The 69850-nt window shown below is 56.0% G+C and overlaps 1 protein-coding gene across 1 annotated transcript; it reads left to right on the top strand.

Annotated features, from left to right (window-relative positions):
* Positions 1 to 25062: 25062 nt before the first annotated feature.
* KLF13 (KLF transcription factor 13) lies at positions 25063 to 65565 on the top strand. Its single transcript, XM_066354739.1, has 2 exons — positions 25063 to 26267; positions 64203 to 65565. Exons 1-2 carry the CDS (start codon positions 25685 to 25687, stop codon positions 64490 to 64492), a joined length of 873 nt encoding a protein of 290 aa, XP_066210836.1. The 5' UTR covers positions 25063 to 25684; the 3' UTR covers positions 64493 to 65565.
* Positions 65566 to 69850: the final 4285 nt, after the last annotated feature.

The following is a 69850-nucleotide window of genomic DNA, read 5'->3' as shown; positions in this document are numbered from 1 at the left end:
GGACCTGTGTGCTCTGACACCAGGATCTGGGGCTGACGGGGGAGGGGGGGGGCAGGACTCCACTTCCGATTGTCACAAAGTAACTACAGGGGCTGGTGTGCTCTGCCTAAGCATCACGTTCAGCGCTGTTAAGGTGACCAATCGTCCTCCTTTAGGGAGGACAGTCCTTCTTTCGTAAATTCCGTCCTCCCTCAAAAAGTGTTCTCCTACATGTCCTCCTTTTTGATACTGAAAGACTAATCAGGAGATGTCCAAATTCGATCGATGCAGAGTTGATCCATTGCATGTGATGTGATGTACTTGTATCTAAATGAGTACTTTCTTCTTACAATGATTATTAAAAATCAATAGGCATGTAAGCATAATGACAATATAAAATATTACAAGTGTTTTTATTATGCATTTATTATATTATAGTGTATTCTTGTTGCCTGACCTGTGGTGGCACAGTGGATAAAGCATCGACCTGGAATGCTGAGGATGCCAGTTCGAAACCCGGGTTTGCCTGGTCAAGGCACATATGGGAGTTGATGCTTCCTGCTCCTCCCCCTGTTCTCTCTCTCTCTTTCATCCCCCCCCCCCCCGCCACTCTCTCTCTAAAAGTGAATAAGTAAAATCTAAAATAAAATCTTGAATACAAGGCATGCCTATCATTTTAAAAATTAGTGATTATTGTTGCAATGAATAAAATGTTTCTTTTATTTACGATACTGTTTTGTCCTCCTTTTCATTGTAAAAAGTTGGTCACCTTAAACCCTGTCCCTCTCAGCTCTGTCCCTGAGGCCCTCTGGTGTCTGTCCGTTTGATCTGCCCAGTGAACCCACATCCGCCCAGGTCTGGGACAGTGCCTGCCCCCCCCGCCCCCGCCCGGGGTGCCCATCCTAGGACACATGTGGTAACTCTCATCGTCACCCCTTCCCCTCCCCTGACCACGGGCTGGCTTCCCATAGTCACCTGTAGTGACCCCTGTCCCTGTCCTGTGGTCCCAGCATGTATGTCCCCTCTGCTGGCTCTTGACCTCTCTTTGGCATAATTTTTGTTTGTGTGTGTACTTTTCTGAAGTTGGAAACGGGGAGGCAGTCAGACAGACTCCCGCATGCGCCCGACTGGGATCCACCCGGCATGCCCACCAGGGGGTGATGCTCTGCCCATCTGGGGTGTTGCTCTGCCGCAATCAGAGCCATTCTAGTGCCTGACGCAGAGGCCATGGAGCCATCCTCAGCGCCCGGGCCAACTTTGCTCCAATGGAGCCCCGGCTGAGGGAGGGGAAGAGAGAGACAGAGAGGAAGGAGAGGGGGAGGGGTGGAGAAGCAGATGGGTGCTTCTCCTGTGTGCCCTGGCCAGGAATCGAACCCGGAACTCCTGCACGCCAGGCCGACGCTCTACTACTGAGCCAACCGGCCAGGGCCAGCAAAAGTTAATTTTATCCTATTTTTTTAGGCCAGCTCCAAAACTACTGAGCCAGTTGGTGACAAGCCTGAAGGAGAAGCCATCTGTAAGCAGAATTTAATGTATATGAATCATTCCTTTATGAAGTGACCAGACAGGCCATTGCCACTTTGGATAAATGTGGACCATTGTCCACCCCCAGCCCCCCCCCGCCTCACGACTGCACACCCATCCCTGAGCCCCTCTCTCCTCAGGGACAGAAGAGGTGACATTCCCAGGGCTGGTGCCACGCCCTGAACCATGGTAACTGCTCTATCCTGGAGACCCCGCGTGACCCCAGGGCCCAGTCCTGGACACTGCTGGGGAGGGTGGGGGTTAACCGGAGCTAACCAAGGATTTCTGTGGGTTTTTTTCCGCCCTGAGATATGACAGATTTAGGAAAAGTTTCAAGGAACACGGCCACATCTTAGCTCACCGACCTTGTTCCTGCCATTCGGACGGTGACCAGATGGGCACCGACACCCCTGGTGTGACCTAGATGTGCCGTCACCACTATGGGTGGCAGCTCGGGAGAGGTCAGAGGGGCCCCTGTACCCTGCTCACAAACGGTGGCGCTTGGAGTTGACATGCTGTGTGTTTTCCCCTTGGGGTGTGATGAAGGGGGGCACCACCCTGAACACCAGCAATCCAAAAAGGGTCGGGCTCCTTTTTTGTGGGTGTCCTGAGGGTGTCCCCCACTGTGGCCACCATTCCCACCACATGGAGCTCCCTCAAAGGCCCCCCGGGGACCCAGCTTCCCCGTTTGTTTGGGTGAGAGCTCATTATTTATAGAAGCCTCCAGACAGCTCTCTGCAGAGATGCAGGCACGGCCAAGCCGGGCATAGGCTCCAAATGACCCACGCCACGGGGTGGGGCGGTCGGGAGGCGTCGTGATGCTTAGGCAGAGAGCCCACCAGCCGTGGCTGTCCTGGAGGAGCCGCCTCTAGGACCATTCCTCCCCGGGGCTTCCCAGGGAACAGTGGGAGAACACAGGACGATTGTTGCCCATCGTGTTTTGGGGGGAGAGAGAGTCACACAGACCTGAGGCCTGGGGACGAGGGACGATGAAAACAGCCCTTTGTCTGGGGCCTGGTCCACTGCACACACTGGACTTGTGTTTCTCCTGCTTTATGACAATTGGGTGAAACATTAGAGTGGGCATCAATTATTCAGATTTTTCTGCCGGGTCAGAGCGCCGAGCAAGGGGAACTCGCAGAGGCCGTCCGTTCCGAGAGGGAGCCTGGCGGTGCGGGGGCGGGATTCAGACAGATCCCCGGGCGGGGGCCTGAGCCCCCGGCACCCCCGATCAGACCTAATCTTCTCCCACCAGCACCAAACGGCCAAACGGCTGTTCAGGCTTCTCTCTGCATTTGGGGGGCGTTGGATGCCAGGACGCGTCCACCACTGACCCCATTTCTGGACAGCAAGTGTGCTCAGAGAGCTCAGACCCCCAGGGCCCCCGCCACGCCCACGAAGCCCTGACCCCCCCTACTCTGCCTCATTGCCCCCCCACCCCATGCTGACCTCCCATCTCTCCCCAAGTGCTACCTGAACGCTGTAATCGCCCACCCACCGGCTTCCTTTCTAACAAGAGAAGCATGACACGTCATCTGTTTCCCTCTAAACACTCTTTAACTGTATCCTGCGATTTAAAAAAAAACACTTGTTTTTAATTAATTGATTTTAGTGAGAGAGGCAGAGAGAGAGAGAGAGAGAGAAAGAGAGAGAGAGAAACATCCAACTGTTACTGTAAGTGCCCTGACTGGGGATTGAACCAGCAACCTCTGTGCTTCGGGATGAAGCTCTTAACCACACTGAGCTCTCCAGCCAGGGCTGTCCTGAGATTTCTGATAGCTTGTGTTGTCACCATCCTTCCATTCCAAGGGGTCAGGGGACGTGCCTTGTCGTTCCAACCCTTTTAAACGTCTCATTGAGAAGATGTGTTTTCCGCTCCAGCCCATGGTCTGTTTTAGTGAATGGCCCCCACCCCCCTGCACCGAGTGCCCATGAAAATAAGGTGCATTCTGCCGGTTGTGGGGCTGATTGAACGTCAGCGAGGTCCAGTCGGGCGGGGGTGTCGGTCAAACCTTCTGTGCCCTCGCTGGTTTTCCGTGTAGCATGTTGTAAAGCCAGTAGCCGCGGCCACCATCACAGCCGCTTGGCCCATGCAGGTTCGCATTAGATTTGGACAGACGGTAATGAAACAACGGAGCCAAGAACTGGTGGGCCATTACCTTTAATCCTAGCTTGCACCCGGCGGGCAAGTAAAAACACACACTGGGCTCCAAAACCCACTCATTCAGCACTCACAAAGCCACTGACTTATCCGAGTTTCCTAGAATCAAAAGTTTCTAGCTCACCTGCCTTATTCACCTCTGTTCCCCATCTCCTTCTCTCTGCACCAACTCTGCACAAACTGGCTTCTCCTTCAGCACTCCACCATCTTGGCTGCTTCTCTTCTCCTCTACGTGACCTTTCTCTCCTCTCTGCTCTCTCCTCTAATGCTAATCTCAGGAACCGAGAGAGAGCAAGCTCCCGGTCTGCCCCATTTTATAGTGTAGAAATCAAAACCTTTAATCCAATATACAAACAAGGAAGTCTCTGATACAAAGTCACTTAGGTTGGGAAAGGCTTAGTCTTAAAACTAAGCCTTAGGGTATAACAACCCTGCCTGCTTACAGCCTGTCCCCCACACCCAATGCAAACTATAAGTGAGCAAACCTATATATCATATTTACAAACTTATTATTATTATTATTTTTTGTATTTTTCTGAAGCTGGAAACGGGGAGAGACAGTCAGACAGACTCCCACATGTGCCTGACCGGGATCCACCCGGCACGCCCACCAGGGACGACGCTCTGCCCACCAGGGGGCGATGCTCTGCCCCTCCGGGGCGTCACTCTGCTGCGACCAGAGCCACTCTAGCGCCTGGGGCACAGGCCAAGGAGCCATCCCCAGTGCCCGGGCCATCTTTGCTCCAATGGAGCCTTGGCTGCGGGAGGGGAAGAGAGAGACAGAGAGGAAGGAGGGGGGGTAGAGAAGCAAATGGGCGCTTCTCCTATGTGCCCTGGCTGGGAATCGAACCCGGGTCCCCCGCACGCCAGGCCGATGCTCTACCACTGAGCTAACCGGCCAGGGCTTTACAAACTTATTTGACCCACACGTGTGTAGAAATCTCACGCTGCTGTCATGGAGTTGTTTGTTTCTCTTCCCAGTTTTATGAGTTTTTGCCTTGTGTGTTTTGCAGCTCTCTTATTATACGCATGTGAATCTTTGTAAAAATTTTTGTTTATTTAATTTTAGACAGAGAGGGAGGGAAAGAGAGAGAGAGAGAGAGAGAGAGAGAGAGAAAGAGAGAAGGGGGGAGGAGCAGGAAGCATCAACTCCCATATGTGCCTTGACCAGGCAAGCCCAGGGTTTTGAACCGGCAACCTCAGCATTTCCAGGTTGATGCTTTATCCACTGCGCCACTCCAGGTCAGGTCTGGTTGTATTTTATTTTTAAAAGATTTTATTTACTGATTTTAGAGAGAGAACAGAGAAAGAGACAGCAGCAGAGGGGAGGGGCAGGAAGCATCAAAACTCATAGGATATCAACTCATAGGATTTGTTTCTTGTATGTGCCTTGACCAGGCAAGCCCAGGGTTTTGAACCAGCGACCTCAGCATTCCAGGTTGTCGCTTTATCCACTGCGCCACCACAGGTCAGGCTATTTGGGTGTATTTAAAATTCTCTGCCTTTTAATTTAGTTCATTTATTTGGTAAATTTTTGATTCAGTTGGCTTAAAATTGATTTTTCTTTTCCTTTTCTTGTCCATGTGGTCTTCTCTCTTCTCTTTTCCTGCTTTTTCATCCTCTTACTAGCTGCTTGAGATTTACCGTGTCCATCAACTTATCAGATCATGCTCACAGAAGACTTCAGTCTTAAAGTACACATTTTGATTTTCCTTTACAGCCTTCGTTATTCCACAGCTAACCTCCCTCCACCTTATTGTTATCAGATACACTGCTTCTGTATAAGTAACAAATCCTGTGATATTATTGTTGCTGTAAACAGTTTCCTTCAAAGACATTTTTGGAATGCCAAAACACTGCCCTCGCCCCGAGCACCAGGAACACCAGGAAGCCGTCCCTTTGACTGTGTCATGTTGCTTGCTAATTGTAAGAGTGTTTTTTTCTCTTTATCACCAGATTTCTCCTGATTTGAATAAAATGACCTTTTGCTGTCATTTCTTGTGTGTCCATCCTGAATGGGGTTCTTTAGATTTGTGTTTACAGATCAGTTTTGAAATGTTTTCAGCCCCTCTTTGTTTATTTTATCTGCCTCTGGCCTTTGGAAGACTCAACTTTCACCCCTTGACACAGATCAGTAAGACTGTGGCTATTTTCTCCAGACATTTCTCTGTGTTTTAAGTTAGGATGGGTTTGGTATCCTGACTTCAAATTAACTGCTTTTTCTTTGGAGGAACATTTGGAAGGAACAAAATTATATATATAAATTATATATATATATATATGTGGTGTCATATAGAGAGCAAAGATTTTGAATGTTTGTAAACTTTTTTTTTTTTTTTTAGTTCTCTGCCGAGTTTTGAGTCTTTTTTTTACAGAGACAGGGAGAGTCAGAGAGAGGGATAGATAGGGACAGACAGACAGGAGTGGAGAGAGATGGATGAGAAGCATCAATCATCATTTTTTTGCTGTGACACCTTAGTTGTTCATTGATTGCTTTCTCATATATGCCTTGACCGCAGGCCTTCAGCAGAGCTAGTAACCCCTTGCTCAAGCCAGCGACCTCGGGTCCAAGCTGGTGAGCTTTGTTCAAACCAGATGAGCCCTTGCTCAAGCTGACGACCTCGGGGTCTCGAACCTGGGTCCTCTGCATCCCAGTCCGACACTCTATCCACTGCACCACCGCCTGGTCAGGCTATTTTACATTTTTTAATGTTTATTTTACTGATTTTAGAGAGGAAGAAGGGGGGGAGAGAAAGACAGACAAGAACATCCTGTATGTACCCTGACCAGGGATTGAACCGGCAACCTCTGCGCTTTGGGATGATACTCTAACCAACCAAGCTATCGGGGCCAGGGCTCCAATTCACAAGTTTATTTTGGTTTTTGGATTTCTTTTTTTGTATTTTTCTGAGGTTGGAAACGGGGAAGCAGTCAGACAGACTCCCGCATGCGCCCGACCGGGATCCACCCGGCATGCCCATCAGGGGCGATGCTCTGCCCATCTGGGGCGTCGCTCTGTTGCGACCAGAGCCATTCTAGCGCCTGAGGCAGAGGCCATAGAGCCATCCCCAGCACCCGGGCCAACTTTGCTCCAATGGAGCCTTGGCTGCGGGAGGGGAAGAGAGAGACAGAGAGGAAGGAGAGGGGGAGGGGTGGAGAAGCAGATGGGCGCTTCTCCTGTGTGCCCTGGCCGGGAATCGAACCCGGGACTCCCTCACGCCAGGCCCATGCTCTACCACTAAGCCAACCGGCCAGGGCCCCAATTCACAAGTTTTAATGGATTAAATGCTTTTGATGTCAAGTTGCTTTGATATCGCTTAAGCTGGCGACCTCGGGGTCTCGAACCTGGGTCCTCTGTATCCCAGTCTGATGCTCTATCCATTGCACCACCGCCTGGTCAGGCATATATATATATATATATATATATATATATATATATATATATATTTTTTTTTTTTTTTTTAAAGAAATATCTCCAACAACCTAAACTTTCACCTGAAGATACTGGAAAAAGTAGGAAAACAAATTAAATACGAATCAGAGGAAGAAATAAGAAAGATTCAAGCTGAAATAAATGAAATAGGGAATATAAAAACAAAACAGGGAAACACAAGTTGGTTCTTTGAAAAGATTTTTAAAAAGCCACACAGTTTTAAACAGGCTGACCAAAAGAAAAAGAAAGAAAAGAAGGAGGAGGAGGAGGAGGAAGAGAAGGAGGAGGAGGAGGAGGAGGAGGAAGAGGAGGAGGAGGAAGAGAAGGAGGAAGAGGAGGAGGAGGAAGAGTAAACGTCACTGCCAACCTTATGGAAATAGGAAGGATAATAGGGAATATAAGGGAATATCATGAACCATTGTAGGCCAGTAAATATTATATTCTAGGTGAAATGACAGGTTTCTAGAAAAGAAACACTAAGTACTGAAACAGATACAGGAAGAAATAGAGAATCTGTGTAAACTTACCTATAACTAGTGAAGAGACTGACTTTGTAACAAAAAAAACTGCCCCCCCCCCCCAATCTCAAGACCAGATGGCTTCCCTGGTGAATTCTACCCATGTTTAAAGAAAATTAATAGCAGTCCTTCACAAACTTGTCCAAAGACTAGAAGTGAAAGCGCATCCCAACTTACTCTATGAGGTAAGGGTTACTCTGATTCCCCAAACCAAAGACATCCTAAGAAAAAGAAAACAGAGGCCCTGGCCGGTTGGCTCAGTGGTAGAGCATCGGCCTGGCGTGCAGGAGTCCTGGGTTCGATTCCCGGCCAGGGCAAACAGGAGAGGCGCCCATCTGCTTCTCCGCCCCTCCCCCTCTCCTTCCTCTCTGTCTCTCTCTTCCCTCCTGCAGCCAAGGCTCCATTGGAGCAAAGTTGGCCCGGGCACTGAGGATGGCTCTGTGGCCTCTGCCTCAGGCGCTAGAATGGCTCTGATTGCGGCAGAGCGATGCCCCCTGGTGGGCATGCCAGGTGGGTCCCGATCGGGCGCATGCGGGAGTCTGTCTCACTGCCTCCCCGTTTCCAACTTCAGAAAAATACAAAAAATTAAAAAAAAGAAAACAGAGACAAACACAGCCTTATAGATCGCAGATGCAGCCACTCAATACAATTCTAACAAACCAAATGCAGCAACAGGGGAGAAAGAATGTGGAGCGAGACTTGCCCTGTCTTTGTGTTCCCGGACTTCTTCCTCTGTTCCAGATTGGAGTGTGGAGCCCGTCCAGCGAACTTTTCATCTTACTTGTTGTAGCTTTTTGTTCTAAACTTTTCCTTCGCTTCATGTTTACATATTCTATTTTTGCTAAAATTTCCCATCTTCCCTTTCATCTCAGGGGAGTTTCCCCTTACGTATCGAAACATGGTTATAGAAGCTGCTTGGAGTCTTTGAGAATTCTAATATTGGTGTCCTTCTAGAGTTGGTGTCTTTTTTTTTTTTTTCCATTTATTGAGAGAGCGAGGGGAGGGGGAGGGAGAGAGAGAGAGAGAGAGAGAGAGAGAGAGAAACATCAATTCGTTGTTCCATTGAGTTGTGTGTTCGTTGCATTGATTGCTTTGAGGATCGATCAAACCCAATACCTTGGTGCGTTGGTGGTATATCTCTGCTTTCTCTTTGCAGGTTGAGATTTTTCTGATTCTTCAAATCCAAGGCATTTTGTGTGACGGCCTGAACACTTTGACTGTTACATCATGAGAACTCTGACTTGTTTACGTCCTAATGGGAACGCTGGTATTGTTGTTTTCAGCAAACCGCCAGTCTGGTGGTGTTCGGGCTGCCAAGGTCCTAACCTACTTTCTGTGGGCTGTGGTTCCAAAGTCAAGTTAGTGTTCAAAGGCTGTGCAATGCTACTTGGATCTGCTCTGCCTATAGAAGCCCTCCCACCCCCCTCCCTGCGCCATGAGCCTGTCTGTCCAGGATCTGGGTGGTGGTCTACCCTTGAGCTTCATCTCCCAAGGCTGTGGCGTATGAAGGACAGAACCGTGCACATGCAATTCGGGGGTGAACCCAAGGATACATACCCAAGTCTTCGTGATTACCCTCTTAAGTTCCTTCTTCTTCATCACCTCCAGCTCCCTTGAGTTTTCCTTCCTCACCCTGTGGCCAGAAAACCGGGGCATTCTTTTCCCACTGGGCTGCCTACCTCTCGTGACTATGACAATAGCCAGGGCCAGACTAGGGGAGGACAGAGGGAGAGAAATAGCAGTGAGACTCGGCTGTCCCATACTCTGGGTGCCTACCCTGGCTCTTCTGGTCAGAGAGAAGATTTCCTCTCCATCAGAGTTTTAGTTACCCTCCCAGCATCACTGCCGTGGGGTTGCTTGGATTTGGAGAGAGAGAGAGAGACGATGTTTGTCTTTAAATCCTTGAATATTACGTACAATAGTTATTTTAAAATTTTTTAATTTATTGATTGATATTTTTAGAGAGAGAGGAAGGGTAGAGAGAGAGAGAGAAAGAAAGAAAGAAAGAAAGAAAGAAAGAAAGAAAGAAAGAAAGAAAGAAAGAAACAGTGATTTGTTGTTCCGCTTATTTATGCGTTCATTAGTTGATTCTTATATGTGCCTTGACCTGGGATTGAACCCACAACCTTGGCGTATGGGAACAACACTCTAACTGTCTGAACTGGCCAGGGCTATAAGAGTTCTTTTAAAGTCACTCACTGCTAATTCCATCATTTCTTTGCCCTGGCCAGGTAGCTTGGTTGGTTAGAGTGTCGTCCAGATATGGACAGATTGTGGGTTTGATGCCCGCTCGGGGCACGTACAGGAACCGATCACTGTTTCTTTCTCTTTATCTCTCTCTCCCCCTTCTTCTCTTTCTAAAAATCAGTCAATGTTAAAAAATTAAAAATAAAAGTAAACAAATCTGTCATCTCTTTTTATGTCTTGGTCTGTGACGACCAATACATTTTCCTTTTGCTCACGGGTTATATCTCTCCACTTTCTTGCATGTCTAGTCATTTTTATTGAGGGCCAGACTTGAGAATGTGGTTGTTTTGTTTTGTGTCTGGGTTTCACTGGCTTCCTTGATCGTGTGTTGTTGCATTTTGTTCTGATGGGTGCTTAACTCCGCCAGGTACCAACTTGAACCTTTTGAGACTTGTTTTTTAGGTTGTGCGAACCTTTACCTAAGGTCCTTGCAGCCTCATTCTTTTATTTTATTTATTTATTTATTTTTACAGAGACAGAGAGTGAGTCGGAGAGAGGGATAGACAGGGACGGAGAGATGAGAAGCATCAATCATTAGTTTTTCATTGCGCGTTGCGACACCTTAGTTGTTCATTGATTGCTTTCTCATATGTGCCTTGACCGCGGGCCTTCAGCAGACCGAGTGACCCCTTGCTGGAGCCAGCGACCTTGGGCTCAAGCTGGTGGAATTTTTGCTCAAACCAGATGAGCCCACGCTCAAGCTGGTGACCTCGGGGTCTCGAACCTGGGTCCTCCGCATCCCAGTCTGACGCTCTATCCACTGCGCCACCGCCTGGTCAGGCTGCAGCCTCATTCTTAACGTGTGGCCCCTCATGTCTCTAAACTCGGGTGCTCTGTGAGGACTCCCCACTCTGGCAGGTCAGAGCTGGAGTGCCTCCCAACCCCTGGGTGAGCTCTGTTGACTTCCTACCCACAGCCACCTATACGTCTCGCCTCGTGCGGATGGATGCACCTGGGTGCTCATCCGAAGACTCAAAGGGAACTTCTGGACTGGGGGAGGGAGGGGAGCATGTGGGAACCGCCGGCTGGGGACAGGTTTGGGCCCTGGCTCTGTTGTACCGGGCGCCCTTGCAGCCAACGCTCTGAGAACCCTGGCCTGGGAGCCCCTCTCGTGGAGAAGAAAGGGACCAGTGACGGAGACAAAAGGATGAGACTTGGGTGACGTTGAAAACTAGGGGCTGGGCAGACCCCAGTTGGAGCACCTCCTCTCATCTGACGGCTCTGTGTTCTCTCCTGTCCCTATGCCCCCCCACCCCCAACTAAAAAAAAAAAAATGGTGCCCGGCCAGGCCCTACTGTGTGGGGTGCCCGGCCAGGCCCTGCTTCGTGGGGTCTGTGCGAGGGGGCAGAGCCCTGACCAGGGGAAGGTGGCAGGACACGGACCGCAGGCCCTCCACCCACCCTCGGCCCTCACGTGCCCGCCCGCCAGGCCTGGCCCCACAATGAGGCTTTGTGCCGGGCAGCTGGCTGAGAATGCTCGTGTGTCTGGGGCGGCCCTGGCCGGCCGGTCGGCGGTCCCAGCCCTGGAGGCCAGAGATGCCAGGCTGGGGCGGGCGGGCGGGCGGACGCGCCCTGCCCAGCTGGCCAGGGCCCTGGGCCAGCGCTCTCCAGGAAACACCTGGTCTGGCCTGGGGACCCCCAGGAGACGAGGGACCACCTTCATCAGCCCCCCTAATCAGCCAGGCTAGCTCAGCCTGCCGCTGGGGCTCCCAACCAAGCCTCCTGTCCTGGTTAAACAGAAAAACATAAATTAATAAGAAAAGGAGCAGCCGGTCATTTTTTATAAAGCTGAATGTATTTTTTTAAAAAAAATATGTATTCTATTTCTTTTTAAGGTGTAAAGACATCCTATTTTAATGTAACAATGATGGGAGACGGACGTTGTTTTCATGACAACGCCCTTTGTTGAGAGAATGAAAAGTTGGCAACTCTATTTTCATCCCTTTAAAATATATTTTTTTTTTTTTTTTACAGAGGCAGAGATAGACAGGGACAGACAGACAGGAATGGAGAGAGATGAGAAACATCCATCATTAGTTTTTCGTTGCGCGTTGCGACTTCTTAGTTGTTTATTGATTGCTTTCTATTATGTGCCTTGACCGTGGGCCTTCAGCAGACTGAGTGACCCCTTGCTTGAGCCAGCGACCTTGGGTCCAAGCTGGTGAGCTTTTTGCTCAAGCCAGATGAGCCCGCGCTCAAGCTGGCGACCTCGGGGTCTCGAACCTGGGTCCTTCCGCATCCCAGTCTGACGCCCTATCCACTGCGCCACCACCTGGTCAGGCTTTTTTGTGTTTTTTTTTTTTGCAAACGCTGACACCACAGTAGTAGTTGGGTGGGGGTTGGGGAGGGGGCTCTGGTGTGTGAGAAGTCCCTGGGTTTCCAGAGCTGGCTCTGCCGTAGGAGTGCGGGTCTCTCTTGGCATGGCCAGCTGGGGAAAGATGAAGCGTATGCCCGGTGGCAAAATGAACATCCCACCTTCCTTGTTCTCCGACATGCATCCTGGGAGCGGAGCCAGCGTCTGGGGACCTCAGTGTCCAGCCCGGCTCTGGGGAATGTCCCCCGTGAGCCTGGGCAAGGGGGCCTGTCTTCAAAGGCTGAGATGCTGAGCATGGTGCCTGCAGACCCTGAGCGGTTACTCATGTGTCCTCTTTAATTAGAATATTGGTAGGAAGAGACATGCTTCTCACCTGAGTGACTTCGCTTAGATCTGAAACGGGTGTCCCTTGGCCAGCAGGCACCGAGCATTCCCCGCCAGGGCACACAGGAGAAGCACCCATCTGCTTCTCCACCTCTCCCCCTCTCCTTCCTCTCTGTCTCTCTCTTCCCCTCCCGCAGCCAGGGCTCCATTGGAGCAAAGTTGGCCCGGGCGCTGAGGATGGCTCCATGGCCTCTGCCTCAGGTGCTAGAGTGGCTCTGGTTGCAACAGAGCAACGCCCCGGATGGGCAGAGCATCGCCTCCTAGTGGGCGTGCCGGGTGGATCCTGGTCGGGCGCATGCGGGAGTCTGTCTGCCTCCCTGTTTCTGGCTTCGGAAAAATACACACACACACACACACAAAAACAAAAACAAAAACAAACAAAAAAAACCCCTAATGATTGATGCTTCTCATCTCTCTCCGTTCCTGTCTGTCTGCCCCTGTCTATCCCTCGCTCTGACTCACTCTCTGTCTCTGTAAAAAAAAAAAAAAAAAAAAAGCCACCGCATAAGAAGATATCCTTGTACCTAGAACATCCTGTGGGAGTTCCAAGCTATTCCCAATACTCCTGTATTTATTTTTTTAAAATGTGCTTTAAAAAGTGGTCGCTGTTGCATCCTGAGTGTGGCTCAGCCTTCCCACCTCCCTTCTGAACCTAGTTTGAGAACTAAGCTACTAAGGACCCCAAGTCCAGCCCCTCCTAATCCAGCCTCCATGGCTTGTGTGAGTGGGAGCAGCGGGGAGCAGGGGAGGTCCCAGAAGCGGGGGACAGATGCAGAGGCCCCTGGCAGGGCTGATGGTCAGATTGTGGGGTGTTAGTGAGATAGGGGTGGGGAAGGGGGGGGACACGGAGGCCACTGCCCGTCCACCTAGAGAAGAACCTCCAGGAAGAAGGAAGCACAGACAACTGCTGCTCTGTGAGGACCATGTCCCGTCCTGCTTCTGTCCCCTTTTTGACCTACAAGGCCATTCTCAGGGGACATGGAGTGCCTCTGGCCCAGGTGGTCAGAGGAGGAGCTGCCTGCTGAGCTGGGGCCACTACACCCAGAGGGCAAAGGTCATCTTCTGCTCTTCCCAACATGGTCAGGCCTGGGAGGTGCCCGGCGCAGCTACACGGTCCCTGAGGCAGCTGGCTTCATGCCCTGGGACAAGGCCAGCAGTCCAGGTGCTGCCTTTCTGGGGAGACAGGGACGGTGGGATGACTTTGCAGCCAGTTTCAAAGTGGTAAGGGCTTGGTGGTGGGGGCAAGCGGCTTGGGACGCGGTGGACGGCACCAGGTGGGACACTCAACCTGGGTTTGTGCAGAAGGCCCCACGGACAGTGAGGCTGGACAGACCCTCCTGCCCGGAGGAAACACAGTCTTCCTTCCTCGTCTTCCCGAGACGTTATTTATCGGGAAGACGCCTGGGTGACAGAAGTTCAGGGCTGCTTGGAGCCGTCTGTCCGTCTATCAGGAGGGCTGGAGGGGGCGTGGTAGCGAGGCAGCTCTGTGCCCTCTCTAAAGCCTGATCCCCGCCCTTCCCACCCGCCCACGCCCTCCAGGCAGCGGGTACCGAGGTGGCCCGGGTCCGACACTCCTCTCACCGATGGGGAGACTGAGTCACACCACTGCGCCCACGTGCACACCTGGGGTTCCCGAGGTGCCGCCCCAAGGCCGCAGGGCTGGGTGTCTGCAGCCTCTTCCCGTGCTCTGGGCAGGCTGCCTGCCTTCGGAAAATTCCCACTGCCGGTTGTCGCCATGGTGACTGGGCGTGTTGTTCCATCTCTGCAGAGCTGTGTGTCACGGAGTCTCAGACACCCTCTACCTCCAGGTGTGTGTGTGTGTGTGTGTGTGTGTGTACACCCTCCACCTCCAGGTGTGTGTGTGTGTGTGTGTGTGTGACAGCTGCCACCCTCCACCTCCAGGTGTGTGTGTGTGTGTGTGTGTGTACACCCTCCACCTCCAGGTGTGTGTGTGTGTGTGTGTGTACACCCTCCACCTCCAGGTGTGAGTGTGTGTGTGTGTGTGTGTCAGCTGCCACCCTCCACCTCCAGGTGTGTGTGTGTGTGTGTGTGTGTGTGTGTCAGCTGCCACTCTCCACCTCCAGGTGTGTGTGTGTGTGTGTGTGTGTGACAGCTGCCACCCTCCACCTCCAGGTGTGTGTGTGTGTGTGTGTGTGTCAGCTGCCACTCTCCACCTCCAGGTGTGTGTGTGTGTGTGTGTGTGTACACCCTCCACCTCCAGGTGTGTGTGTGTGTGTACACCCTCCACCTCCAGGTGTGTGTGTGTGTGTGTGTGTACACCCTCCACCTCCAGGTGTGAGTGTGTGTGTGTGTGTGTACACCCTCCACCTCCAGGTGTGTGTGTGTGTGTGTGTGTGTACACCCTCCACCTCCAGGTGTGTGTGTGTGTGTGTGTGTGTGTACACCCTCCACCTCCAGGTGTGTGTGTGTGTGTGTGTGTGTGTACACCCTCCACCTCCAGGTGTGTGTGTATGTGTGTGTGTGTGTGTGTGTGTGTGACAGCTGCCACCCTCCACCTCCAGGTGTGTGTGTGTGTGTGTGTGACAGCTGCCACCCTCCACCTCCAGGGTGTGTGTGTGTGTGAGAGAGAGAGAGAGAGAGACAGCTGCCACCCTGGCCCTTCCCAGCACCCTGCCTGACACATCCGTACCCCTCCCTAGGCCCACTGCACCCCCGGCCCCTGGGGCACCCCTCCCAGCTTGCCCCTGGCACCCTCAGGCCCCAGCGTGGGTACAAGGGAGCACTCCCCTTCCTGTTTCTATGAACGGAAAGCCTGGGATCTTTATTGAACCAACTCCCTGCAGACCCACAGGTAAGCCAGGTCCAAACCCTGCCCCAGCCACGAATAAATCTTGGAAGAATCACCTTGAACCTATGTTGTTTTGTACATATGAGGATATGGATGGGATAAGTTCCTCGAAGTAGCGTGGCTGGGAAATGAATGTGTACGTGTCTAAGTTTTATAGACAAAGAAATCGAGGGTCTCCACCCCCGGGGCCACTGGAGAAGTCGGTCTGGGTCTCAGGCCCTGCCCTGTCCTCACACACACACAGGCTTAGGAGCCCGTGGATGATGGGTCCGTTCCACCAGCCAGAGTCTCTCCACCTGGAATTGGTCCTCCACCTCGGGGCCTGGGCACACACAGTCCTTCTGCCTCGGAGGTTGTCCACCCCGATGCTGTCCTGGCCCGGCAGGCTCAGAGGATCCTCTCCCTTGCCTCCGTCTTCCCCACCAGCTGCACAATTCAAGGTGACGTCCTCTTGCCTCTGGTTTCTTTTCTCTGGGCCTGCGGCTCCCTGGCTGAACGGAGAGCCCTCCCGCCCCCCAGCCAGGTCCCGGCCCCTCACGGTGCAGGGCACGGCGCCCCAAACCTGGCTAGGGGTGACAGTGGGGACTGCCGGCTCGCTCGGAGACTAGAAACCGCCGCCCAGCATGGGAAGCCCGACGCCATCTGCATCACAAAATGGTCAGCCCGGCGAGGGCGGCGCGCTGGGAACCACCCCCTGCGTTTGCATAACAAAAGCCATCGCCCCAAGCCGGCGGGCCACCACTCCTGGCGGCTTTGTTGAGTCACAGCAACGCTCTCGCAAGCCTTGGGAACTGTCCCCAGCACAGATCCTCCCGGCTGACAAAAGCCACATTGTGGGGGGTGGGTGGCAGCTGCCAGCGTCTGCTCCCTGCTCCGCCACCCACCCGGGGGCCTCGAGGCCCCGCGGGGCAAACACCGTCCTGGCTAGGGACACGGTCCAGGCCGCTGGTCTCACCTTGGAACAGGACAAGGGGACAGATCTGACCGCCTCTGATGAAATGAGGTCTCCAAGTGACCTGCTGAACACTGGAGACCCCGAACTTGGAGAAGGAAAGACTACCGCGGAGGGATGCGCATCCGCCCACGTGGTGCGCGCCATACCAACAAGGGCGCATGACGCGTTATTTGAGGCTGCACTCACACACAGGTGTTCCCCGCACTTTTCAGGTGGGGAAGCAGGCTCAGAGAAGTTCCCTGGCTGGCCCAGCGTCACCCAGCAGAGCTGAGGTTGGCAAGACTCAGCCCTTCAGGGTGTGTGCCCCTCTCAGCTGTCCCTGAGGCTTGGGCCCCTCTTCCCCCTTCTCTTTCTGAGCATCTCTGCCTCCTCTTCTCTCCTTTCCTCCTCCTTCCCTGTGCTAACCTGAGGGGGTGAGGGTCTTGTTAGCCACAGATGCAAATACACCCACATGCTGCCCTGGGAGGCGTTGCCTATGAGCAGGTGCAGATAGAGCTCAGGGATAAGGCCTCCCCTTGGGTAGAATGAGCCCCTGACTGGGCTAGTTACCACGCAGCGTCCCCTGGAAACAGAAAACAACTGTGTGGAAAGGGGTTCCCTCAAGCCAGGGCCTCCCCCTGAGGGGACACAGCCGGTCTGCAGAGACCCCAGCGGTTGCTTGCTGGGGCTCCCTCCCCATAGTTCGAAACCAACCGGAAGCCGAGAGAGGTCCAGGGAGGCTGTGATAGCTGGTGGGCGGCGTGGAGGTGGGAGCCGGCAAGGCCAGCGAGGCCCCTGTGCAAGCCAGACCCCAGCCCTGGCTGCCGCCATGACGAGAAGACAGGTTTATGGGACAAGGTTAACACCCTTCACCTGAGAAGTTAGAGCAGAGCTCGGGGCCTTGGGCAGAGAAACGGGTAACCCTGGCCGAGCTCACAGTGACCGTGACAATCCCACACACGCACATGGGCTGGCCCTTTGACAGACGCACCAGCAGCCTCACCAGGAAAGGCCCAGAATATCTTTAGAGTCAGGCCACAGGTGGGTCCTCAGGCACCCTTCATCCTCTGCCCACTTCCATCAGGAATGTAAAGACCCATGCGCCGGGCACGCTCATTTGCTAGGTGTCCAATTAAATAAACATCGCAGGGCAATGGGGATTGGAGCGAGCCCCAGACAAACACCTGACTTAGCAGGATCCGTGTTTGAGATGCCAGGGCTGGCCTGCATGGGGACGTGTCCAGCCCCCTGTCCCTTTGGTGGGCCTACCTCATGGTCACCCACCGGATCCTCTCTACCCCTGACCACTCAAAGGGGCCCTAGCGGTTTCCAGGGAGAACTATTTCTGGACCTTCAGAAAATGACTTCTGGCCAGAGATGACTGTGTTCTCAAGTTACCTGTAATGTGATTAACACTAATTCATTTCCAACTTCTCCCTTCCTTTTCCTTGGGGTGGGAGGAAAAACATTCCCTTTTTTTTTTTTTCCCCTTTTCCTGGACTATCAATAGCCTAGGTTGTGCTGCTTTCTGCTTTACATATGAAAGAAGTTTCATACCGAGTGCCAAAACCAAACACCAAACCAGAAGGCTCCAGTTCAAAGAGGCTGAGGTAGAAAGAACCGATTCACACTACATTTTTGAAAATACTTCACCTCAGCGGCATGTGGGAATACAAAAATCAGGTCTCACAGCCGCTGCCTCTGCTGATGCACTGTTCTACACTGGAGCCCAAAGGCCCCGAAAACCAACTGGTGAAGGATAGACGGACGGTCACTGGAGAGGTGATGATCCACAGACCTTGTGTGCCCACACTGAAGAGCTCACCTGACCGTGACCTGATGTTGCTCAAGGACTGTTATTATGTATCCAGCCATCCCTTCTGTACTAATAAGCACACTGCTCCATTGGTACCCTCTCAGCTAGCCCCCGCCACCCCTCAGTTCTTGGCAAAGTTCTACAGGCAAACAGCTGAGAGTTAGAGGGAGTGTTAACCCTACATCGTGCGAGGCAACCCTTCCAATCCCATTTAACAGGATTACTCATTAGACAGGATTCCCCTGGGAGGGAGTCCTGAACAGACCCACGTTGCTCTTATTTAATGCTTTTGATAAATCCCCATGTTAATTAGCTAGCGTCCTATAGGCTGGGGGATGGCGCATCATTGTGAGGCGAAGGGTTTTGGGGGCTGGGAGTCTGGGGTCTGCATCTGGCCCCCCCCACACACACCCCGCCGGCCTTGGGAAGGTCTCTCTTGACTGAAAAAGCTGAGGCTCAGGGGACTCAGTTGGAACCCGGGAAGGTGTGACACATTTTCTTGCAATGTTTCTCCTGGTGTCCAGGTGTCACGGGAGGTCTGAAGGATTCCCAGCCAGTTGATGGTTGTTGTTATTGACCTGGGCCGCTCAGGAATCTCAGTGTCAAGTCCAAAGGATGAAACGTAGCCTCTGAGCCCCCATCCGGGGAGAGGATTATCAAGAACGAACGGTGGACAACCAACCACCAGTGAGTGTGGGAGGGGATGCCCCAAAGAACGGGCCGTTATCATCCCGACCAGAGAGCCTCCCGGGCATCATGAAGGCGAGCTGGACCTCCCCCCCATCAGTTGTCAGTGTTTGGATTGGGAGCCAGCTGCTCCGTCCAGCCTGGAAGGGGACTATCCATCATTTTCACATGCTTCTCTTGTACGTGTTGGCAGACCCTGTAAGGGTCTCCTCGGTCTTTTGATGGCTAGTTCCCCCAGAAACAGTTCGGGTTGCAATCTTTTTCCATGTCAGGCGTGCCCCGGAATGGGGGAAGCAGGTTTTCATCAGCTAGGGCCTGGTGAGTTGTTTTGCTCTGAGTTCTGCCGGGAGACGGAGCATGGATACGGTTTTTCTACCCCACACCCATGTCCCACGACGGAACGGGCTTGTTTCCTTTCTCACAGGTCAAACCATCCATGACTGCGACCAGGGCTTGGAGCCAGCCCCCCCATGCCGAAGTGGTCAGCAATCTCTTCATTGCCCTGTCTCTGACCAAACAGATCCAGGTCTCAAAGGCTCCATGAGAGTAGGCCAGGGAAGGGGGGAAAGCGTGCATTCTGTGTGGGGAAGAAACATGAGTGACCCGTCTGGGTCCGTGCTCCCCCCCGTCTCTGCCCTGGAGACCGGCATGTTCCAGAGAGAGTCTGCTCCATCACCCTTAGTGTCTCCAGGGACCTGTGGACACAGAGCAGAGCCAGACATAAACCACGGAGATTTGCGGGATGTTTGTGTGGCAACATGACCCAGCTTCTCCTGAATTCTGTTTCACCTTCTGAAGGGGTGCCCCCTGCTGCATCTGACCTGCCCTAGACTAAGCTGGTGGCCCTCTGTGCCTCCCCACTCTCCTGTGTGGAGTACCCGCTTTCTGGACCACCTGCCTCTCTCTTTCTGGGTTAATTTTCTCTTCTTCATTTATTGATTTTGACAGAGAAACGTCATTTGCTGTTCCACTTATTTATGCACTCTGGTTGATTCTTGTACGTGCCCTGACTGGGGATCAAACCAACAACCTTGGTGCATCGGGGCAACGCTAACCAAATGAGCTACCCGGCCGGGGCGTGGGTTAATGTCTTCATTTTGGTGAATCATTCTTTCTGGTAGCTTCCTACCATGAAAAAGAATGCATATAAGGTACATTTTTTTGAGACCTCATGGATTTAAAAATAGTCCACCGTTAAACCACACAGGGGTTAGGGGCACTGACACCCCTGTGCAGTTGAAAATCCAAATATTGCTTTCGGCTCCCCAGAAACGTGAACTACTCATAGCCTGCTGTTGACTGGACTCCTTACGGATAACATGGACAGTTGATTAATGCTGCGGACCAGCGCGGCTCCTAATAACGGTGCGGAATTAAGGAAACACACTTATCAAAACAATAAACGATGGGACCCGGAAGACTCTTCAAAATGCCTGGCAGTTTCCGAGTGCCCCATAGCCCCAGTTTGCTTTATTATATAGCCATATGCAAATCAAGGACCTTGATACAAAGTTGCACATCCAAGGCTAAGACAGGAACTCTCCCAAGGCAAAAACAGGATACATTAGTGAAATCTACCAACATCTGAAACAAACAAAAAGTAGGAGAAAGGGCATGTATATTGCTTCCAGCAATCCAAGGAAGCAAGTAGAGTGGGTGCAAATACTCAGCATCATAGCCAAATATGGAGGTGGAGGGGGGAGAACTTAGCCTTTTGCTAAACCTCGAATCTACAATGGCTTCTTGCCATTTACGGTCCACAACAGATTAACACATATTTTGTATGTCATGTGTATTATATACTGTATTCTTACAGTCAAGTAAGCTAGAGAGAACACGTTGCTAAGAAAATGATAAGGAAAACACATTTATGGTATTTATTGGGAAGAAACCCCTGCACAGAAGTGGGTTCACGCAGTTCTCGTGTTGTTGAAGGATCACCAGTGCTTGGTTTATACCTCTGCTGGCAGAAGATAAAGAAATTTTACCAAATTGTTCCCCAGACTTTGTCTTTGGCCTTTTTTTTTTTTTTGTATTATTTCTGAAGTGAGAAGCAGGGAGGCAGAGACACAGACTCCTGCATGTGCCCAACCGATCCACCCGGCATGCCCACCAGGGGGCGATGCTCTGCCCATCAGGGGCGTTGCTTCGTTGCAGCTGGAGCTATTCTAGTGCCTGAGATGGAGGCCATGGAGCCATCCTCAGAGCCCGGGGCCATCTTTGCTCCAGTGAAGCCTTGACTGTGGGAGGGGAAGAGAGAGACAGAGAGGAAGGAGAGGGGGAGGGGTGGAGAAGCAGATGGGCGCTTCTCCTGTGTGCCCTGGCCGGGAATCAAACCAGGGACTTCCACACACCAGGCCGATGCTCTACCGCTGAGCCAGCCAGCCAGGGCCTGTCCTTGGCCTTTTAACTTTTACCTGTTGCTGTGGAGATGCCCAGAGTCATTCTGGTTTCTTTTCTTTTTTTAAGGTTTTATTTATTAATTTTATAGAGAGGAGAGAGAGAGAGAGAGAGAGAGAGAGAGAGAGAGAGAAGGACAGGGAGAGGAGCAGGAAACATCAACTCCCATATGTGCCTTTACCAGGCAAGCCCAAGAATTCGAACTGGCAACCTCAGGGTTCCAGGTTGACGCTTTATCTGCTGCGCCACCACAGGTCAGGCCCCATTCTCGTTTCTGACTCTCTCTTTGTGACTTATTAATGTCAGGATGCTTTTTGTGACCGTTATTCTGAACTTCAACAGCCGTGTGTGCCTTGGGGTGGAGCTATTTATTCACCCCATTGTGTGGGGCTCCGTGTGGCCCTTTAAACACCTGTTCTTCAGTTGAGGAGATTTTCTCTGGATTAATTCATTCATGATACCCCCTGCGCCCCCCACCCCCAGTGGTTTCCTGATCACTCCTTTGCACGCTCTACTATTTGATCATCGGTGGACTTTCTGATGGTTCTCTGATCTTTATTTGTTCTCTTCTATTTCCCTTTTGTTGTTACTGTTCTGAGAACCACAGAGATGGTTCTTAGCTTTATCCTCCAATCCCTCTCTTCAGGGTTTAATTTTTTTTTTTTTAATTCTTGCTATCTTACTTTAAATTTGCAAGAACACTGTTTATCTGTTTTCTGAGTTTACATCTGTCCTCTCTCCAGGAGTTGCCGTCTCTTCTTAAATTTTTACAGTAACATTATTGATAATTAGGTTGGCGTGTGTTCCTCTGTTCTTAAAAAAAAAAAAAAATCTATTGGGACTTTAGATTCCATGACACAGGCTTTCCTGAGATGCCAGGTCAGCTGTGACTGCCTGAGAAAGACAGATTAGAAGTCTGGTACACATGCCGGGGGGGTTCCTTAACTGGGACTTGCCTTCTGGGGTGGTCTGGCCGATTACTTGGGCAACTGCACTTATCAGAATGCTCGGGTGTTCTCCCTTGGCCTGGTCTGACACCCTGGGAGTCACCTGTCCAGTCTCCTGGCTGCCTGCATTCTGAAATCCCAGAAAGGGTACTGGGGGGGGGGGGGGGAGGGTGGTCTCAGCATCCCATACCTGAGTGTTCCTTTACCGTCCCAATTCCTATTGGCACCTCTACCCTTCATTGTACCTGGTGTCTCCCAGCCCAAGACTGTGCAGAATGAAGGAGGGCGTCTAGGCATCTTGAGTGCTTCTCAAGCAGACTTTTTTTTTTTTTTTTTTTTTGCCAATTATTCTCATTCTTGCCCCCTCATCTGCACCCACACCTGGAGGTTCCTCTTGCCGCCATCCCGGAACCTTCTGGAGGTAAGACAAGAGTTTGTTCTTGGCTTGCCTTCCTGGCTACCATTTTAGAATAGTCTTTGAGCTTCAAAAATCGTGCTGCTGTTAGTCCTGTCCCCCCACTCTCATCATCCCTCAGCCCGCCAATGTCCGCTTTACAACAAACTGTTGTTTCAGGAGGCTTCAGAGGTTCGGGCCAATGCGACCCATCTACCCCCTTCACCGAAAACCTCCACCACCTTTTCTGTCTAGCCTCTTTCCTCCTTAGACACCCCTATCTTTCCCTCCCTTGCTTGTTTACGCTGTTTCTCCCATCTGACACCCCACTCTCACCCACCCTCGTACATACAGACACAAGCCACCTCTGTCAAAAATCTTACTTAGCAAGGGGAATGGGGAGTCCAAAGTTCTGGGAAGGGGAGCTGTGTCTTTCTGGAAGATATGACCACCTGGGGTTGGGAACAAAGGCTTGCCAGGCCTGAGGTTACCTTTGGGGACTCCACAACAATCATCATCAAATGCTTGAGAAAGGAGTCAAGGGGTTGAGTTTTGCATCCAGAATGTCCGGGGACCCCACACAGAATGACCCAGGCCGGCCTCCCCTGACCCGGGACAGGAGTCCTGTCCAGTGCTCGGAATAGTGCATACTCATGTTCACAGGAGGCCCGCCTGTGTGCGCACTCATGTGCGCAGGCTGGGGTGTAACAGCAGGGGTCACGGAGAAAGTGGAGAGAGAGGTGTGGTACCCCCAAAGACTGCGCAGAATCCTACGGGCTGGAAGGGGATGGCTGGCCACCTCCATCCACGATGAAAAGACTGACTGTGACACGTGGTGGGGCTGGAGGAACACTGTGAATCATGATTTGGTCAGAACACACATCTCAAATGCCATCCACACAATCTGCAATGGGAGAAGAATGACTACATCCTGCCAAGAAGAGACCTCTTAGAGGGACTTGACCCCCGCTGGTCCATACAGAGCCCCCCATCCCAGCGCGGCAGGCTGGGGAGTCTTCTGGGAGGCCACCAGCTTGGTCAGCAAGAGGGAACTTGTGCGTTTTAGGCGCGCAAACGTCCACCGCCCGGTTTACAGGTCACCGGAACCACGCCACCCAGAATGCGTTGGTTACCTGGAAAGAAGTTTTTTTGTTTTGTTTTTTCAATACGCAGCCCCAAAATTATTCGAGAAATGTCTGCTCCCTATTTTTGTGCAGGAGGACTTTGTCCCACCCACCCTTCTTCCACTCTCCAGACTCCCCATCCAACCCCCCCCTCGCGCGGGCGGCTAACACGTTCCGTTTCAACGTCCTTTAAGGCAAATAAATGGTCCAGGGCTGCAGACCGCGGCCTCTGTCTCCCTGGGTCAGGGGCTGTGGGCGAGGGTCCGGAGAGGGGCTTGCTGCGCTTGGTTCCGAGACAGAAGGAAGTTAGGCACTTGGCCACTGCAGTGATGGCACAGGCCTGGAGAGAAATGGCGAGGGCGGAGGGGGTGAGAGCGCGGGCGCCGCAGAGAGTCAAGGGCAAGTCGGCGGGGGCCCGGGCGGGGAGACGAGGGAGCTGGGCGCAGCGGGGCGTTTCCTTCAGGAGGTTCGACAGTGGGTGGGTGGGGCGCGGGGGGCGGGGTTTCGCAGCTGGCAGCGTTTGAAGCCTCCCCGACCGCGGTGGGAGAGGGGTAGCCTAAAGAAGTTGGCTGCTGGCCTGGGGCGGGAAGGGGGAGGAAGGGGCCCCGCGTTCCCCGAACAGCGCGCTGGCCTCCCCAGCACGTAGTTCACTCCTGCAAGCACAAGGAGGAGGCGGTGGGCACGACACCCACGCTGCCAGGTTAACCGCCAACACTGGGCCAGTCCGGCTCCGGCTGACCCAGGCTCAAGGGCAGCGCGGCCCGCACCAGGTCCCCAACCGCCTGGTGCCTCCTGCGGGAGCGGCCCCGCCCCAGCCGTGACCCCGCTCCCGGCCGGGACGCGCCGAGGGCCCGGAGCTCAGCAAAGGAAAAGCGTGGCGGGAGCGAACGGCCTAAGTCTCCGGGCGCGGCCACACAGGAGGTTGGCTGTGGTGGGTGCGGCGGGCGTCGTTCCGCCCCCAGGCGCGGCCGACAGCCCTGCACCCGCTCGGAGCGGACACGCCTCCTCGCGGTGCAAACCTCGCTCTGGAGGGGAAAGAGAAGCGGAGGCGAGTCCCACGGAGGCGCACCTAACCCCGGCGCCCCGCGCGGGCGGGGCTGGAAGGACAAAGGGGCGCCCTCCCCAGCGCTCGCCTGCACACTGGGATTCCAGGCTGTCACAGTACAAAAGGTCTGGCAGGAAAACACCCCGCGAGGTCCCCGCGGCGGGGGAGGGCTGGCAGCGGCCCCGCCCGGGCCCGGCCCGGCCCACCGCCTTCGGGTGACGTGCGTCAGCGTCCCCGACTCCCAGCTTCAATTTCCGCCCCTCCTCCCGCCGGGCAAGGGGGCACGCCCATTGTCGTGCGTAGGCCCCGAGGCGGGGAGGCTTCTCTTGCAGCCTGGATTGGTCTGGCCGTGCACCCACAGACCAATGGGACCCGCCCCTGACCGTCACCACGCCCCCTCCCCAGGAGCGGGCGCGCGACCTCTCTATCCTGCCGGTGCGCGCTCCGGGATCCCCGCCCCCTCCGCGTGCGCGGCTCCTCGCGGCCGAGGCCGCCGCCTGTAACCTGCGCCGCCAGGATGTGGCTGGGGGCTGACGTCGGGTCCAGATGTGGCCCCGGCCCCGCCCACCCCCGGGCCCGGGCCGCCCACACCGAGCCGCGGCGCGCACGGCGGCTGTCCCGCCTGCCACAATGCGCGGCGAGGCTGCGGCCGCGACTTGGCGCGGTCGTCCCTAACGTTACCGCTCGGCATCCTTAAAAACAGGCCGCCCCTGACGCCGTACCGGGACCCCACTCGTTCGCGCTACCTCTCATGCGCTCACTCTTCGGTGCCTAGCCAGGCGGGAGCCTCGCGGACGCGGAGCCGCGCGGGTGACGGCAGAGGCGGCTGCGCGCCCAGCCCAGCCCCGCGGAGAGGACACGCCGCGCCCCCGCCCCCCGCCCGCTCTCCGGAGGCTGTGGGTGCGGATGCGCCGCTGACGACTCGCAGCAACGAACACTGCCACCGGCCCGCCGGCCGGAGCCCGCAGCATGGCAGCCGCCGCCTATGTGGACCACTTTGCCGCCGAATGCCTCGTGTCCATGTCGAGCCGCGCGATCGTGCACGGGCCGCGGGGGGGGCCGGAGCCTGGCCCCGAGGGCGCGGCCGCCGCCACGCTGCCCCGCGTCGAGGAGCGCCGCGACGGCAAGGACAGCGCCTCGCTCTTCGTGGTGGCGCGGATCCTGGCAGACCTGAACCAGCAAGCACCCGCGCCCGCCCCGGCGGAGCGCAGAGAGGGCGCCGCGGCCCGGAAGGCGAGGACCCCCTGCCGCCTGCCGCCCGCTTCACCCCCGGTCCTCGAGCCCGCCTCCCCCAGCGGCGAAGGCGCGGCGGCCGCGCCCCTCAGCCCCGCGTGGAGCGAGCCCGAGCCCGAGCCAGAGGCGGGGTTGGAGCCCGAGCGGGAGCCGGGGCCCGCGGGGAGCGGCGAGCCCGGCCTCAGACAAAGGGGCCGGCGGGGCCGAAGTCGCGCCGACCTCGAGTCCCCGCAGAGAAAGCACAAGTGCCACTACGCGGGCTGCGAGAAAGTTTACGGGAAATCCTCGCACCTCAAGGCGCACCTGAGAACTCACACAGGTTAGTGTGGCGGCCCGGGCGCCTGGAACGAGCGGACGGGGGGCGAGTGCCAGCCGCTGGGCTATGCCCCGGAGCCGCCTGCCTGGCGCGAGAGCGGTCTAACTGGGAACGGCCTGGGTCTTGTCCCATCCCCCGCCACTCGGTCCTGCGGTCGGCCCCGTGCGCCGCGCGAGGCGGGCCCCAGCGCTTGGAGCCGGCGGCACCCGCCAGGCGACCGCGCCCCCGGCCGGGCACGCCCCCTCCCCGGGCGCTATCGGGCGGGGCCGCGGGGGCGGATGTCGTCATCTGGGTTTGGGGCGGGGACCCCGCTCACACGGAGGGACGGGGCGGGCAGGTGCGGGCGAGCTCGGCGGGAGCCGACTGGGGAGATGGGCGCCTGTGGCACCCGGGACCCTCGAGGAAAAGGGGTGCCCGAGCTCCGGTCCCTCCCTCGCCCCCGGGGCGCGCTCTCGGCAGGGGCGGGGCCGACCGGGCCAGGCGCGCGGCGGGCGAAGTTCACGCGGGGACAGGGCTCCCTCTAGCCACTCGGCACATTCTTCGCTCTCCTCTTCCTGTAATTTTTCCAGCGCTCTAAGGTTTAATTTGCCGAAACCAGAGCTTGCGGCGGTGGACGCGGGGGGCGGTCCCGGTTCCTTGTCCGGGGCTCTTTGTGGGAGCCCCGCCCATCCGGCCAGCGGAGGCACGCCAGACCCCAAGGGCTCCCTGGTGGGGCCGCGCATTCTCCAAAAAGGAGCGCCCTGCCCACTCTCCCGCCAGTCTGCGCAACCCGCTTCCGGCCCTGCGTTCACCTGTCCTGATGGGATAAGGGCGAGCCGCACTTGCCCCAGGGTGGGCGGCCTGAGCCGGCAGCCTGGGGGCCGCTGACCACCGCCCGCCCTACCATCGGAGGGCGGCACCTCCCACCCCGCGGGCCCTGATGGTAGTTGATTCATCTGTCTGTGGTTGGTGGCTGTTTTTAAACACAAAAGTGGCCAAAAACACATACGTGGATGGCAACCTTTCTGTTCCAGTTTGATTTAAAGAATCGTCTATTTCCTTTGAGTTCCCTCCCGTGAACCCTTCGGCGACACTTAACTCTTCCATATTTAGGGCAGATTCAAAAACCCGTATATACGCATGTTGTTTCCTTGTGATCAAAGGTGTCTGTCGCCTGCGCATTTGTAAAATAGTTCACAAGGTGATTAAAAGACTGATTTAAACATTGCAGTCTTCTCTCGGTTTAATTAGTACCGAGTGGATCCGCGGTCTTCGGGCGTCGAAGACTGTGTGGGACTCAGAAGCGCCTTCTCATCCGAGAGCGGCCCCCGCATTTCTGGGCCCTCGCTGTGGCCGTGGGGAACCGCGTGGCAGGGGGTATAGGGTCCAGAGTGAAGGAGGGGCCATCGCTAGGCATCTGGAGTCGGAATGAAGAGTGTGTGGACCCCGATGGGTGCTGGGATTAGTGTAGGGGTGGACTTTCGGTTTGGGAACGTTACCGCCATGGTGGGTGTGGCCTTGGGGAAGGGGCCAAGCTAGGGTTCCGAGCCTAGTGGACCCTGAGAATCGTGGGGAGACCAGCGCCTGGGGTGTGGCTGGGGTTGGGGACCGCTTTGAGGGTCGAGGTCGGTACCGGGCAGGAAACTGAACGATTGAAAATCTATTTTGTGGTCAGTTTTACAGTAGCCTCCCACCCAGTCGCTCCTAGTCGTTGGGTTCGGGGGTTGTGGAAGGGCTGGCCGAGTAGTGGGGCTCGCCATCGTGGGGCGCGGACGACTCGACTGGGTGCGCTTATGTCTGGGGACAGCTTCCGAGTTGGATGACCCCTCCAATCCCTGCGGGGGTCTAGGCTTTGTGGGCCCTGAGCGGGCCCCTTGGTTAGAGGTCTGTACTTCCCGAAGTGGGCTGGGAGCCGGCCTCTCTGTGTGCCCGCAAAGCCAACGTCGGCAGGAGAGGATGGAGCCAACAGGGCCCGCAGTGTGCTTCCTCCGTCTATTAATTAATGTAGGGAGCCGGCCCCGCCTTCCAGGTGCTCAGAAACTCCACACAGACATGCAAGTCAGGAGTGCGCAGGTTTCCTGAGGGAGTGGATAGTGGGGGGGGGGGTGTCTCTTGGAAATGCAGATTTCCAACGGCCCCCCCCCCCCCCGCTGAGCACTGCAGTTTAAGTGGTGGGTGCCCCAAGCGAAACTGGTTTTGAACCAAGAGCCTGCCTTTGACCGAGGGCACCTGCAGCAATGCAAGCCCCGGTCCAGCCCTCGTTTGGGGGTGTGGGGCATCTGTAATGGTGTTTCACAGGGGGCAGAGGCAGCCCGCAGAAGGGAGAGGTCAGGCAGGCGGGCTGCAGAGGGTGACTGAGAGGCCAAGCCACTCAGCAGAGGCCTGAGCAGCAGACCTCTGAGGCAGCTGTGCTGTGGTTTGGTCTGTGGGCTCCCCGGAGCATTCTGGGGAGGGGGGTGTCTCTGTAGGCAGAGATTAGATCATGCCAGGCCCTTCTACTCCACTGGGGATCCCCGCAGTCCCGTAGCAGTTTTATGTCGGAGGGGGATGGGGTGAACATCACAACCACGTTAGCCAAGAGGCCCGACGGAAAACAACAACAAAAGACACAAAACAAAGACACATATGTCTTTGTAACTCCACCAACTTATTGTTTGGTTGATCGGAACTTCCCAGCCCAGTCCTGGGAAGTCTGCTAAGACTGGCTTCCCCCGCGAGGCCAGGAGCCGATTTTCTTGGAAGCTGAAGGGCTTGGATGTGAACATTCAAAGACTTGCAGAGAAGGGACAGCGGACCGCCCCCCCTCCCCCCTTGATTCCTGCTTTCGTTGTCCAGAGTGGTGGGACTTGGTGGGCCCCCCACAGTGGAGTGAGCACTCAGTCCTTCATGACCCAGATGCCCTAAACACGTTTCTGTGTGTTTGTATCCTCAGAGAACCGTTTTTCAGAATGCCTCTGTGCCCTGTTTCCCCTCCATCGGGGAATCAGACACTTCCTTGCACCTGGCCCATCTCAGCAGCTCTGGGGGGGGGGGGGGGTCTGGCCAGAAAGGTGGGCGTGGGCACGCCACCTCCCTCCCGCAGACCCCTGTAGACAGCCCTGGTCACCTGCCTTGTCTGGGGGTGGGGAGCAGCAAGCTGGGGAAGACTGCTTTCTCTCAGCCATTTCCTGTTACAGTTTGGGCGGGGTTTTGGGCGGGGTTCATCTGAAACTTATCTGCACCCACCCAACAGGGCGTTGCATCAGGAGGGACAGGACGGGACTGGGGGGCAGGGTATTCAGAGCCGCCTCCCCCCCCCCAACCCAAACTGGGTATTTCCAGGCAGACTGCTCACAGGACCTGTCCCAGTTGCCCGTGGTGCTGGTGACCTTGGACAGGCCGTCGGAGAGCAGGGTGAGTGGCCTAGGATTCTTTCTCTCTCCTGGGGCAAAGCTGGGCTGGCCAAGGGCCAGCACTCTGTCTGGGGCACATCCCAGGCCGTGGCTCCCGCCCCTCTCCCACACAGCAGTCCCAGCCTGACAGTGGACCCAGTTGTGAAATTCTTGAAACAATACAGAAGTGTGTGGACAGAGTGCGCGAGCCTTCCCCTCCCCCGTGGCCAGCCACTCGCACCCCCTGTCGGTGAGACTCTTTCCAGACCCTGGAGGAAGGGGTTTGCAGGCATGAGTTGTGCCTCCACGTGGGCGTGTACCAGGTCCATGGATAGGAGCCTGGCACACACATTTCTATCTTGAGCTTCTATCCTGTGTGTGTCCTTTTTTTCTGGCTGCGTAGTGCTCGGAGGTGTGGTGGGGTGGCGTTCCCATAGCTGCGTAGCCTCTCGGCTGTGCACAGGACATAGCCACGGAGCCTTCTGGGTGAGCCTGCCCAGTGGACCCTGGGATAGGTCCTCATGCCCGGCAGCTGGCATTTCTTCAGGACAGACAAGGTTGATCGGAGTGTGGGCAGCATTTAAGAAGACATTAGGGCTGATGGATGGGGGTGCAGTGGTTAGAATGTCAACCTAGGACGCCCAGATTGGAAACCTCGAGGTTGCCGGCTTGAGCACATGATCATCCACATGATCGACCATGTGATGAACCACAGGCTCATCCACGTGATTCTGAGGTTGCTGGCTTGAAGCCCGAGGTCGCTGGCTTGAGCAAGGGGTCACTGGCTCAGTTTGAGAAGCAGTTAAAGAATAATGAAAGTGATACAACTACACTAACTTTTTTTATTTATTGATTTTAGTGAAAGAGCAAGAAAGAGAGAGAGATAGGAACATCGATCTGTTCCTGTGAGGGCCCTGACTCGGGGGTTGAGCCGGCAAACCAGGGCATGCCTATGAGTTCATGCTTCTCATCTCTCTCCCTTCCTGTCTCTCTCTCTCTCTCTCTCTCTAAAGAAAATAAATAAATAGACACATTAAGCCCTGGCCAAGTAGCTCGGTTAGTTAGAGCATTGTCTCGATAGGCCAGAGTTAACACTTTTTTTTTCTTATTTTGCTTTTAATTAATTTTTGTTTATTTATTTATTTAATTTAATTTATTTATTTTTAGAGAGGAGAGAGAGACAGAGAGGGAGAGAGAGACAGAGAGAGAGAAGGGGGGAGGAGCAGGAAGCATCAACTCCCATATGTGCCTTCACCAGGCAAGCCCAGGGTTTCGAACTGGCGACCTCAGCATTGCCAGGTCGACGCTTTATCCACTGCGCCACCACAGGTCAGGCCCGATAGGCCAGAGTTGCAGGTTCGATCCCCAGTCAGGGCACATATGAGAATCAACCAGTGAATGCATGAGTAAGTAGAACAGCAGACAGATCAGGGTCCCCCCCCCCACTCTCAAAAAAAAAAATCAATCAATAAAAATAATAATAAAATAATGAAACACCAATGAAACCACTGTTCCTCTCTCAAGCCTCATGACCAGCCTTTCTTGGCTTACCCTGGGCCCCTGAAGCAATGAGGGGTGATTCCCAGCCCGCCACACAGCTGGCACTGGGCTGGCCTGATGAGATGCCATCTCTCTGCTGGTTGACAGAGCTGGAGGCAGAGGTGAGCAGCTGACTTCGCAAACAGGGAGCCTTGAAGGTCCGGCTGCTAAGGTGTGTCCCATGTGTGCTTTTGAGAAGACGGTTAACCATAGTTTTTAAAACACAAGCCGCCAGCATGGATGGACTCAGCTCTCCCAGTTGTATCTAATTCTTCAGCAGTGCTCTGGGGAGGGGGGGAAGGGGGCGGGCATCGCTCCATGCGCACGGTTTAGGCTGAGCCATTGACTCTTCCCAAGGACCCTATTACACAGGTACCCCATCCTCATTGCTTGTTTCCAGCTTAGAACCCCGAGCCTCAGATGGATTAAGAAGTGTGCCCAAGGTCACGCAGGAGGCTGAGATTTGTACCTGGGTGCAGCCACTGTCCCTTACTGCCACTCCTGTCTGGACCTGTGTTCCCAGGTGATAACAAAGTCTGTGTTAGAAGCCTGCGTGTCTCCAGCGCACTGCTACCCCCACAGTTTAAAAAAATATATTTTTATTGATTGATTGATTTTGCAGAGGGAGGTATGTGCGGAATGGGAGGTAGTTGCTTCACTTGACCTGTTCGTTGGTAGCTTGTCATCTGTGCCTTGACTGGGCAAGCCCCGTGGTTTTGAACCGGCGACCTCAGCCTTCCAGGCCAGTGTTCCATCCACTGTACCACCACAGGTCAGCCCTCCCTCCACCCGCCAGATTGTTATTCCATCTGAAACATTAGGAACATAATAGTACAGGTAACACTCAGTGGACTCCTCAGTCTCCCAGTAAAGATCTTGTACTTTTTTATCCTCTCCTCTCTTCTTCCCTTTCTCTCTAAATACTATATTCTGTCCCCCCTTCCCTGCCTCTCCTCTCTCTTTAAATATTATGGGTTATCTAATACAGTGTTTTTCAACCACCGATCCACGGGACCCGTGCCAGTCTGCGGGAGAGTCGTAAGAGGATTCTAGACCCCGTGATCTTGTTCGAATTCTCTTACACTGGGGGCGATGGCTACTTATCAGCCTGTATCCTCAGTGGAAATACCATTGAGGCAGGTCTTAGATGTCTTTGGCACGTTGTAGGCTCGTTCCAACAACCCTTTGGCACTGTACAGAGCATTTGCAAATCATGCGCGGTAGACAAGAAGCATTCAGACAAACTTAGGTCGTGTTCAACGCATCGCAGGCGTGGAGTTGGGAAATCAAGCATCGGCTTGTCCTGTGTTGCCCCGTTTTGCGCGGTAAGATAAAACTTGATATCAGTTGCGTGTTTTCGTTTCCGGCTGGCTAGGTCACCGGTCCCCGAGTATAAAAAGGTTGAAGACCGTTTATTTAATACATAGTCTGTATTTGGTTTTCTTCGTGATTCCCAGGTATTTCACACAGGATCCAGGACCCACCTGATCACCCATTGTACTTGGTCATCCGCTCTTTCCTTCCGTCTAGAGCGGTCCCTCATCTTTCCTCACATGGGCATCTTAGGGCTCTAGGCTGGTTGTCTTGTAGAGAGCACCCCACCATCTGGGTTGGTCTGATTGTCTTTTTCATGATTGAAACAGTCTCGGGTCAGAAATACGACAACAGGTAAGGTTGGGGCACTGGCATGGGACACGTGGTGGGGCTGGGTCACATGGTGGAGGTGCTGCCTGCCAGGTCCCTGTGCTCTAAAGGAATGTTCCCCTCTCGACAGTTAATGAGTAACCTGTGGGGTGACACTCTGAGATAGTGGTCAGGGTGCTTCCAGTTGTGCCCAGCCAGGTGCTGTGTGGGGCAGGTGCGACATCTGTTCTGTAGGTATTCAACCTCCGTCTGTCCGCCTGGTAGATTTGTTTTCCCTTCCACCTTTGTTGACTGGCCGAGTGCTAGGTTTTCCGGGGCCCTGCTGGTGGAAATCTTTTCAAAGTCCAAGAACGACTCGGGGCGAGTCTTAGGTGTCCCCTTCCCCGAACCAACAAGACACCCTCATTTTACTTTTAAATGGAAACATTTCTAGGTGATGTGTATGGCCAGCTCAGAAGGTAAGTTAGAGGTGTGTTCTTGGCTGGACTCCGGCTCTGTGGCCATAGGTGACCCGTCTCCCAGGCCTGGGCGGGACCTGCAGCTGGTGACACCTTTAAGGTCCTGGTGGTGGGTGTTTTCATGCTTTTCGGAAAAAAAATTATTGAGCGAATTCCACACACATGAGCCTGTGTTTTTTTTCCCCTTTATAAGCCACAAATGGAATTATTTTTTCTTAAAAAAATTTTTTTTTAATTTGTATTGGATTTATTGGGGTGGCATTGGTTAATAAAATCACATAGGTTTTAGGGGTGCAAGTCTGCGACACGTTATTCACGTCTCCCTCCATCACCAGCTGCCCCCCCTTTTCCCTTTTCTACCAGGGATTCTTTTCTTGATAAGTCAGTTTCCCATCAAGACAAGCACGGGTTCCTGAATGCTTTCTCCAGCTTGGCCGCCATGCTGGGACCTGGGTGGGTGGTGGAGACAGCCACGAGGGTCCCCCAAGCTGCAGCCCTGAGCCCAGGAGGCTTAGGCGCTCTGGGTCAACCTGATGGAGACACAGATGCGAGCGAGCTTCGTACACGGTTGGCAGCGACTTGACACTAGGCAGTTAATGTGAGACGGAGAATTGCTCACCCAGCTCGGCCGCTTGGCTACACGTGTGCACACGCACACACGCACATGCATGCCAGTATGGTGTCTCGTTCCTCGTGGCAGGCTGGACCGGGCACCCGAATCTGGAATTTATTTAATGTGATTTCGGGGTCGTTGGCTCAGTTTTAGATCTTAGGGTCCACCCTGGCACCCTCCCCCCAGCAATTACGGATCCTGTCTGCAAGTCAGGCTTCTTGGAGGAGTGGGTTTCCCTGGGCTGGTCACCTGCCTGCCACCTCCCGTCCCCCACCCCTCCTTCCAGGTCCTGCCAGTGTCCAGTGTCCAGCTCAGGAGTATATCCCCCCCCACCTACCCCTGCTCTGGTCCCCTCCTGACCCAGGCTGGAGTGTGCGTTAGGGCCGCCTGTCCTCCTTCTCGCGACTGCACAATGAGGACAGAGGGGGGGCGCATGCAGAGCTTTCATTTTGGGGTGTGTCTGTGAAGGGGGCGACTGTTTATCTCTCTCCCTATTTTGAAGTTCATCACACAGAAAACACCAGCTAACCGGGAACTTGGCCACCAGCTCTATGGCCACTGGCCAGGCTGTCCCAAGGTGACCTGTTTGCAAAAGCACGGAGGCCTGATGCCTCAGATTAAATGTGCCCATGCGGCTGCCACCACTGGGGCGTGGCCTGTCTGCATGGGTGGGTGACCTGTGGCTCCCCAGCATGGCACACAAGAGCCCGTGTCCCCTAGGAGTCCAGGGTGTATATCATGAAGGGCTTTGCAAGAAAGAGGGCCCGAGTGAAAAAAATCAGTCACGGAGAGAGAGCGCGCGGGGCTCAGTGACTGCGATGGGAGGAGGTGAAGTGGGCTCCCTGCCTTCCCCTCCCCCCAGGGCCGCCACACACAGTGGAGGGGTTGGTCAGCAAGAAAATAGCTGGGCAGCTTAGTGGATGATCCAGGGCCCGGGATGGGGCCGCCTCACGCCCTTGGCTTAAATGGAGCGACCTGAACTCATTCTGGGCGCTTGCAGGATCTAACCCTGCAGATCCCTCCCCTGAGCCTCTTACTTTGTTTCTCCCTCTCCCTTTTATTGTGTAACCGCTCTCTAAGAAAAAGGAGAAAGCAACGGAGTTTAGGGCCAGAGGTAGAAGCTCAAGTTAATGACCGATCAAGAACGGAGGGTTGTGCAAAAGAAGTGTTGAGAAAGAAGGAAGAGGGGAAACAAAAGGCAGACTGGAGCCTCCGAACCTGGCCCTGTCGGAGGGAGGAGCGGAGAGAGGCCCCGGGGCCCAGGCGTGTCCTTGGCATGGACGGGTGTTTTGCCTGGGCTGTTGGAGCGGGCGAGTTGCTCAAAACCGTGTCTGGGGATCAGGGACGGGGAGGGTCTGGGAGCTGCGGGTTGGCACCCTGGGCGCACCCCAGGCGTCTTACTTTGCAGTTACAAACCCCAAAGCGTGTTCGCGGAAGGCAGGCGGAGCGATAACGTGAATTGGTTCCACGGTTGCCCCTGGTACTAATCTGCCGCCGCCGCGGCCCCCCCCCCCCCCGTTTGACTGGGGCCCGTCTGGCTACTTAGCAGCGAGGCCCTGCGTGGTCCTAGTTTACACGCCGGCCGCCTGCTTCCCTGACTCCCTGTTTGTTGCCCTCATCCACCACCACCACCACCACCACCCAGGTCCTCTCCCACTGGGCACGCTGAGTAACCCACGGGAGGGTGGGTGGGGACTCAGGCCGTGTAGCCGCCTGTGTCCACCCAGCAGGACTCCGGCCCTGCGTGCTAAGGTTTCCTCGACCTCTCCAGAGTCCCCCTTCTTGTCTGCTTGCACGGGAAGTGCCCTTTACTAAATGTACCCCGTCGTCGCTTGACCTTAGGCACCCGAGGCTTCGCAGGGAGGGCCTGAGTGCAGTTTTAGCGTGTGTCCTGTATAAGCGTGTGTGCGTGTGTGTTTGTGTGCCCGTGTACACGTGTGCGCACGGGCGTGCACTTGGTCAGCCACCCAGCAACGCTCAGGACGATTGTTCCTTGGAAAGCAGCCAGTCACGAGGTTTCTGGCCAGGTGGTGCTGTCTGTGTGGCTGGGACTGTTGTTTGTGGACTACCTCCTCCTCCCCCACCTCCACCCCCACCGGGGGGTTGGACTGGCCTTCGGGGCGGAGCAGGGACCCTGAGCAGAGTGGGGCACTCCCCGGATAACTCGGCCCTGGAGTGGGCCAGCAGCCCGGTGTGGGGCGGCCAGGCCGAGGTGGGGAGGATTCGGCCTGGCGCACCTCACTCCACCCCCTCTCCTCCTCCGCTCCCTCCTCCTTCCCCTCCCCCTCTTCCTCCTCCTTCCCGCCGCTTTCCTCTCCTCCTTTTCTTCCTCCTCCCCTCCCTCCCTCCGTTTGCTTCCTCCTCCTTCTACCCTTCCTCCTCCGTTTCCTCCTCCCCCCAGGCCCCACGCTGTGAGATCTAAGCATGTGTTTTTTTCCAACTGGCCTGCAGGGGTTTCCAGCCTCAGGAGAGCCTGGAGCATGGGGGGGGGGGGGGGCGGGCTGGGGAGCAGGGCGTGTGTGTGTGGGGGGTGCCTCTCCTCTTTGTGCGAGAGCCTGGCCCAGCCTGCCTGGGCGGGAGACCCCGCTGGGGAGGCCGCAGCTTCCCCCTCAGGGGACTGACACCCTGGCGGCCTTCCTGCTGCGTGTTGGAGGAGGCTGCGGGCTGGGTGGCTGTTCCTGGTCACTCAGCATCCTCCTCCAACGGAGCAAAACCAGAGGTAAACACTGGGTCACCTTGGCAACCGATGAGGCTCCAAATGCTTGTGGCAAGAGAAGTTCTCATTGTCTCAAGTTTCTAGGATGGGATTCTATTTTCTTTTCTTTTTTTTTCTTTTAAATTAGCCGGAGGGACTTACGATACCGAGATGCCTGACCCAGTTCCTATAATTTCTTAATAAACACTTATCGTCCCTGTGATTCATTGACTTTTTCTCTTAAAACCGTGGCGAGAGGCCCTGGCGAGTGGGGCGGGGCCCGGGCAGCACAAAGGGCCCCCATGCCGACAGCTGGCACCAGGCAGGGGCCCTGGCCCGACTCCAGGCCCAGAGCGCCCGGGTAAACACCAGGCCAGGCTCGGATTGGCTTTCAGGTTCAGTTCCACGGAAAGTCCAGGGGGGAGGCGACTCTCTGGTCTGGGGGTGTTGGGGTCCCCATCACTGGGGCTCCGGGAGTGGTCAGGCCAGTGGCCTTTCTGATTCTAAGCAGCATGTTTCCTGCCCTCTCCTCCCTTCTCCTCGGGAGGCCAAGGTGTGAATGCATTTCATACCTTGGTACAAGGTAACACCTTGGTGTTTGTCATTAAACAGAAAGGGCTGTCTGAGGGAGGTCATGAGCTCCATGTGTCCTCTGCCTACTGCTTGCTTGGACGGCCATCTCAGTGGGTGAACCCTGACCAGGCCAGGCGGGGCCCTGGTGGTGCCTGTGTGTGTGTGTGTGTGTGTGTGCTCACTCAGACCTTGCCCTTCCCCCGAGTTGTCCCTGGGTGTGTGTGTGTGTGTGTGTGTGTGTCTGTGTTCTCACTCAGACCTTGCCCTTCCCGAGTTGACTCTGGGCTTCCCAGCTCCGTCCACCTGTCCACGGCTTGGTACAGAGTCACCTGCCCCCAGCTAGGAGCAGCCAGGTGAGTGTAGGAGAAAGCGAAAGCAGCTCATTCATTTTATGACCGGTAGGGTGGACCAGGTGGCCCTGGCGGGTGGTGTGGCCTTGAAGCCGCTCTGCAGAACGCCGGCCTAGGCCCGGATCAAGGTCCCATCTTCACTGTGGGCACGTGGAGCCGCTGGGTCCCTTCCCCAACACAGACAAGCCCAAGACGGCACCCGCTGGGCTGAGGGATCCCGGCCTTGCGAGCCCTCCTCCTTTCTGGCCTTATTGCTGCTAACACACGAGGTCCCTGTGTGGACAGTGTCTCCCTGCCGCAGGGGGCTGATGGGTTCACCGTGCAGGCAAGGGCCGCCCCCCGGCCCTCAAGGCAATGTTCGGATGTGTGGCCTCTATTTTGGGGCGAGACCCTGGTGTCACTTGTTCCCACGGCTCTCCAGGTGTTCCCAGCAGCCTCCTGGTCATCCCATCTCCCTTCCGAAGGGACCCGGTTCAAGGATGCGCACAGAATTTAATTTTGGGGGGTGCGTGTGTCTGTGTGTGTGTGTAAACTTACTTTGTATAGCGATGAGGGAAAATAACTCAAAGGTGTGGACCAGGTATTGAGCAGTACCGAGAGCTCCAAGCAGGACACACTGGGGCGTTCTGCCGACACACGGCACCCACCGTGCAATGTTTGGGAGCCCCGTCGGCGTGGGCTTTGGACCCCACATCCCACGTCACGGCTGTGTCCTCATCCTGGCCACACCGGCACCTGACTCCGCCCGTGGGTCGTGCTTGAGTGAGGACCTACAAGGGCCTGCCGCATTCGGTTCCCCTCTGAGAAGGGCCTTTCTGTCCGATTACACATTGCCGTTAAATAGTGTCATGTTGACAAGGACTCTGGCTTTCTATTTTTTAAACTTTTTAATGTTTACTTTTTATTGATTTTAGAGAGAGAGGAAGGGTCAGGGAGAGAGAAAGAGACAGGAACATCAGGCTCTTCCCGTGGGAGCCCTGACCAGGGATCAAACCGGCAACCTCTGCTTTTCCAGATGATGCTCTAGTCTAACTAACCAAGGCTGGCTTTCTTCTTCTTCTTCCTTCTTCCCCCTCCCCCTCCCCCTCCCCCTCCCCCTCCCCCTCCCGACCACAAATCCAGTTGTATTTGCAGTGATATAAATGTGTGTGCTTTTAGGGTTTCGAACATTAATTTTTTTTACCCGGTGTCTCTTAATTTTTTTATTTTTATTTTTATTCATTATAGAGAAGGGAGAGAGAGTGAGAGAGAGAGAAGGGGGGAGGAGCAGGAAGCATCAACTCCCATATGTGCCTTGACCAGGCAAGCCCAGGGTTTTGAACCGGCAACCTCAGCGTTTCCAGGTTGACGCTTTACCCACTGCGCCACCACAGGTCAGGCAGTGCCTCTTAATTTTAATATAATTTTTTTGTTGGTGGTAGCATTTAAAAAAAACATTATTGGGATGACATGGTTTGCCAAGCCATACAGGTTTCGTGTGTACAACTCAGTATAACGTCATCTTCACAGCGCGTCGTGTGTTCCTGCACACCTGCCCCGCCCCACCCCACCCTGACCCCACCCCACCCTGACCCCACCCCACCCTGACCCCCTCCGGGTTCTCATCTGGAAAGCAGGTCCAGGTGGGCTGACTTCTGAGGGAGGAGGAGCGTGTATACGAGGCCCCCCAGTCGGAGAGACATGTGAGGTGTGTATGTCTGTGGTGTGTATGGTGTTGAGTGTGGGATGTCTAACCTGCCAGACAGACAGACAGACTTCCCCTCTGCAGTGTTGCTCACAGGCACCTGCAGGAGCAAGACCTTTTTTGCTGCCATCTCTTTTTGAAAGAAAACAGGCACCTAAGAGCTCTTCCCCCCCCCCCCCCCTCAAATTATAAGGAAAACTTTGTTTAGAAAGTCACAGAGGTGGTAGACGGGAGCCAGGCTGGCTGCAGTAGGCCTAGGAAACAAGTGACAGAGGCACAAGAAAGGCCCTTGGAGCTCAGGAGAGAGAGAGAGAGAGAGGGAGAGAGAGAGAGAGAGAGCAGAAAGGGAAGGATACCAGGACTGGAAGGCAGAGAGCCTGCTTCCAGCAGTGAGAGCACCAAGAACTACTGTCTCCTTTTAAACCAATTTCCAAAACTGATTGATTGATTTTAGAGGGGGGGGGGGAGAGGGAGAGGGGAAACATCAGTTTGTTGTTCCACTTATTCCTGCATTCCTTGGTTGATTCTTCTGTGTGCCCTGAACGGGGATCGAACCTACAACCTTGGCATATTGAGGAGGATGCTATCATCGACTGAGCCACTAGGCCAGGTTGAGAACTGCTGTTCTGAAGCAGGTGTGGGTTCGTGCCCCCGGGGGATCCTCCTGGAGCTGCCCTGTGCCACTGCGTGGGGGTTGGGGGTGGGGTGACCTCCCTGGCAACATGCCCCTCCCCACGCTGTCATCCCCTCCCCCACGCGCCTCTGCCCCCCCCCCCCCCGCCCCCCGTGTCCAGTCTGTGCGATGCCAAGTGGGGATGTGGGCGGATGAGGCAGGAGCCCAGGCAGCAGGCAGTGCCGACAGTGGGTTTTAGAGCACCTTGTTGCTATGGAGACCCACCGCCTGGACCCTGTGCTCATACTGGGTGGGGGGTAGTGGTGGCCTGTCTCAGATGAGCCTTATTTGTCACCTGGTACCCGAGCCTCCTTGAGCTCAAAAGAGAAGCAGCTGCACGGAAACCTTCTGATGGAAGACCAGCACCTGCTCACCAGGATGCACCCCCTCTCCTAGGGCGGGCATAGGGGTAGCTCTTCCCTCCCCTCTCCTCTGATGTCAGGGTGACAGGTGGCCAGGCCCCTCCTGCCTGCGGGGCGCGCTGGATGGGGACTGCACCCAAACAGAAGGGTTTTCTGAGTCTAGGAGCCTGCAGTCTTTGGGGGAGGGCGCCTGACCCCCAGGGAGGACCAGGTGCCTTGGTGGTTTTCCTAACCTGCACCCTTTTCTTCATCTGAGACCTGACTGAAATCCTGTTCGCAGGGACCTTGGTCTAGCCGGCCCGGCTGCGACCCCTGGGGAACCCCGCTCAGGACGTCATGTGTAGTTTCTGTAACTTTGGGGGTTTCTCTGGTGTCAGCACCTATTCCGCTTCTAGTGTGCAAGAAATCATAGGTGGGTTCCCCTTCCCCTTCTCTATTTTTTTTCAATGTTTTTTATTTTATTTTTATTAATTTTACTAGGATGACGTCAATAAATCAGGGTACATATGTTCAAAGAAAACATGTCCAGGTTATCTTGTCAATCAGTTATGTTGCATACTCATCACCCAAAGTCAGATTGTCCTCCGTCGCCTTCTATCTAGTTTTCTTTGTGCCCCCCCTCCCTTTTCCTCACCCCCCCATAACCACCACACTCTTATCAATGTCGCTTAGTCTCGTTTTTATGTCCCACCTACGTATGGAATAATGCAGTTCTTGTTTTTTTCTGATTTACTTATTTCACTTCGTATCATGTTATCAAGATCCCACCATTTTGCTGTAAATGATCTGATGTCATCATTTCTTATGGCTGAGTAGTATTCCATAGTGTATATGTGCCACATCTTCTTTATCCAGACTTCTATTGAAGGGCTTTTTGGTTGTTTCCATGTCCTGGCCACTGTGAACAATGCTGCAATGAACATGGGGCTGCATGTGTCTTTACGTATCAATGATTCTGAGTTTTGGGGTATATACCCAGTAGAGGGATTGCTGGATCATAAGGTAGTTCTATTTTCAATTTTTTGAGGAAACACCATACTTTCTTCCATAATGGTTGTACTACTTTACAGTCCCACCAACAGTGTATGAGGGTTCCTTTTTCTCCACAGCCTCTCCAACATTTGCTATTACCTGTCTTGTTAATAATAGCTAATCTAACAGGTGTGAAGTGGTATCATTGTAGTTTTGATTTGCATTTCTCTAATAGCTAATGAAGCTGAGCATCTTTTCATATATCTGTTGGCCATTTGTATTTCTTCCTGGGAGAAGTGTCTGTTCATATACTCTTCCCATTGTTTTATTGGATTGTTTGTTTGTTTGTTGTTGAGTTTTATGAATTCTTTGTATATTTTGGATATTAGGCCCTTATCTGAGCTGTTGTTTGAAAGTATCATCTCCCATTTAGTTGGCTGTCTATTTTGTTGTCAGTTTCTCTTGCTGAGCAAAAACTTTTTTAGTCTGATATAGTCCCATTCATTTATTTTTGCCTTCACTTCTCTTGCCTTTGGAGTCAAATTCATAAAATGCTCTTTAAAACCCAGGTCCATGAGTTTAGAATCTATGTCTTCTTCTATGTACTTTATTGTTTCAGGTCTTATATTTAGGTCTTTGATCCATTTTGAATTAATTTTTAGTACAAGGGGGCAAACTAGTCAAGTTTCATTCTTTTGCATGTGGCTTTCCAGTTTTCCCAGCACCATTTGTTGAAGAGGCTTTCTTTTCTCCATTGTGTGTTGTTGGTCCCTTTATCAAAAATTATTTGGCCTGATCTGTGGTGGCGCAGTGGATAAAGCGTCGACTTGGAAATGCTGAGGTCGCCGGTTCAAAACCCTGGGCTTGCCTGGTCAAGGCACATATGGGAGTTGATGCTTCCAGCTCCTCCCCCCTTCTCTCTCTCTGTCTCTCTCTCCTCTCTCTCCCTCTCTGTCTCTCTCTCTCCTCTCTAAAAATGAATAAATAAATAAATTAATTAAAAAAATTATTTGACTATATATATGTGGTTTTATTTCTGGACTTTCTATTCTGTTCCATTGGTCTGAGTGTCTATTTTTCTGCCAATACCATGCTGTTTTGATTGTCGTGGCCCTATAATATAGTTTGAAGTCAGGTATTGTAATGCCCCCAGCTTCATTCTTTTCTTTAGGATTGCTTTGGCTATTCAGGGTTTTTTATACTTCCATATAAATCTGATGATTTTTTGTTCCATTTCTTTAAAAAAATGTCATTGGAATTTTGATGGGAATTGCATTAAATGTGTATATTGCTTTGGGTAATATGGCCATCTTGATTATATTTATTCTTCCTATCCAAGAACAAGGAATATTCTTCCATCTCATTGTATCTTTTTCGATTTCCCTTAACAATGGTTTGTAGTTTTCATTATATAAGTCCTTTACATTCTTTGTTATGTTTATTCCTAGGTATTTTATTATTTTTTTTGTTGCAATCGTGAAGGGGATTATTTTTTTGAGTTCGTTCTTAAATGTTCCCCTTCTCTATTTTCTGGGGGCGTTCTGTCCGCACCCAGTTGCCCCCTCGGGGAGAGTGGGGCAGCGTCCCGAGGCAGGCTTGTCACCTCCATCTCTCTCCGGGTCCCAGGTGAAGACATCGAATGGAGCACGATGTGGGCACTCACTGTCCCGCCCTTCTCTCTCCTGTCTTCTGTTGTGCTAGAGGACATTTCTGGATGTCTAGGCCAGCCAGATCTCCACGTGTTCCCCGCCCCCCCACCCACCCCCGTCCCTGGTGGACAGAGGAGAATGGCCAGGCCTGAGTTGCCCTGGACTTTGTCCCTGTGCTCTTGCCCAGGGGCCTCTGGTGTGACAGGCCCTCCTGATGGCATGCGTGCCCTCCTGAAGGGCTCCGGAGTCCCCTCCCCCTTTCCTGCGGGTGAGGACACAGCGATAGGCCTTTGGCCATGAGCCAGGAAGAAGGGCCCCCCCCCCCAGAACCCGGCCCTGCAGGCTGGCGCATTCATCTTGGACCTTCCATTCCCCCAGAACCGTGGGTGCCAATGCGTGCTGCGCGTGGCAGATAGGCCGCTGGTGGGATTTTGCTGCAGCGTGAGCAGACGCGGATGGCCCCCAGCTCTCCCCCCATCTCCCACCTGCCCGGGCAGACAGACATCCCTGGGACTAGCCTCTGGGGCCTGGGCCCTAAGGAGCCTGTCACTCCAGCTCCAGGGGTGGGACTCATGTGCCCCCCACCCTTCTGTGCAGACTCTGCAGCCCCAGATCTGTCCCTGGAGCAGCCTGTCCCTGGAGGGTGGCACGCACCTGCTCTGCTCTCCACCATCGTCCTCCCCGCCACCACACTGCAGCAGGCTGGAGGCTGGCCCCACAGCCGTGTCCTGAGCGGCATCACTGCTGCCCAGACCTGTCCATGCATCCAGCTGACAGGTCTTCTGGGCAGGGGACCGGGAGGCCGCCACCAAGCCTGAAGCCAGCAGCAGCTCGAGCACTTGCCAGGTGTGACTCCTCAGTCCTCGGGCTCATGGCCTTGGCCTCTCTGGGTGGCCTGCTTGCTTCTGTCCCACTGTCATGAGCCTGGTCCTTGGCTGGGGGATGTCACCCCCTGACCCCTGTCACTCCATACCCCTCCCAGGCCCGAACACAGGAGGTCACAGGATGTGTCCCAGAGTGTAGACTGTGAGGTCTGGTGCTCAAGGGGAGAGAGAAGGTGACCAGGGGTCCAGCCAGGGGTTCAGGTGGTGAGGATGACTGGTGTGGGGCTGGCCGGGCCCATGGCACCGTGTAACCCTGAGCCTGTTGGGCGTCCGTGGACAGTGCTGGGGGCTAGTGATGGTGGGGTCCTGCCTCCTCACACCCAGGGTGTCCCAGGGGCCCTGGCTCTGGTCGGTTGTTTTGTCACTTGAGGACTTGGTGCCTATGATACCGGCGTGTGTGGCCCTGTCCCCATGCGCTGCTCTGGGCCTGGCCAGCTTGTACTCCCTCCTTAACCCCAGTTCCAGGCAAGGTGGGCTCCCACCTCCCTATCTGCCCAACCTGGTCCCCCAGGGCTCTCCCTCCTCTCAGGAAGAGGGGAGGAGGGGGGGCTCCTCAGAAAGCACGAGGGGCGCAGCAGACCCCGAGTGACCAGACCCTGAGTGACCAGCATGTACTCAGCAGCTGCATCATGGCCCGCACCTCTTCCTCCTCCTCCTCCTCACTTCCTACCTGGACCCGGGGGCGGGCTGCTCTGAGCCTGGGGGCGGGGCTCCCCGGTGGCAGGGCGGGGCCGGCCCCTCCCCACCCCGCAGCCTCCCCTCTGGGGTGGGCCTCCTGGGAGGTGACACCCCCTCTGTCGCAGTGACTGTCTGTCGTGCTGCCTTTTCTCTTTCAAAGGCAGCGTCCCCTGGAAGGGGAAATGAAAACAGCACCTGTGCCTCAGGTTTTCAGTTTCCAGGCCCCCCCCCCCCGGCTTCCCCTCCCCCCAGCGCCTAGGGTTGAGGGTCCACAGCCAGGCTTCCGAGGTCCGGGAGTTGCCACCTGGAACAGTGGTGGGCGGCACAGCAGGGGACCGCGCAGCCTGCAGGGTCCTCTTGGGACTCTCAGGTCCCCTGCCCCGGGGGGGGGGGGGCTTTCAGCTGGGGCTGAGGTGGGGGGGGTTGGGAACAGGTAGAGAAGTATTTGAAGGCTTGAGAAATTAGGTTAACCGGGCAAGGTGGTGGCGTTTGGACACCACCACCCCCCACCCCACCCCCCCCCCCCCGCCCCAGGGCTGTGCCAGCGCTTTGGAGAAGACTTCAAGATGGGGTGGGGAACATGTCTCCCTGGGTCAGGGGGTAAAACACATGAGGCCCAGGGTCTGGGGCTTGGCACCTGTTTCACACGCACAGTGTTCAGAGAAGAAGCGGTTTGGAGTGTCAGGCGGCCTCTGGCCTGACTTCAGAGATCCACAGGTGGCTTTGGGCTGGGGACGGATCTGGGCACAGGTCCCAGGTGGCCCCCACTGACCCCTGCTGCTGGGCTGCCCCAGTTCTGAACAGGTGAGGGGACCCAGCTTTAATGGCCTTTCTGTCAGGACATAACAGTCACCACAGATACCTTCTCTGCCTGTACACCTGTATATAATATATGTATATAAATGCTTGGGGGCCAGCAAGGGGCAAAATAAAATGCCTTCTAGAACGAGGGAATGGGTGTGACGCGCACCAGCGTGGTGGAGTGGGGGGGGGCATCCCGCCCAGCACCCCGGGGGTGTTATTAGATGGCCCAGGGTTTCACAGGCAGTCCAGGTAGCTGGTTGTTTAGTTGACATCACAAAGACCCCTGACTTGCTCTTTAACTCCGGGACCCCTTTGACTCTCCTGTTGTGTACCCCACCTCTGGGGCAGAGGGTTGTGGTCCAGCTTCGGATGCCTTGGGGACCTCCTAGTCCAGGGAGCAGTGAGCTGTTGTCGTAACAGTGCCCCATCCTGGAAAGGGGGCCAGGGAGCTTCTCTCTGTCCAGGGCGTGCACCATGCCCAGGGGTCTCCACCCTGCTTCTCAGCTCCAGTGTCCTCAGGGGAACTTCGCCCGCCCCCCCCCCCCGCCCCGCCCCCCAGGACGCAGAAGGACAATTACAGGCAGCCCTGGCTCCCAGCATCTTCAGCTCTGCTCCGCATGCCCTGAGCTGGTGGACAGGGAGGTGGCCTGCTGGAGGTGTCAGCTGAGGCCACCCCTCTTCCCCCGTAGACAGTGTCCTGAGCCCGCCTGCGAGGGGCTGCTCAGACCCCAGCTTGTTCGGGTTGGGTCCTGCTTGGCCTGGTGGGGGGCCCCTTGATAGGAGTGTTTGTATGTCAGGGTCCTTTGGTGTGGCTCCAGCTCCTGGCCCCGTGGACGGGCCTCTGGGCACCTGGTCTGTCCTGGGGACAGGTCCTCCCACCCTCAGGCTCTGGTGCATTCTGGGAAAGGGCTATATTAAGTCCCGGGCGTCACAGAGCCCAGTGGAATGGGTGCCCCTGGGAATGAACAGAGGACGCAGCATCCAGGCCCCAGGCTGTGGGCACCAAGATAGAATCCCAAGACCACTGGGCAGCAGGGCCTCCAGGGTGGCTACTGAGGGCCTTAGGGGAGGGCAGCCCCCTGAGTGAGGGGCAGTGGTGGGGCCAGGGCCATCTTCTCCCTTATTTGTCTTGAGCCATCGGGAAGCCGGTCCACCTCTGACAGTCAGAAGTCCAGCTCCTTCCTCCCTGGGCCGGGCACCCTGGCCTCCTTGCCCTCCTGGGGGCTGTGGTCAGGGCTCCGGTGGCACCTCCTCGGAGGAGGGGCGACAGAGGGAGCCAGCGCAGGGTGGCCACCCCGTTCTCTGGCTGTGTCACCGGCTGTCACGGTCCCTGACGGTGTGCTCCCTAGGTCATGTTGGGACGCAGGTGCTCGTGGAACCGGAGGAGGAGGCCTGTCGCCCTGGTCACACGGTACAGGGACCGGGTTTTCACCAGCCAGTGACGCCAGCCCCCGCGCAGGAGAGGGCGTGGATGCCAGGCCGCCGCCGCCCAGGGGAACCCTGTGTGTAACCCAAGCTGTGGGTGCCCTTCCGGCTCAGCCAGGGGACGGCAGGAAGTCCCTGCGGGCGGGCGGGCGGAGGGAGGCCCTGGGAGGGTCTCGGGCTGGCAGAGCCCCTGCCCTCTGGCCTGGCGGGGGTCAGTCCTGCAGGAGTGGGGTGGGTTCCAGCTTTGTTTTCGTTTTTCAATTCCCTTTTATTGCTCAAACCACCTCAGGGCTGCAGAAAACAGACCGTTATCCTCAGCCGACCTCAGATTCCTGGCCTTGATTGTTTGCCTTGGGCTAATTTTAGCCCCATCATTTCCACCCTTCCTCCCCTTCCCCCCCCCCCCCAAAGGGAGACACAGACCCAGAATAGATGCGGGAAGGGGCCCCAGTTCCCACAGTGCTCTGGTGGGGTGGGGGGCTGGGGCACCGCTCTCCGAGGCTGGGCTCGCCCGCCAACCCCTCTCCCTCAGGGCGCTGTGCCTGGAGGGTGCTCACAGGCAGGGGAGAGGAGGGGCTTTTCTTTGAGTGTCTGTATCTCTTCTTAAACAGAAACCAGGCTGCTTCTGGGAAACACACACACACACACACACACCCAGCCCGGCCCTGCACACACACACACACACACACACACACAGCTCGGCACTGCCTGCCCCCCCCCCCCCCACACACACACAGCTCGGCCCTGCACACACACACACACACACACACACACACACACACACACCCAGCCCGGCCCTGCCTGGCCCACACACCCCTGGGAGAGTCGGGAACTCCCCCGAGCTCCCGGACTGCAGGGCTGGAGTGGACATGATGTGGTCCAGGGTCAGACGTGGTGCTTGGCTGCAGGGAAGCCCAGGAGACGGCGGCAGGGGGGAGGGCCGGTCCCCGCCCAGCGCACTCCGGGCCTGCGTGGTGGTCTTGCTGGGATGACCGGTCCGGAGAGCCAGGCCCAGGTGGGCAGTGACCGGGCTGGGGGAGCCCGAGGACGGTGACCTCCTGCCCACAGCTGTGCCCCGGTTAGACCGGTGATGGGGAAGATGTCCCGCAGGCACCTCTGCAGACAGGAGTGCCTGGCGGACACGCCCATCCCGAGCGCCCACGCGGCCCTCGCTGGCGGAGGAAACGCCCACGCCAGACCCTCACGAGGAAACGCCCACGCCCGACCGCTCCATTGCTGTGCGTTCCATCCTGACGCCCCAGGTTTTCTTAAACAAAGGCCCAACGCTAGAATAACTTTCGTGAATCACACCCTAAAGCCTGAGCGGTGGTCCCGGTCCCCTCACGTTGCAGGTGGACGGCACTCGGGAAATAGCCGCCAGTCAGCGTCGAATGTTCTGGACACAGATATTTATGAAATCGAAAGTGTGACTGTCCCCCGGGGGCAGGGTCTAAGGGGGGGGCGTGGGGAGCAGAGAGGAGAGAACAGCTGGTGCACCCACACACCTATAGGATGCTGGCAGGGCCCGCACCCTCCCCAGCTTCCGAAGGGGGTGACCTGGTAGCCGAGCGATTCTCCGGGACAGGGGAGAGGCTGGACCACTGAGAGTGTGGCACACTGTACATTACTTACTGTTTTTCTGTTTTGTTTTTTGACAGAGAGACAGAGAGGGGGACAGATAGGGGCAGACAGACAGGAAGGGAGAGAGATGAGAAGCATCATTTCTTCGTTGGGGCACCTTAGCTGTTCGTTGATTGCTTTCTCATATGTGCCTTGGGGGGGGGGGCGCTGCAGCAGAGCGAGTGACCCCTTGCTCAAGCCAACGACCTTGGGCTCAAGCTGGTGAGCTTTTGCTCAAACCAGATGAGCCCGCACTCAAGCCGGCGACCTCGGGGTTTTGAACCTGGGTCCTTCTGCATCCTAGTCCGACGCTCTATCCACTGTGCCATCGCCTGGCCAGGTCAGGCACTTGCTGTTTTTAGGAGAGTGGTCCACGGTAGCTTCAGGCCCAGGATCGCTGTGCACGTTTTATTCGAGATGAGCAGGTGCTGGGGCTGAGCCTCTTCCGCCCCCAGAGGCAGCCGCTGTGGGTCCTCAGCTGCCGCTTGCAGGGTGACGGGCCCTGTCTCAGCCGCAGGTTCCCAGGGGGCCCTTCTCTGTGTTTCGGTTTGGGGTGTTTATCAAGTTCCCACGCCGGCAGGTGAGACGGGAGTCCCCTGTCATCTCCACGCCTCCCACCAGCACAGGATGCTCTGGACTCGGTCAGCAGTGGCTGCTCAGACAGAATCTGGGTTAAGCCGGTGCCAGTGACGGGTGACCCAGGGTTGCATGTTTCTGGGTTGTCTTTCTTGCTCAGTGTTTCTGTCCCTGACTTGTCCCCACGTCCCCCACCTCTCAGCCACGTGGTTTTCTGCTTGCTGCGTCCCGTACAGTGCTGTTGTCTGGGGCAGGGGCATCGTTTCTCAACCTTTGATGGCCCCAGACTGGTGGTCAGTCACTGTTCGGTCCCTTGCCCTTGAACCTGCCTCTCTGCTTTCTGTGGAGCCCAGAAGGGAATTGCAGGAGGTGTTTTTATGAGATGTACACGTCTGGAAGCGTCTTGCTCCTGGTCTGACCTTCGATCCCTACGGTGGGTGCTGAGTCAGGGCCTCGGGTGTGGAAGGCCACGCCCTGGCGTCCTGGACCTCTCTGGTGCTGCTGCCCAGCAGGTGAGGCTGTTCTGAGTTCTGACCGTCAGTTCCTGCCGGGCCCTCCTCTCTGGAACTTCTAGGCTGGGGTCTCTGTCCCAGGGTTCGGAGGTGCCTGGTCTATGCAGCCAGCCCTGGGGTGTGGCCGTGAGCACCCTGGTCCCTCCGCCCAGCCTGTTCCTGCTCTGTGCTGTCTGGGTGGTGGTCCACCCTCTGGGCCTCTGAGCCCCTCGGATGTGCAGTGGGAACTGCTGGCCCCCTCCTGCCCATTCCTGACCCCTTTCCTCCTCTCCTCCATCCACACCTCTCCTCGCCCTGTGCTCTGCGAGACTGTCTCAAGGTTCCCTTCCAACCCAGAGATGGAGGTGCAGCCTCTGTGGTGTCACCCTGCTGTGTCTTCACTTTTAAACACAGGTTTCTGGATTTCCTTTTTTTTTTTTCATTTTTATTTTTCCACTGAAGGAACAGGGGAGGGAGGGAGAGAGAGAAGCATTAACTCATTGTTCTTATTAGTTGTTCCAGCATTTAGTTGTGCACTCATTGGTTGCTTCTCCTATGTGCACCGAGTGGGGATTGAACCGCGACCTCTGCACATGGGGACGACGCTCTATCCATTGAGCACCGTGCCCCCCCAGCCAGGGCTGAATCTCCTTTTTTTTCAATAAGTATCCTGTTCTTGCTTTGTGGATGCTGTCTCCTCCCTGAGGATGGGCAACAGCTCTGGAAGCTTCCTCCTCTCCGTACGGCGTGGTCCCTCTGGGTGTTCGTTCGTACTTTTCCTGTGTGCTCCTGGCATCTGTCCCCTGTCCCCCCCGGGCCAGAGGCTCCTCTCAGCTGTCTGACGATCCTTTGGGTCCGGGGTGCTGCTGGTTGAGGTCCCTGGGCGTGCAAACGGGGGCTGTGGCTCTCTGATCCTGCCTGAGGCCTTTCAAGTCCCCTTTCTTCTCAGCAGGGTCTGGGGTTAGGCAGGTGGTGACCTGCCATCTGTCCCCAGTGTCCCTGTCTCGCTTTGGGTCCATTGCCGGGAGGTCTAGGGCAGCGGAGAGGATGGGGACCTCCCTTCTTCAGTGGGAGTGTCCTGTGTCCAGTCCCATCACCGGCTCCCACCACCATCATGGGCTTCATCGTCCAGCCCCCGGTCAGCCAGTGTCCTTTTTGTTCTTGTTCAGGGATGTGATCTGGGAATTCCAGCCAGAGCCACATGGAGCTGTATTTTTTCTTTTCTTTTCGTTGTTTTTAAATGTTGGAAGTGCCATGTATGTATCTATTTTTATATTTATTATTATATTTTTAAGTGTTTATCGAATGTTTTGGGGTGACACTGGTTAATAAAATGGGATAGGTTTCGGATGTACAATTCTATTCTGGCATCATCTGGATAGTGTATTGTGTGTTCACCACCCCGAGTCTAGTCTCCTCGGAGTCGGATTCTTGAAGTAACTGCAGGCAGCTCACAAGGAGGAGGAAGGGGAGGGTCTAAACATATAAAGAGGCAGGTTCTCTTACTCTGGTGACAGGTCCTGAGGTGGATGGTCCAGCGCTGGTGTGATGCCACCGGAGGCCAGGGCACCTTGCCTCTTTCTGTTCAGTCGTCGTTGGCACGTGAATTCAGGCGCGCTTTCCGCCCTGCGGCTGCGTGAGGGCCGCCTTGTCGACAACATGGGCACCTTCTTCAGGCAGGAGAAGGGCAGCGGGCACTTGGCTCTCTCTCTCTCGTGAAAATGCGCCCAGCAGCTTCTCCGGAACTCATGGGCCAGAATCAGTTCACAGAAGCCCATCCTAGCTGCAAGGGAGTCAAGGAGAGAGAGAGAGCACTATCACCTCAGGGCATGGCTACTGCCAACTGAAGTCGCGTTCTCCGGGCAAAGAAGGCGCGGAGCATGGGCGCAGGGGCCCATGGGCGCCTAGCTGTTCCTGCCACAGTCACCAGGCGGCTCCTACGCATTGGTCCTCCAGGTGGGCAGTCATGGAGAGAAATGTCCAGTTGGCAAAGGCGACCACGGCGTGAGCCGGGGCTCCCAGAGCGTTCGAGGAACCTTAGAAATCGTGTAAACATTTCCCAGCCGGTGAGGCCGTCGTAGCCACGTGCAGGATCTAAGAAGTATCGATTGATGACTCTTGGAGATTAGCTGCCTGGTCACGGCTGTGGTGACCACAGAATGGGAGTGAAACGGGCTTTCTGTCGTTTACGGTCAGAACTGCGGTCGTGTCTTCTCACTGAGTCTCTTCCCGGCTGTGTCAGTTCCTCGGGCTTCGTTTTCCTCGACCTCGACCGTTTCGTAGAATGTCCTTCCGTTTGCAGTTTTTTTTTTTTTGTTTTTTTTTCATGGTTAGGCTAGTTTTATGACTTTTTTTTTTTTTGAAAAGATACCACCGAGATGAAGTTCCCTCCTCACCCCCTCGTATCCGTGGGAGAATATACATGTGACTTATCACTGGCTTTTATTTTGTTGCTCAGACAGCCCTGCCTTGGCCGAGGAGTCTGTGAGGTGGGCTCCGGTGATCCTTCGACACCTCCCGCCTCCCCATCGTTTGGGGGTGTTTGCCCTCTAGTTTCTAGAATCAGCCGTTTCTCTGGGGAGCCCTGTTTCCTTTTATTGCAACAGGGTATTTAGAAACAAAGAGGAGCCTGACCTGGGGTGGCGCGGTGGATAGAGCATTGACTTGGAAACGCTGAGGTCGCCGGTTCAAAACCCTGGGCTTGCCCGGTCGAGGCACATACAACAAGCAATCAATGAACACCTAAAAGTGAAGCAATTATGACTTGATACTTCTTGTTCTCTCCCCCCCCCCCCCCCGTAAAATCAATAAGTAAAATAAAAAAATAAAATAAAAAAACAAAGAGGAATGTTTAGGTCTGGGTGCCGAGAGAGCTCCAGGGCGGTATAGCTGCTTCTAGCCCCCTCCCGGGGACAGAGCCAGGGACTGTCTGTGTGTGCATGCGTGTCCCAGCCTGTGTATACACACGTCCCTTCTCCCCTATGTGCCCTCCCTCCCCCCGAACTGAGCGTGAGGTCACAGGGTGTCTCGTTCTCTGGAGCAGCCCTACAGGAGGGACTTGTTGCTGTGCCCCTTGCTGGTCTGTAACCTCCTTCTCCAACAGGGACAGTCCCTCCCGCCATCGCCCGTGCTCCCACCGCTTGGTCCAGCCCGGAGCGCATGCGAAGGGGTTTTCTATTTGTTGACCCTCCTGCTCCCGTGAGAAACCAGGACACAGTCACTTTGGTCTGGAGTCTGTTTCCAGTCAAAACGTGGTTGTCCCAAATTACTTAGATCAACCCCTTTCCCCTGTCCCCACCCGAGATGTCATGTCTGCATTCCGTCCTGGGATCCCCCAACCTCCTTGACGTGTTCAAGATTCGTCTACGTCACATTGCGCTCTTTGTGATGTACGGTTCTCTGGGTTTGGACAAACTCGGAGCCTCCTGTATCCGCTACCCTGGGACCAAGGCAGAACAGTCCCTGGTCAAAAACATTCCTCTTTGTGGTCAACCACTCCCTCCCTGATCCTCCAGCACCTAGCGCCCACCCCACACCCGTGCTGCGTTATCTGTCTGCATGAGCAGAATGTCTCGTGAATAGTCGTGCACCCTATAGGCGTGGGTCCAGCTTCTCTGACCTAGCAAAGTGCATTCAAGGCTCACGGATATGCATGTGTTGTGAGATTCAATAGCACCTTCCTTTCTTGTCATTGAATCGTACTCCCCTGGACGGACACACCACAGTTTGTTTATCCGTTCACCTCTGTACGGTGCTTACTGCCGGGTCTGGCTGATTGAGAACAAAGCCGCTACAGACATTCGCAGGTGGCCCTCCCACTCGGCAGGTGGAGCGGCGAGGACTGGGCCTGCTGGGCGGGATAGTGAGTCTGTGTTTCATGTGATAAGGACCTGCTAGAGCATCTTATCAAACGATAGCACAGCGGGGCACTCACCAGCAGTGAACGAATGTTCCCGTTGCCCTACCAACACTTAGTATTCTCAGCTTTGGGGATTTTAGCCGCTCTCCTCAGGGTGGATAGTGCACCTTGTTGTTCTGCTTTGCATTTTCTCAAACCCAAAGGATGCCGGACGGCTTCGCCCAGAGGTGTTCGCCGTCTGCGTGACTGTCTTCTCGGGCTGACTTCAGACCTCGCGCTCCTGATTCAAGCCAGGTGTCTCTGCCTCTTGCAGAGATGGGAGAGTGCTTTTGTGTACAGCCTGGATGCGGGTCCCCTTAGCTTTTGATCCACTTCACACGAAGAACGTTTTGATCAAGCGCAATAAACCCGGATCTTGAATCATGGATTCCCAACTTGCGTCCTTGTCTCCCCTTGGTGTTTGAGGAAAAAAAAGAAAAAAAGATCTCTGAAAATACCAACTGAAATGTCATCCCCAGGCTGTGGGCAGCTGTCGGGGCTGCGCACGGGGCTCACGGATCCCCGGAACGGGGCCACGGAGGGCGTGCGGGCTCCTGAGGCACAGGGACTGGCGCTCCCCTCGAGATTGCGAAGGAAAGGGGGTCAGGGCTTGACGTGGTCGCTCCACTGGGCTCAGGGAAAACACTGCTGGAGCCCCTTGGAGGCAGTTAGGAGTGAAAAGGGGGGAAGAAATGGGAACATCTGTTCTGTGGGTTCAGTTCACATGAGGCCATTCTAGCTTTTTTTTTCCCCATTGATTTTTGAGAGCGAGAGAGAAAGAGAGAGAGAGAGAAGCATCAACTCATTGTTCCACTTAGTTGTGCTGTTGATTGATTCTCATATGTGTCCTGACTTGGGCTTGAACCGGCAACCTCGGGATCCAGCCAGCGACCCCAGGATCAAACCTGTGACCTCGGCGCTCTGGGACAACGCTCTATCCACTGCGCCGCCCCCCCCCCCCCCCACTCATAGGTTCAGGGCTACTCATAGCTTCTGATCACCTGGGGTGGGAGCCTGTATGCCTCTCCCTGAATGTCCTTGCAGGAGAATTGGGGGGTGGGTGTTGAGGGGGAGCCCTTGTTTGGGAGGGGGCTTCTGGCCGCCTGCTGGCAGAAACCATCAGAATTTTATTATTGCTGTTTTAAAAGGGACCTGGGGAAACGAACTTTTCCAATGTGTTTTGTAACGCTTACAAAAGAGAGGGAAGCACCTCTCTGAGATCCCCAGCATGTGGTCCTCCCGACCTTTCCAGGCAGGTGTCCCCATGCGGGTACATCAGTGCTGCGTTGTCACCGGAGGTCAGAGGTGCCGGGTGCCACAGCACAGCGGAAAGCCCAGCTTGTGAGCTGGGGTCTCTGGTGGGGGCGGGGGGGGGGGGAGGCCTTTACTATTTCACAATAACAGGGTTCCATGACATCGACACATCGATATCTAGGCGCACACGTGCAGCTCTGTGAGACGGTGTTGGGCATTTTTCTCGAAGAATTGGAAAGACTGACAAGACCCGTCTGTCTTCCCCAAGATCAAGGCCGCGCCGCCTCCCTGCTGTCGTAGCTCGCACGTTTCCTGTGTGCGTGGGGACAGGGGCTCGGCCACGTGGAGGCCTGCTTTCTTGTGGCTCACGTGAGCGGGACTGCTTAGAAGTGGGTCCCTATCTGTTGCTTACAGGGGATCTATAGTTTTAATTTTTTTTTTTGTTGGTTTGAGAGAGAGAGAGAGAAACATCGATTTGTTGTTCCGTGTATTTACGCATTATCGGTTGATTCTTGTATGCGTTCTGAGCGGGGATTGAACCTGCAACCTTGGTGCATTGGGAGAATGCTCTCACCACCTGAGCTCCCAGCCAGGGCTTCAGAGGACATTAGACAGAGACAGTGAGCTTCCACGCTCATCTTCCTCTTGTCTGCCTGCCCCACCCAACATACGACGTGTGGTTCCAGAGACCTTGGGGGAGGCAGCAAAGACCTCGGAGTCCCACCCCCCCACCGTGGGGTCCTGGGGGGCGGGGACAGGGCGTGGCTTCCTTCAAAACCGGAGACATCTTAGGATGACAGGGCAGCTACAGGACTTGCTCATTTTTATTCCTGTGTACTTGCTTTAGGAAGCCAACTCTGAAAGGAGGTCGTGTCTGCTACCTTCTCCGTTTCGAAGCCCGTGACAGCTCTGTGCACCTGGAACAGGGCCGGGTTGTAGGTGCTGGGCCTCCAGCGAGGGCTACCTCTGGGTTGTAGGTCCTGGGCCTCCAGAGAGGGCCCCTCCCCTGGGGCTGCCTCTCAGCACCCTGGTTTCCAGTGCGCTGCCTTCGGGGCGCCCAGACCTTCTCAAATGCCGGGCCTCTGGGAAAAGGGCCATCCAGGCCCTGGGTGGCCACAGGGGACCGGTGACTGCCTGCCCAGGCCCCTCGGGACACAGCCTGACCGAATAGGGGAGCTGCTGGCCCTTCCTGGGGAAACAGGGGTGCCAGGTTGCCCCATGGGGGACTCGTGGGTCATGCTGGGGGTGGTGTGTCTCAGCATGGAGTGTGCTGGTCCTCAGAGTCCTTGGCTGTGACACGGGGCCTCGGCCTCCTTGGAGCCCGTCTTCTGGTTTTAGTGGCTGAGGTCAGCTTGGGCAGCTCATCCCAGCAGGTCCCTGTCCCAGGTGCAGAGAGGGTCTTCCTTCCCCGTGAAGCCTGGCAGCCCAGCTGCGGTGGGCCTGTGGCCTTTCAACCCACCCCCACCCCTTAGGGTCAAACAGAGCCAAACGGAGCTTGCACGCATGTCGCATTCAAAGCGGCACACGCGTGGTGCCCCGTGTCCGCAGACGTCTGTGCCGTGGCTGAGCCAGATCCTGCCGACAGGGCCGGTCCAGGAGGCCCAGGAGGCCCAGGAGGTGGCGGGCAGAGGACAGGAGGAGGAAATGCAGACTGGGGGTGGGGGGACAGGGCGGGGAGGACACAGGAAGCGGAATTGGGACAGATGGTTGCCAAAGGCTCTGCGGAGAGGGCCCCTCCTTCGGTGGCCCAGAGAGCCCGGGTGCCCTGGGTGGCACATGGCACGTGGCAGGTGGCAGCGGGCAGGGAGTCCGTTAGCGCTGCGCCCTGCTCTCTCCCAGGGACCCCGGCTGACCTTGAAGAGGGTTGTTTCCTTGAGGAGGGGACGGTGGGGGCGGTCCTACGGGGGCTGAGGGCTGGCTTCTGTAGGGCAGCAGCCTGGGGGTCTCTCTGGGAGTCTCTGTGGACCTCCCCATGGCCCCCAGTGACAGCTGGAGGAGCTCACCTGGGGAGGAGGGGCCTGCAGCCCACGCCTGTCCCACCCACCCAGGCTGGTTCTCAGCAGAGAGTCATGTGAGGGTGGACGGAGCCATTTTTATGACGGGGCCCGGAGCAACATAATTACAACCCTGGGCCACCTCTGTCCAAATTCTTTTCTGTATCTTTTAAGTTGAAAGCACCCTCCAGCCAGAGGTCTGGCAGCGTGACCCGAGCGCTCCTGAGCCCTGGCACCCTGCCCTTGGAGCGCCTAGGAAGGTAGATGAGCCTTTATAGCTATTTGTGAATTTCTCCCGCTGGAAGGAACCCTCTCCTCCCTCCCCGCAGGGGCAAGGTGTCACTTTAAGGACCTAGTTCTGGTGTCTCTGCCGTGTGATCCGCTTCTGTGACAACACGTTGACTCTTCGGGGGTCCATACACCCTCCCACACACACAGACCCCGTTCTTTTTCTGAGTTTTCCTGGGTATTTCTGTGTGTTGACTTCGCTGTATGAGGGTTAGGATCAAGCAGCCCTATTCCCCAAACCAAGGGCAGCGACCACAGACACGCTGCTTCCAGAAGCGACACTTGTGCCCACTGTGGACAGGAGGAGACACACAGGGGGCAGGGAGGTGGGGGTTTGTGTTGAATCCGCGCCCTGAGGTGGTGCGGACTGTGGAGCAGTCAGTCTCTGGCCCGGAGTCCCCTTCCTTCGTGTCCCACCAGCTCTGGGTTGTGCAGGAGAGTGAGGAGTGGTGTCACTCAGGCACCTACAACCGCAGACCGAGCAAGGGGTGCCAGGACCCCGGGAGGTTTTGGGGAAGAGGAGCACAGCCTGGCATGGGGCGAAACGGTGTACCCGCGGTTCCCAGCGAGGCCGCGGCCACCAGCTGGCGTGCGCACGCAGGGCCCGGAAGCCCCATGGGTGGTAACCGCATCTCCCAGGAACACGTGTGTTCTCTCATTAGATTTCACAGCAACAGGCAGACACGGGAGATGAGAACCCCCGAGGCCATACGCACGAGGGAGTGGGGACAGGGGCTGACCACAGCGGGGGCTCGCCCATGCTGCAGGCCAAATTCTAGGCCCCAGGTGGGGGTCTCTGCTCCCTTGTCCCCTGGGCCTCACCTGCATGATGGTAGGAGACATGCATTGGTCCCATGGAGGTCTCTAAGCCACCAGCATTTTTGATGACGGGTAGGGCAGGCAAACAGCCTCTTAGAAAGGGTAGGAAAGTCCTCTCCCCACCAGAGGACAGGCCTCTCTGCTGACCCTCACACAGCTGTTGGCCTGGGTTTCCCTGGAGGCCGGCTGGGGAAGGGCCTCAGTGGTTGGCCATCTGCCCAGCTGCCCCAGGACTCCCCGGAGGAAAGGACATGGCTGCCCTGAGGATGGAAGATGAGAGTGCCCCCCTGCCCCGCCCTGTGCCAGCGACCACCCATCAGAGCTCATGTGGATGAAGGGCAGCCCCGTGGCTGGCTGTGAGAGGCCGGGGCCTGGGCGCTGGGGCCTGGGAGCCCAGAGAAGCCTGTTTCTTCGAGACCTCTTCCTGCGCCTCCCTCGGACATGAGCGGCCCCGCCCCTCACCATCACCCCCACCCCCACACACAGCCAGCCCCCTCCCCTCTGCTCCCTGAGGTCTGCTCCTGTGATCCTGGGTGCCCCTGTTAAGTTGATGGATCCATTTGCTGTTCTCTGGGGGGGAGGGGGAGTGGGGGGGAGGAGGGAAGAGGGGGGGAGGGGGGATGGGGGAGGAGGGGGCAGGGCAGAGATGCATCCCCTCCCTTCCCCCCTCCCACAGAGGGGCAGGCAGTCTCCTCGCATTCCCCTGGAAGCAAAGGTCTGCAGACAGTTCTGGCAAAAGAAAAGAAAAGAAAAGAAAAGGAAAGGCTCCGGTGTCTCAGTGGTTAGAGCATCATCCCCCTACGCCAAGGTTGAAGGTTCAATCCCAGGTCCAGGCACCTAAAAGACAACTGACGAGTATGAGTAAAGAAGTGGAACAACAAATCGATGGTTCTCGTTCTCTCCCTTCCTCTCTTTCTTTCAAATCAATTTAAAAAGCCCCCAAGGGATTCCCAGAGAGAAACAGAACCACAGCGGTGGTTCCTGCAGGTGCTGCCGGAGCCCAGGAGGGGCCCACTCATCCGTGGGGGCCGCTCGCGTGGCCAGGCTGGAAGGAGCGATTGTAGTCACTGGGCGCACGCCCTTTAGGCGGGCGAGCAGCGTGGGAGGGGTCTCCCCAAGGAGAAGGCTCGGGTTTGCACCGGAAGCTGCGCGCAGGCGGGGCCCCACTGCACCTGTGGGTGCCGGGAGGGCGTGGTGGGGGGCAGAGCCCGGCCTGGTGGCGCGGAGGGGCTCCCAGCCCGGCCCTCTGGGCTCCTCGGAGGGAACACGCCGTCCCACCCGGGCCTGCAGCTTGGGCAAGAGAGTGCCTGGGACGCCCTGTTCCCTGATAAGATGAGGCAATCGCTCTCAGCCGCCTCACCAGGTCGCCGGGGACATTTATGCAACCCCGCCCCGCCCGGCGCCCTGGGCCCCGCTGCCACCGAGGCCCCCAGCTCGTTCCCCTGCCCTGCGCGCTCCGCCCCCAGCCGTCCCCCCTCTCCGTGCGCCCTGCAACTGGGCTCTCAGGGCCCAGAACGTCCCAGGCCAGTCGCCCCTGCCCCACAGCCCCGCCTCTGCTTCCAGACTCCGGCTGCCTTCTCCCCCCCTCCCCCCTTCCCTCTGCACCCAGCCAGCGCCCCGCAAGACAGGACGTGGGCCCCTTCCTCTCACCCGCCTCCCCTCCTCCTCCCCTCCCCCTCCCCCACACAACCCGCGCTTCTGAAAGCAGAGCAGCCCGAAGGGAGTGGGAGTTATCCCAGGCTTGGGAGGGCGGGGCTCCCTTCGGGGGTTCTGGAATTCGCGAGCCCGCTGAGCGAGCCACCTCCTTGGAGCTGTCCCCTGGGACAGCTGCTATCTCCCTGTCACATGCGCAGCAGGAGGCCTGTGCAGAATGTGGGCCTCCCCGCAAGAAGGAAGCTGTTGAGTCCAGTGGGGCCTGGACCTGCTGGCCTCACCACTTCCACCCCCCACCCCCCAATTCTGCCCTGCACCCTGGGACCAGGCCCAGGGAACCCTGTAGATAACTGAGAATCTTCCCCTGCGGCCAGGACGGGAAACCTGTTGTCATAATAATAATAACATAATAATAATGTCAACGGTCCTTCTTCCTCACTGATATTCCAGAGGTTGGGTTCCATGATGGGCGGTGATGACATTGACCCTCCCTCCGCCAGCGACTGGAACACGCACGCTCTCGAGTTTAAGTTGTTTTCAGCTTTGAGCTCTAACAATAATCTATCAAGGATCCCAAGCCTTGTAAACACACACTCTGGGTACCTTCCAGCAAGTGTGAGAAGCTCGCTGTGAGGGGCGGGGGGGGGGGGTGAGTTGGGTGGACACTGTCCCCAGCCCAGGTGGCCTTTCCCCAACCTGTTCCTGATTTTCCTGGCTGCCACTTGAATTGTCACCACTCACCCAGGTCAGTCCCGCCGGACTCCGGTGTTGCTCTGTGCCAGCTCGGATCATAACTCCTAAATGTTTTACCTGTCTGTTTATGGGCCAGTTCATTGGCCGTCTCCCCTCCTGGAACGGGCAGACAGGGTGTGTGTGTGTGTGTATAATGTATATATTTTATATATATATATTATATATATATAGCAGGTGTCCCCAGGGCCAGGCATCAATAGGCTCTTTCGTGCTCAATAAAAAGCGTTGAGCTGCTGATGCCTGCACAGGCCACCGCTGGCTGTGTGCTGGTCCTGTGGTGACACCGGGCTTTCCCCGCCTCCCACGCGCGCCAGCCCGGCCCCAGCTCACCTCCACCCACCACCACGTAAGCCTGTCTATGACTAACACCCACCTCCTGTGCCTTCTGGTGTGGGGTACGCTGAAGGACCCCCAAGAAAAGGGTAAGCCCCCGGTGAGGGCCCACCCGGGCTTATTAGGAAGCAAGGGTGCGTCTGAACTTGGGTGATTCCCGTTCTCCAAAGCTAAGAAGACCCCGGGGGTGAGCGGAATGGATAAGAGCGTGAGTAATAAGTAATGTGGGGTGTGCGCCGGGCCCAGCACCAAGGGCTCTCCCTCATCTTAAGGATGGTCAGTATAGTCATTCTAAGGACACTTGTGAGCTCGTCTCAAGAACCTTACCTTAACGTTATCTGCAAAGACCCTCTTCTCACATAAGGACAGATTGCGGAGTTTCATGGATCAGGACTTGGGTGTATCTCTTGGGGGAAGGGGGGCACTTTTTAGACCACTGTGGACAATGAGGAGGCACCTGTCTGAGGCTGTACTATCAACCCACCGTGGACACGGGGTCTGAGCCTCACCTGTCAGACCTGATGCACCAAACTCTCGAGCTCGCCACCCGGTCGCAGGACACAAAACCCTTGTTGGAATGCTGGCCGGCCGTACCAAGCACGATGACAGACCGGTCTCTCTGCTGTGACCCTCCGAGAGTAGAAGGAGTCCGCGGCATTCCTCAAAACATTTTTTTGTTGACAAGATTCTGCCCCACCCCCCACCCCCACCCATTAGCTGTTGATTCGGTTCTGACGTTTCTTTGAGCATGGTTTGGGAAACTACGGCTGGATAGTTAAAGGATTCTATTTAAACATTCCTTGTTCTTGTTATCAAAGAAGTATATGCCATTATTATTTTTTAAAATACACATAACCCAGAAGAGTTTATAACAACAACAACCAAAAAAAATCTCTTCTCAATCCAGCCTTACTCCCAAGAGACCAACACGGCTCTGATTTTTGTTGTCTTGGTGGTGGTTACAGCCGTCACCGAACTAAATGTCCCTACCTCTTCCCTTGACCTCCTGAATCGATGGAGGTATTACTATTTTAATTAATTCTCTTGTTGATTATCCTCGTAATGTTCTCCTCGTTTAGAGATTTCCTGCCACTACTACCTACGTGTGTGTGTGTGTGTATGTGTGTGTGTGTGTGTGTGTTCTTACTTTTCCCTTAACCTCGTTCTCCGCTGGGAACATGGGTTCGTCCGTAAGGGCTCCATCCCTAAGATTGATTCTGAACACTGACAACTAGGGCTGGAGCTCATGTGACCGTGACTGTTCAGTAAGATTCCTTCCGGAAGCCAGAGCCTGTGCTGACATTACCTTCCCCTTCGGTCTGTTTCCTCACGGGGGTTGTGTGAGGAATAATAAAACTAATAACAATGAAAAAAACAACAACAAAGGCCCCTAGAACAGAGGCTGGCTCAGAGCTCTTCCCTGATGGCTCATTGTAGTAGGTGGTATTGTCGTTTGCTTCATAGACCACAGTGTTCTCTGTTTTTCCTGGAGTTTTTAATTGCCTCTATCCCCCCCCCCCCCCCCCCCCCCCCACTAAAGAATAGTATGTGCCTTCACTGAGTCCTGGAAATACTCAGCCTTATGGTCATTCTCTCTGGTGCAGAGGACTCTCACTTCTTGGAACTCCGTTCCTGGGTGTCCTTGGCCCTCTGCCCCGGTGGCCTCTGCAGGTCTCTGCTTTGTCTCCCTACCACTGTCCTCTCACTCCCCTGGTTTCTTGTTGTTGGTTTTGTCTAATTTTTTTTCTTTTAAAGACCGTATTTATTCATTTTAGAGAGAAGGGGGGAGGAGCAGGAAGCATCACCTCCCCTCTGTGCCTTGACCAGGCAAGCCCACTGGGGTTTCCAACCGGCGACCTCAGCGTTCCAGGTCGCTGTTAATGTCTAAAACTTTTTTTAAGACTTTTTTTTTCATATTAGAGAGAGGAGAGAGTTTTGTTTTGTTTTCTCGTTTCTCCTGGAGCACGAGAAGTTAACTTGGAAAGGCCTGTTCCTGTTGTTGTCCACGGTGACTCAGGGAAAGCCTGGGTGTCTGTGCAGCCTCCTTCCTTCACGGAGGGCCTGGTGTTTCTTCTCTCTCTCTCTCTCTCTCTCTCTCTCTCTCTCTGAGGTGATGGGAGCACCTCCTTTTTTTTTTTTTAACCTATGTTTGGACACTGCAGAGGTGCTCAAAGCCTTGCCCAGCCCTGGGAGTCCCCCTGGCTCCTTTCTCTTTGTTTAGTCTGCTCCATACTGTTCTGTTGTTTCTTCCCTAATTTCCTCCCCCTCTGGGTTCTCCCCTCCCCCTTTTCTTTCTTCTACGCTCTTACTAACTGCCTTCTGTTACATGTGGCGACCCCGGGATCGACCCCCTGGGACTCGAGTCATTTAGCTTCTTCTCCTGTTTGGAAACGATCGCACAGGTTTGGGAGGTGAGGGTTGGCTTTTCCTGTTTATCTCCACCCCCACCCACTCCTTCCGCCTCCCCAAAACGTAAAACCTGGTAAGGACGGCACATCCAGCTATGCACACAGAGCCCTCAACTCCAGCGTCACTAGGAAAAGAGAACTACGGTGACAGTGACCTATTTCCTAGAGCTGTTGTGTTCCTGCTTGGGGTGCGGTTCCAGCGTTTCTGTGGGATTTTTGTTTGGGAGAAGAGAACCCTCGGTTTCTAAACACGATTTTCCGTGTCCTTGAGCTTCCTGTCCGTGGTCTCTCCCCCCGGTTGTTCTGTGCACAGAGTTTGGTGGGACGTTCCCCCCCCCCCCCCCAGAAGGACGGCAAGGACCCACAGGCCGACTAGCTGTTCTCTGTCCTGGCTTCGTGCTTCTTCCGCCGGAGTCGGTGGTTCTGTGGCCCTCCCTGGCTGTCTGTTTATACTGTTTAAGTTTGACGACCTCCTTCGGGGTGGGTGGGTGGTGTGGATTTCCTCTGCTCGGGCGCAGGTGGCCCAGCTTCAAGGAGTGGCGTGGGGAGGGAGTCTGCGTGGCTCCTCCAGGGCCAGCAGGGTTGTGTTGTGGGGTGCCAGCCCCCCCCCTTACCCCCCCACTGGTTCTTCCGGAGCAGCTGGTGGCCTTTTGTGTGGCTCCGAGTCTGCCTGGGTAAATGCAGGCCTGTCCCTCGCTCTGGCCAAGGGACGGGAGCAAGGGGGCGGGGTCCTGACCAGAGCTGACCTTGGCGACTTCCCTCCCCCTCTGTGATCTGGGCTGCCACCCTGCTCGGTTCTGAAGGGAGAGCCTGTGGCAGTTTCCTGTCCTGCTGGTTGTCACCTGCTGGCCACATTGGGACTTCTCTGTGAGGAAGTCGCAGCAGAAGGCTCTGGCTGGAGCCTGCTGGGCCTAACCACACATTGCGGTCACAGACACTCAGGCCCTGGAAGGTGCCGGAGCAGATGGCCTCACGTTATAGGCTGCGAGGCTGAGGAGGTTGCCCTGGTCTGTTTGCAGGCCCGTCAGGGGTGCCGGGCTCAGACGGTGGCTCCTGTGGGGCCAGCAAGGGGCTAGCTAGACTCCCCCAGGTGTCTGAGCCCTCTTGGGGTCCCTGGCTGCCTCCCAGTCTTCGAACCTGTGCTCCCCACGAGCGGGGACAGCCGGCCCTGCACAGGCTGTTGGGTGGCATGCCGTGCAGTGTACCTAGAGGGGGACACTAGCAGGGTCCTTGGGCGTGGCCACAGCCGGAGACTCGCCATTTCATACTGGGAAAGGCGTGCTTCGGTCCCCAGGCGCGCGCACGATGGCGCAGGCATGCGCTCCTTTGCCTAGATGGCTTCGTCGCACACAGGTGGCGATAGGGCGCTCGCAGCGAGGGGTGGGGGCGCCGTGCTGCTGGGGGAACAGCGGGTCTGGAGCCTAGGGCAGGGCCCGCCCTGGGGTGGGGTGGACTGCATGCCCGAGGACTGACGCCGTGCTCCCCATGTCGCCCGCAGGTGAGAGGCCCTTCGCCTGCAGCTGGCCGGACTGCAGCAAGAAGTTCGCGCGCTCGGACGAGCTGGCGCGGCACTACCGCACGCACACGGGCGAGAAGAAGTTCAGCTGCCCCATCTGCGACAAGCGCTTCATGCGCAGCGACCATCTGACCAAGCACGCGCGCCGCCACGCCAACTTCCACCCGGGCATGTTGCAGCGGCGCGGCGGAGGATCGCGCACCGGCTCGCTCAGCGACTACAGCCGCTCGGATGCCAGCAGCCCGACCATAAGCCCAGCCAGCTCGCCCTGAGCGCGGCGCCCTGAGCTCCGGCTGCGCCCTGAGCTCCAGCTGCGCCCTGAGCTCCGCGCCCGCGCAGCAGCACAGCCTCCCACCCCAGCTCCCTGTTCCCTCCCTCTCCCCCTCCCCCACGACAGCCAGGAGGAGATGCTCTCACCTTTTCTGCGACGAGTCTGTCCATTCCTTTTATAATCAGAAAAAAAAAGAGAGAGACAGAACTCCGTGGAGTCAATCACAGCCCGGTCCCCCATTCCACATCCCCAGCACCCCCAGCACCCCCACCACCACCACCAATTTTCTTCACCTCAGGTGTCAAACTTAATTTGTAAAAAAAAAAAAAAAAAATTTTTTTTCAAAAAAACCCACAAAAACACACCATCCACAAATTGCACAATGGACATGTACCCACCAAGGTGAGAGCGGTGTGGAAACCCCTTTCTCAGGGATGGACACGTTCCATGAGGTCAGTGAGGACACACCCCCTTCCTGCAGCCTTACTCTGTATATAGATTTGCACTGGGGAGCCTTCCCTGGGGCTCGCTCGGGGACACTCTGGGGACACAGCCCTGGGAAGCCATGCCGATGGAGCTCAGCGTCCGGCCTGCGGGTCCATCCATCGGTCACTTGGGAGTGGACGTGGTCACTGACACTTGTGCTTCCAAGGCAGGTGCCCGAGCCCGGAGCCTGCATCCTCTTCTGACGGCCACTGCCCAGCCTCTGCCCCAGCAGCCGGCTGGGCTCAGGACACAATGAGTCAGAGGGATGCCTTAACTGGAGCTGGGCAAAGGGGCACCCCCTCCCCCCCAGGGGACCGTCTCCCTGTCCCTGCCTCCAGGAGCCCTTCTCTGACCTCTCCTGGGGGCTTGGGATCAGAGGTGCAGGCCCTGGCTGGAAGACCACTGCTCCACCGCTCCGTGCATGTCCAGCGTGACGGCACCGTGGCCACCCCTGGCGGTCCTCAGCCTACCCCAGGTATGTGCCCCGAACAGGGATGCCTGCCACCCGGTGCCCCAGCAGAAGGCATCGGGACCTTGACCGTGCTTTCTGTCTGGAAGGCAGAGCCTGGGATGCCGGGTTTCTCTGCAGAGACGTCCCGAAACGTTGCTAGTTCTCCCTGCCGGCCCCACTCTGCTGTGGGGATGCCTGCGTCTGACCGGTGGGTCGAGTTGTCCGGCCGTGTTGCCACAGGCTGTGTGTCTGTGGCCGGCTGAGTGGTGGCAGGCACCTCACCAAGAGGGACATGCAGCAGGACTCCCTCCGCTGGAGCGTCGTGACTGGGAACTTCCCAGGAATGCTGACGTGGGAGCCACGGGCCCGGGGGACCAGCCCGTGGTCGTCGTCTGGGGAAGGTGTGTTCTGTTTCCACTGCAGGAGCAGCAGGTGGAAAGTTGCGGGGACACTTTCCCCGTGTGCCCGGCTCAGCACAAGCGAATCTCAGCCTTCTCCTGGAGCCCTGCATCCCCTCGACTCCTCCCGCCGCCCCCTCCTGGTTCTCCAGCGCCCCCGGGAGGCCCCCCAGCTCACATACTGTCAGCCTGCCGTGGCAGAGGGAGGGCAGAGGGGCGGGCGGCTGCTCCTGGATGCCAGGCCTGGGCTGGCACGGGGGTGCGAGCCCCGGTGGGTTGGTGTGGCCGGGCTCCTCTGCGGACTGCCGGGCGTCCACCGGCGCCGCTGTGCAGAATCGGGGGACTGTAAAAATATGAACCCCCCCCAAGACGGTGTGCGAGTGCGCGCACGCGCGCGTGTGTGTTTGTGTCGGGCTGGAGGTGTGGGTTTGGGGCAGACTTGGGGTGTCTTTCAGAGACTGCTGCCCATGTGGATGAGGAGAAATGACTTTTGGGACCTCAGAGAGCTGTAGATGGGCTCCTGGGCCAGAGTGCCTTGGTTGTGGCCCCCCACCCGCTCTCTCGGTGGGAGGTGCAGCATGGAGAACGCAGGCCCAGGCTTGGCTGGTGCTCACAGCCCCTGGCCACTGCTTCCGGCCAGCCCTAGAGGGGATGGATGCTGTCTGTCTGTCCGTAGCCACTATGCAGGTGGTGTGGCCTGCCGTCTGCAGCGGCCTGGGTGCCTATATCACGACTGTGCCAGCTGGGGTTGGCCAGAGGCATGGTAGTGGCTTCTGAGCAGCATGATAGGTACCAAGCCTGGCAGTAGTGTCCTTGCTGTGGGTGGAGCAGCACGGGGGGGGGGGGCGGCGGGGGGGGGCAGCCCCGCCCTGGTTGGGGTGCAGACCCCCCGCCAGGCCCGGCCACTGGGCTTTGTTTTGGCTGCGTGACAGCCTGTTCTCAATGGATCCGGGAGAGAGAGTGGACTTGGTGGGCCTGAGGACCTGGGCAGAAGAGTGCTCCCCACCACCAGGGTGGGGGGTCAACAGTCTTCACGCCCAGTTCCAAAGTGAGGCCCCGTGGGTCCCTCCCAAAGTTCTGTGTGAGGCAGAGAGAGAGAGCGCGCCACACTCTGAATACATTTCATGTCTCAGGAACTCACATTCCAAGTTCAGGAATTTTATTCCAAAGTCCTTTGGTGCGCTTACCTTCCATGGGTCCCCACAGGCCAGGGGGGGCCCCCCAGTGCCGTCCCCCCCCACCCCCCCTCGAGGAGCCAGGCGGCTCCTTGTGATCTGCCCTGGCGTTTGGCAAGGGACGGTTTCCAACCTGTCCAGCTGCACATAGGAAGGGAGGAAAGGACTCTAAACCCAGTCATCTTGGAATAAATGAAGAGCTGGTTTGTTTTAGAGGTGGGGGTGGGGGGGATGGGGGTGAGGGTGGGGGTGGGGGTGAGGGCGGGACGGGGGAGGGAAAGCGGGTGTTTGCTGTTTCCAAAGAGAGCACTTAATTTAATTTTTCCTCCAAATGACCTAGGGCCGTTCCGTCAGATGGATGGAAAGGTAACATTGCCTTAAAACAGAAATATGCAGACGTTGGCTATTTTTGGCAGATGAACGTGTCTTCATCCCCAAAGTGGTTCTGGTCTAATGGCAGGGTGTGGGCCCAGCTGGGCGGTGCCGGGGAGGTGGGGGACGGGGAGGGAATCCCGCCAGGCGCGCCCCCCCTCCCCCAGCCTGGGGCTCCAGCCAGCGGACTGCTCTGACTCATGTGGGATGAAAATCCACTTCCCTTGAAAGGCAGGAAAAAGCCATGAACCCCAGGCTGGTTTCAAGTGACCTGTCCCTGCACATCCTCATCAGGAAACGGGGTGGTGGGGTGGGTGGTGGGGAAGAACACGTGGAGAAGGGGGGTGCGCCTGGAAGCCCCCCCTCACTCAGGCCCCCATGGAGGACCCTCTGGGAGCAACCTGCATTTTCTTCTAAGATGTAGAATGTTTTCCCAGCCTGGGTCTGTTTCAGGGTCTTTGATTTTTTTCTGGTTGATGGCCATGCTTGCTCTCTTCAGTGTGATTGGGGAGCCCTTAGGACTCCCAGAAATAACAGGTAGAACCTTTATTTTGTGGCGGACACCAGGTCCTGCAGGTCCAGGGGGCAGAGATCTCAAAATGACTCTTGTCTGAGTGGGAGGGAGAGCTCCCCCCTCCCCCGAAAAGGTCCTCCAGGGGAACCTGGACCCAGCCATGGGGGCTCATGTCCCAGATGAGAATGCCCCTTTTTGTCTCAGCCATATCAGGAGGGAACTGCTGTCTACCCCCTCCCCCCATGCCTACCGCATCCTATCGCCATCTGGAAAGACGACGGGACACAGCCCCCTCCACAAAGGGCCCCAGGGTCCTCTGCCGTTGGGTGCCACGTATGAACAGGCAGTGATGCCCTTGGTGGGCATGTGGTCTGGGAGGTGCCCTACCTACAGCCGTACCCCAACCCACATTACTTGTGGTGCAGGCCTTCCCCCTTATTCTGAGGCCACATATCCGGACAGGTGCCGTACTTACCACGGTGCAGCCTCAAGGTGCAAACATCAGCATCGCCGGGGTCCCCAGACAGCTCCGGGCCGGGGACTACAGCTCGAACAAGCGAAGGGTTGACTCAGAGGTGGGGATAGACAGCTGGCCCTCAGGTGGCCCTCAGACCGCTTGTTGGAACACGCAGAAATCGTCTGGTGGCTCTCTGTGGTCCCAAGTGAAAGCTTAGCGGACCTGTCTCCGGGCCCTGCTTCCTTTCTTGCCAGAAGCAGGTGCTAGGTGGACTGCCTAGGGTCACAGCATTGCCCCGGGGACTTTGGCCTCAGTCTCAGTGGGCAGGAGTGGAGTGCCGCTGAACAGGAACACGTCCTCAGAGCAGTAGCGTCCCCTCATTTCCGAGTCTTGGTTTTGGCTGTGTTTATAAGGCTACCTGACTTCTGATGGGTAGCACTGATTTTGTTTGAACCCATTCAAAAAAAAAAAAAAAAAAAAAAAAAAAAAGCATTCAGTCAAAGACAGAAGTGGTAGGTGATTGACAGGGTCAGACTGACCAGTCACATCACAACCAGTTACAAGTGCTTTGCAGGTCGCCCAAGTCTTCCCAAGCAAATGGCTGGCGGGGGAATCTGGGCCGACGTGGGGGGTGGGGGTGGGGGTGGGGGTGGGGGGGTGGAATTCGGTGTCGTCCTGAGAAGAGCCAGGTCCTTTGATGCTTTTCTGAGTTGGAGGCTAGCTTTCCAAGGTTTTGTCCCAGACAGACACATTCCAGAGAATTTTGTATCTGACTTTGAATGCACAATCCAGCTTACTACTGATAAATACCGGAACATCGGTGAGGGAAAAGACCTCTCTCCCCACCCACGGTTTGGTCGGCTGATTGGTTTAGAAGAGTTGGATTTGGTGGGGAGATGTGAGCTCGGGGGGTCCGTAAGGGCAGAGGGAGGGATCACACTTGGTTTCTGCTGACCCCCCAGTATTGTGATACTGGGATTTTTTTTTTTATGATCTCCACTTGGACCCCGCCCAGCCTCACCACTTCTCATGAAGCTTTAAAACTTCACTACTTTTATTTCAAGATGAACAGGATGGGGGATGGGGATGGGACCACAGGAACATCTCGCTCCCCAGGCTCGGGGCACCTTCCAATTGTCACACTGGCAGCACCTAGTCATTTGCAAACCAAGTATGTGAGTTGAATGAATGCCTGCAAAGCACCCACAGGTCTGGTGGAAGGCTGTCTCTCCCACTCAGGACACCCTAGTTGGGCTGGACGTGACTGAATCCCTTCCCAGCATGCCCTCCACATGGAGGGAGGGGACCACCTCCCAGCATGGCTCGGACACCTGGACGGGGGACCGCCATCTATTCCTGGGTCCGAGCACCACCCGTCTGAGGGTGTGTTGGTGGGAGACTTCGCCCCCCTAGGCTCACCCTGGAGAGTCTCCGTGTGCCAAGTGCCGAGGACGCCCCCAGGGCTGGATGCTGCCCCCGTGCCCTGAGCAGCTGTGCATCGTGGGC

Source organism: Saccopteryx leptura, chromosome 13 (genome assembly GCF_036850995.1).
Source record: "Saccopteryx leptura isolate mSacLep1 chromosome 13, mSacLep1_pri_phased_curated, whole genome shotgun sequence".
NCBI lineage: Eukaryota > Metazoa > Chordata > Mammalia > Chiroptera > Emballonuridae > Saccopteryx > Saccopteryx leptura.
Note: the sequence above shows the minus strand (reverse complement) of the source record. Positions and strands in the feature narration are given on the sequence as shown.

Coding starts and splice junctions, on each gene's coding strand:
- KLF13 (XM_066354739.1), top strand. CDS start 25,685: ATGGCAGCCGCCGCCTATGTGGACCACTTTGCCGCCGAATGCCTCGTG. Junction 26,268..64,202: donor GCACCTGAGAACTCACACAG/GTTAGTGTGGCG, acceptor TGTCGCCCGCAG/GTGAGAGGCCCTTCGCCTGC.